At 44.1% G+C, this 72089-nt stretch overlaps 1 long non-coding RNA gene across 2 annotated transcripts; it reads right to left on the bottom strand.

The window, feature by feature from the left end:
* Window positions 1-409: 409 nt before the first annotated feature.
* On the bottom strand, window positions 410-41267 carry LOC120395252. 2 transcript variants are annotated; one of them, XR_005592543.1, is made up of 3 exons: window positions 41137-41267; window positions 2226-2435; window positions 410-825 (listed from the first exon to the last, which is right to left on the bottom strand). It is a non-coding gene; the product is annotated as an uncharacterized LOC120395252 (long non-coding RNA). The 2 variants fall into 2 exon arrangements; XR_005592542.1 differs by having other exon boundaries at window positions 41102-41267.
* Between the last annotated feature and the right edge of the window lie 30822 nt (window positions 41268-72089).

The raw sequence follows: 72089 nt of genomic DNA on the forward strand, positions 1-72089 counted from the left end.
TATTCGAAATCAGAAATTCCTTTCCAAGCACAAGGGCCAAATTCTGCATTGCTTTGTACCCCATTCAATCTCCATGAGTTTATATGCATGCAAGTCACTGTAGCATTTAGTTCTAGCAAATACAATTAAACCAAAGGAAGAAACAGGTAGCAAAGGCCCAGACTAACATTAATCTATATTGTTAAATCCCTAGTTTACACCTGTTTTAATGGCTGCTGTGTAGTGTCTTTCAGAGATGGATATGACTGGGTGCTTAAACTGAATATTTTTTTATTTGCAGATATATAGATTTTGTTTACATTTCTTAATTCTAAATGATTAAATAACTATGTCACTGTAAAAAATGTAACCTTTAATTCACTGAAATGGGCTCTCAATCCTTAAGTTCAGTTTAGTTTTTGTCTGGGAATTTATCTTTATTAAGACTCTCTAGCTGTCTCATTTTTACAAGAATTGAGCTCCTGGCCTCTTCTTTCTCAACTGCCAACGCAGTGTCCCTGCACTGGTGGGCCAGGTTGAGCTTGGCCCACAGATCCAGGAACGTGGCTTTTTGCATCTGCTCATTGTCCCAAACCTGCATTACAATGCAATCCCACCAATCAGTGCTCGTTTCTCAGACCCAGAAGCAGCACTCCACCATCTGCAGCTGCTCCGTGACCACCACCACCAAGCTTGAATTTTTTGCTATGTCCCTCAGCAACTGGTCCTCGAAGAAATCGCCATGTCCTCCACTGTTGCAGTTCTTCCTGAAGCTCTGATAATACTGGACCATCATAAGTGGCAACATTTGTGAGATTAGTACAGAGCTGCGAAGGCTCCATGCTTCTGTCAGAGATGGCAGACACTGAGTGTCACACGAGTTTGCAGGATATTAAAAAAAAAAGCATGGAAATTGCAGAATAGGGATGGCGTTAGAGGATGGAGGAATCTGCATGATGGGAACTTGACTGCTAGCTCTCAGAGGTCCCTGCTCAGCTCATATCTACCCCACAACACATTGCCAAAACTTCCCAGAAGGTATTGCTCTGGGTGGTGGTTTGTGGCACACTGGGATACCTACCTAGGGTACATTGCACTTTGCATCGACACGAGCATGTCTGGTAAACTTGTGAAGCAAAGCCAATGTGCACAAGCAATATACTAATTGCAGCAGCTGTATGCTGACATAGATTGTGCAGACCAGAGTTTGTAGTGGAGACATGGCCCTAGGGACAGATTTTCACAGGTATTTAGGTGCCTAAAGATGCAGATAGGCACCAAGTGGGATTTACAGAAGTGCCTAAGCAGCACTGATTGCAATAGGAGTTAGATGTCTAATGTGCTTACGCACTTTTGAAAAGTTCCCCATGGCACATACCTAGGGCCCCAGCTCTGAGTCCTAGAGGTGATGATATCAACATTTCAGCTGGCACCTTTTAGAAGCACAAAATTCACTAGGACGATCTCATCTGGTAGAGGCAGATTGTTGCTTACACAACAATCTGCTGCTCCTCAAACTGAAGCCAGGAACAAGCTTCATATTAGGTTTGAGGGAAGTTAGGCAAGGTGTGGAGCAAATATGTCAAGTAGTGGCGTTCTGGTGAACAACAAGAAAGTCAAGGTCAGTAGAGGCTAGCTGTCTTTCTAGCATGCTTTAAAGCAAAAGAGTGTCAAACACTTCTGGGACCACTAATGAAGGCAGACAGGATGTTTCCTAGGCAATGAGGCAAGGCTAATTAAAATGTCAGATAACACAAGTTGCAGTGTTTGAAAGAGATCTTCATGCAAGAGCACCCCTTTATTTATTAGCTATGAACTTAGCTTCTCTCTAAATAAAATCCTTAACATTTTAAGATCATAGCTGACCTGACCTCAGCTCCCTTCCCACCTAGACTGACAAATCAAAATTTATACTACATATTAAATGCTCCCAAACAAACACACATTCTGATGCATTGAGCTAAGTGATTAGTAAGGGACTGTCTCCTACTTGAGGGCAAATGTGCCTGGAAAGTTTAACTGGTATAAAAATGTGGAATTTTTCAGTGATTAATAGTATATTCTTTTAGAATTTCCTGGCAGTGTCTGCTTGGAAATAAAACTGGGGATAGAAACATAGGTCAAGACATTGCCTAGAACGCCTATGTTACAGACACTCATCTATGTTGCTTATTGGCATGAAGAGAGCATATGCATAATGTAAAACTCCTGAAAATATCCTTTAATGATCCTATAATAAAAAATACCCATGTTTGTTGTCACTTGACTGTTTTCCCTTCCTTCCTTCCTTCCTTCCTCGATCCTCATCCTGCAAAGAGCCCTGCATGGACAGCCCCAGTGTCTGCCCAGAGCCGCATTTACTTCAATGAGGCTTCACAGGGGTGCAGGAGTCTATTGCAGATCAGTAATTCTCAGCTTGCATAGTGAGAAGAGAGATCAGTCGGTCCTTTGTTGTCCTATTAAAATAAATGAGACAGTACATTGTTAAAAAAAATGGCCTTTTATTAATGCCAGGCCCCAGCCCACTGAATCATTGCTAATCTTTCTCAGTTGCCAAGCTGTGGAACTCATTTCAGGACCTGGCATCTGGGCCTTTGGCACATCCCTCTGACAGTTGTGGTGTGTTATGTGCAGTTGCCTCTGGGTTGCTAATGGCAACAATGACGATTGGCTGCCTTGTGCTCCTGAATCTATTTATTTTGGAACTTTATTTTATTATTTATTTCCTAAAAACGTGCCTCAGGAGTGTCCAAGGAGACATGCACAATGCCCAACACCACATACACGTTAGTCTGTTTGGTCAGAGTGAAAAGCTTGCCTCCTCTTTGGAAAATACCTGAAGGGGGAATTCCCTTAAAGTTATTGGGCCACAGCATGTGTGCGTGCAACTCTATGGAAGTCAAAGGAGTTGTACCTGCTTACACCAAGGCTGAATTTGACTCAATAGCTTTCATCTTACTACCCAAACCACTGTATTTTTACAGTTCTATAACAGCATAAAGATGCCATTTCCGCTGCATCCTCCTGCATGCAGCGATAGAGCCAATATTGGCCTTTGCTAATACCTTTGTAGCACGGGGTTGTACCTGTGTAACTAAGGAGGATTTGTGGGTTAGACTCAATATGATGTATTCTCTTTCATCAAGTTCTCTCCCTTGCCTGCAACATTCACCTCTTCTCTGCACCCTGCCAGATCTCCATATTTTGCAGGGGGAGAGATTTAGTGGAAGGAAGGGAAACAGCCTCTCACCCTTTCCTTAATGGTCGGAAGATAGGGTGTGGGTGGGATGGGGGAGAGCATTCTCTCTCTCTTTCCCCCCTCTTTCTGAGAGATATGAAGTCATTCTTGGAATGGCTCTTGCTTGGAAGTGAGGAGCAGCTAAGGGGTTCCCTTCTCCCCCCATCACAGGCTCTATTCTTGCAGTTCTCTCCCCTCTGACTTCCTGAGCACAACAGGACCCACTAGTGATGCAGCCAGTGTAAGGAAGGCTTGGGCTGGCTCTGCATAGAAGTGCCCTGAGCCAAGGAACGCACCTTTCCTGCTTGTCTGCCTCTCTCATTAGAGAGTGGACAAAGCCCCACCATTTTCATGACAGCCACTTGCAGCTTCTGGGCTGGAGCTTGCCTACTCCTGCGGTATGAAAATGTTTAGCATTTTAATCTCTCTTCCCATTTTTAGAAATAATTTATGTATGAACACACACTCTGCTTACTAATAATTTCTGAAATGAATGTGGAATTTTTCTAATATTAAACGATCATTCTTGCCTCTTCACACTTGCCTGTCATATCTTTCTTAATGCAAATCAGTCATTGACTGGAGACACCTACTGTAAGAAGCTATTTTAGCTGTCTCATCGGTAATAAGGTGATTTTAAAAGTGAAGACAGCTTTGGTGGGATAAACTCGGTTGGTGGAAAAAGGGGAAAAAATGAAAAAAAGGAAGCTCTCTGTTTGAACATCAGTGAATGCCTCCCAAAGCCAGAAATAACTGTGTCCCATCTCCTTGTCCCCCTGCACTAACCATTAGATCCCACTCCTTTCCCAGAGCATATATAACTCAAGAGTTCTGATTCCCAGTATTCGGCTGCTGTCTAGCAAACACCTGTTACCACTAGCCAAATGGGTCATGCCCCGTTCCAGTCCAAATAAAGGATAAGAGTAATTCCAGTAACTGGAGCAGTATTCTGGGGGGGAGGAGATGAAAACCCACTTTTCATACTCTGGTGAGGACCTAGGTGTGTATGTGAGGGGGAATGGGGGCTTGGAGGGGCACAAGACAGAGTTCCCTTCCCGTTGTTTTACATTTTCTAAAAACAAAGAAACCCTCCCACAAAACAAATTTGTTTAGTCATACGGTAAGGAAATATCCTTTACAAAGGGGGTTTATTGTGATAAAAGATTCTAATCTGTCAATTATGGCATGATGCTCAACAAAGCACAGATGACCTAGTCTTTTGTCATGGGTTACACATTTCAATTGCTTCTGTCACACACACTGTTTGAAGGTTGAGAGGTATGATAGCCTCCAGTGCACTAAAGTCAGTGCTATTGGCCTTGAGAGGAGCCTCTGTGTGACACTCTGTACCTTGGGGGAACACCCTACACTCCCATGTTCATCCTTGTAAAATGATTATGTGGTATCCAATGCAAAGTTTGTCATGTCAGGTGTCTTTGGAAAGCTCATGATGCACTGAGCATTGTTGTTGCATGAAATTATAACCTATAACCTTAGTGTATGTAGTTATGAGGCTGAAAATTGATCCTCATGGCTTTAAATAAGCCCAGGCAAAAACTCTCCAGGAGCAGAGAGGCAGTTCACACCTCATCAGGGCAGGTATGGGACAAACCCAGCCCAGCCTCACAGGAACAAAGGACGCTGGCCTAGGCAGCAACAAAAGAATCTATTAGACTCTCGAGTGAGTCACCCCCCTTCCTTTGGTCAGTTTGGGGACTACGATGAGGTGATGCTCACCTGACTCTGAAGGGGGAGGGGGGCAAAGCCAAGAAAGAAGAAAGAACATGATAAAAGGGAGGACATTTGCCATGATCTCTCTCTCCCACCTACATCTACACACACCGCAACAAGTGACTGAAGCACTGATCAAAGGGGAGAGCCTGGCTGAAAAGCAACCAGCCAGTCTGCAATGAGACACATCTAAGTTTGTAAGGGACTGAGAGTGTTAAGAGCAGCTTAGAATGCGTTTTGCTTTTATTTCATTTAACCAAATCTGACCTGTTATGCTTTGACTTATAATCACTTAAAATCTATCTTTATAGTTAATAAATCTGTTTGTTTATTCTACCTGAAGCAGTGTGTTTGGTATGAAATGTGTCAGAGACTTCCCTTGGGAGAACAAGCCTGGTACATATCAATTTCTTTGTTAAATTGATGAGCTCATATAAGCTTGCAGCATCCAGCGGGCATAACTGGACACTGCAAGATGGAGGATCCCAGGGTTGTGTCTGGGACCGGAGATATTGGCTAGTGTCATTCAGTTGCAAGTAGCTGGGAGCCACTTACTTGCCAGAGGCTGTGCGTGAACAGCCCAGGAATGGGGGTTCTCACTGCAGAGCAGGGTAAGGGTGGCTCCTAGAGTTAAGGATTAGAGTGACCTAGCAGATCACCGGTCCAGATAACACCAGAGGGGAATGTTACACTGTAACATCAGTCTCTTTGGTGCAATGTCCATGGGTACCCCCAACCAGTTAAAGTAGTGGAGATATTTACTGAGGGCGTGAACAGTTTCAATCCCATTAGGCAGCTTCAGTTTCTTCGCAAGTTTGGGAAATAGTGGCCATTCTGAGTATGGGAAAACTGTACCTATAATGGGAACAGGGCCGGCTCCAGGTATTCTGCTGCCCCAAGCGGCGGGAAAAAAAGTGCCGATCGGCGGCACTTCCATGGCAGCTCAATCGCTCCGCTCCATTCTTTGGCAGCATGTCCTTCATTCCCTCTCTTCCTCTTCAGTGGCACTTCGGCAGCAGCTCAAAGAGAGAGAGGGACTGAGGGACTTGTTGCCAAATTCCCGCTGAAGACCTGGAGGGGCCGCCCCAACAGCGGACAGAGTGCCATCCTTTTGTATTGGCCACCCCAAGCACCTGCTTCCTTAGCTGGTGCCCGGAGCAGGCCCTGATGGGGAAGCTAGGAAAAAATATTGGTTATAACTAAGCAAAGTTATTAACAAATTGCTTCAAATATTGGCTCAAATTCACTGGCAGTGCATGTTAACCATATGAAAAGTTTGAAGGACAACAAAAATCCATTTGTTAGTCAAAGGGGTCTGAAAAAGCTAAGATGCTGAAAATGTCTTGAAGGTCCTATTTTAAAATTAATTTTAATTTTCACAATCATAATGCATAACACCACCTCCCCAAGCATCATCAAGCTATTGTTGATGTACAGTAGAACCTCAAAAGATATGAACACCAGAGTTATGGATTTACTGGTCAACCGGACACCCTGTGGAAACAGAAGTCATCAATCAGGCAGCAGTGCAGACAAAGAACAAAAAAATCAGATACTGTACTGCCTTCTGGCTTCAGCCACAGGGGAGTTGGGGCTGCGGCCGCCGGGGGGGGGGGGGAAGAGGGGAGCAGTCAGGCTTCTGCCCTGTGGGAGCACCAGGGCTTAGGGCTTTAGACCTCAGGGGAGTGCTGGGGCTTGGGGCTTCAGCCCTGCAGTAGGGGAAAAAAAAATTAGCACGGGGAAATAGGTTTTACTTTGTGTAATAACCCATCCACTCCCAGTCTTTATTCAAGCCTAATTTAAGGGTGTCCAGTTTGCAAATTAATTCCAATTCTGCAGTTTCTCATTGGAGTCTGTTTTTGAAGTTTTTTTGTTGGAGTATTGTGACTGAGGTCTGTAATTCGAATTATAACATTCAAAAACCAGTCAGAGAACACTTCAACCTCCCTAGTCACTCAATTACAGACCTCAAAGTCACAATACTCCAACAAAAAAAAACTTCAAAAACAGACTCCAACCTATTTCCACATGCTAATTTCCCCCTACTGTTACTCACACCTTCTTGTCAACTGTTGGAAATGGGCCATCCTGATTATCACTACAGAAGTTTTTTTTCCCTCCTGCTGGTAATAGCCCACCTTAATTGATTACTCTTATTGTAGTTAGTATGGAAATACCCATTTTGTCATGTCCTCTGTGTATATATGTCTTCCTACTGTATTTTCCACTGCATGTATCCGATGAAGTGGGTTTTAGCCCACGAAAGATTATGCTCAAATAAATTTGTTAGTCTCTAAGGTGCCACAAGTACTCCAGTTCTTTTTGCAGATCCAGGAAAGTTCTGCAGCCACTGCTCATCATCCCAAACCTGCATTATGACCAGAGGTGCAGGAACCGGGGGTGAAGTAGCACCCTCGGCCTGAAGTGGTTTCCATCATACACAGGGCTTACAGTTTTGTTCGATGGCTCTCAGCACCTCCACTATAAAAATTGTTCCAACGCCACTGATTATGATGCAATCCCATCAGTCAGTGTTCTTTTCTTGGGCCCAGAAGCATCCCACCATCTGCCGTTGCTCCATGAACACCACCACCACCACCGAATTGGTGCTCGCTATGTCCCACAGCAATCTAGCCAAAAAATTGTCATATTCCATGCTGATTTGGTGGTTCTTGTGGTGTAGCAAATACCCAAGGATTGTGTGTCCTGTGTTTGCAATGTTCATAACAATAGCGCATGCGCCATGCTTCTGTCAGAGATTGCGGACAGCGAGAAGTGCTGTGCAGGCTAACGGGATTTTTTTTTAAAGGCACAAAAATTATGGGATATAGATGACCTTATGGGATGGCAAAGGTTGCATACTGGGAAGTTGACCCCTTGGTTCCCAGTCACTCCTGCATGACTCATTTCTGCCCCACCAGGCATTACTGAAACTTCCCAAAAGACAGTGCACTAGACAATGGCAAGTTGCAAGCTGGGATGCATACCCATGGCATACCGCACTGTGCATCAGTACAAGCACTCCTGGTGAGGACACGCAGCACTGATGCAAGAAGCCAAGTATGCACGCGCACAAGCGAGGTACTAACTGCAAGAGCTTTACATCGATGTAACATGTGTTGACCAAAGTTTCTTATATGGAGATATCCCAAGTCACTAACAGAAGAAGGCTATTTTCCAAGGGACGGGGTGGACGGGTTGCTGGATCCAGAACGTGGTTGGAGTGGGAGCCCAGACCTCTTCCCACCCAGAAACTGGGAGAGTCTCCTAGCACATGTGTGTCCCCCACAGAGGGGATTGTTGATGCAACATGCAGGCTCTGGCAGGAGGTTGTGGGGAGCCCAGCCCAATTTCCCCCTACCCTGAGCTGCTCTGGCAGCTTCCTGGTGTTCCTAGGGTGACCAGATAGCAAGTGTGAAAAATCAGGATAGGATGTGCTGCAGCAGCTGCTGCTTTGGCAGCTGTGTGAGCCCAGCCTCAAAATGGGGGAATTTTTTCCTGAGGAATACAACTGAGAGAAGGAAAAGTATTTCTAATCATTTCATAGCTCAGCCAAATATTATTGGCTTTTCATGAGACTAATCAAAGGCATTTCTATAGCCTGAGGGGATTCCCTCCCCACTCCATCGAATATCAAAGGCCTGGTGCAAACAATGGAGGTGTGAAAGCTTGTCAAAGGCAAGGTTGCAAGGATCCTTTGTAATGGAAAGTGTTAGGCTACCTAACTGCAGGGGTCCCTTCCAGCTGTCCCTGTAACACACTCACACTATGCACCAACACTGGATGCCAATGAGCATGTAAAGGAAGATTTTTATTCTCAGGTGGAAACTATTTTATCGGAGATCCCTACAGAAGACAAGATCATCCTCCTGGGGGATTTCAATGCACGTGTTGGATGAGACGACTCAGACCTATGGAAAGGAACAATCAGGGAAGAAGGAGCTGGCAAAAGCAATTCAAATGGAATTCTGCTCCTGACCAAGTGTTCTGAACATGAACTTATTATTATGAACACTCTTTTCCAACAAAAAGAAAAGTTCAAAACATCTTGGAGACACCCACAGTCAAAGCACTGGCATCTCCTCAACTACGTCATAGTCCATGCCCGAGATCATAGTGACGTACTTCTCACAAGAGCAATGACAAGTGCTGATGATGGTTGGACTGATCATCGCCTTATTCGATCCACAATGAAAATTAAGATCACTCCCAAATGGAAGCTGCAAAAGAAGCAGGTCAGGCACAAGTTGAAGGCTCAAGATTTGAAGGACCCCATTAAGCGTGACCACTTCCAAGCAGTTTTAGAAGAAAAGCTCCCATCAGAGTTTCTGGAAGAAATTGAGGAACATTGGAGCCAGTTGAAAGCAGTAATCATCAATGCCCGTGAGGAACCCATAGGCTACTAAACCAGAAAACATCAGGACTGGTTTGATGAAAATGACATTTCGTGCTTGGCAGAATGACATAAATTGTAATATAAAGAGAGAAGCCCATGCCAAGGCGAGGACGGAAGTACAACGTAAAACCAGAGAACTTAAGAACAAATGGTGGACTGAGAAAGTGCAAGAACTCCAATATCTCGGACATCTACAATTCATGTGGTTACTTTAGTGCCACCAAGGCTGTTTATGGGCCAATTTGTCATGGTATGAATCCTCTTCCCTCTAAGGATGGAACCACACTTCTGAAGGACAACACTGCCATCAATTCTCAATGGAAAGAACATTTTAAAGATCTCCTTAACCATAATTCTATGGTTGCAGATGAAGTCCTTGAGCAAAAATCCCTCCCAATTTGTATGAGGTACACAATGCCACCAAGCAGAACAACAAACAACAACAACAACAAGGCAGCGGGTCTAGATGGGATCCCCACTGAAATCTTTAAAGACGGTGGACCAGAGCTAATTTGGCAGCTTTACCTGATTATCCTTAAAATCTGGAGAAAGGAGGAGATATCCAGTGAAATGGGGGATGCCCTGATTGTCACCCTCTTCAAGAAAGGGGATAAAGTGGATTGTGGTATCTCCCTCCTAGCCATTGCAGGCAAAGTTCTGGTGTGGATCCTTGCAACCCACCTTCTGCCCCTGTCAGTGAATCACCGTGCCCTCTGGACTGTACTTTCTAAGATTGATGGATGTCCTGATAAATACAATGTCCTAAAATTGCTTCATGATAACATGAAAGCGGCTGTTCCGAGCAGCACTGGCTCCCAGAGTGAACCTTTCAAAGTACAAGCAGGAGTCAAACAGGGCTGTCTCATTGCTCCAACCATGTTTGCGTTTTTTATTGCCATCATTCTTTACCTAATTGCTAGGAAGTTTACAGCTGGCACTGAAATCATTTACAGAATGGATGGAAAGCTGTTCAGGCTTAGCAGGATGAAAGCCAAGAGTAAGATTTCCACAACAACTATTGTGGAACTTCAGTATGCTAATGACAACACAATCTTTGACCACTCTGAGAAAGATCTTCAAACTATCTTGAATGTGTTTGCCGATGCTTACGCATGTCTTGGTAAAGTGCTCGATCACCCCTCTCCAAATGAGGTATTACATGCCCCGTCTATCAAAATCAATGGAGTGGCACTGAAGAATGTTGATCACTTCCTCTACATCAGAAGTCATCTTTTATCCAAGGCAGATATTGATGCAGAAATTCAACATCTCCTGAGCTGTGCCAGTGTAGCTTTTTCTTGTTTATGGCATTCAAACAGATTATGACATTTGAACAGAAAGCAAGTTTCTCATTAATCAAGCTGTTATTCTCCCAACACTGTTGTATAGGCCCGAAACTTGGACAACCTATAGACACCACGTGAAAGTCCTTGAGAGGCACCATCAACTCTGCCTTCGTAAGATTCTGAAGATCAAACAAGAAGACAGGCGCACCAATATTAGTGTTCTGGAAGAGGGCAAGACCACCAGTATCGAGGCAATGATCATCCAGCAGCCATTCTGCTGGACTGGTCGCGTCCGGATGCCAAACCATCGCCTCCCAAAACAGGTCCTTTTCTCTCCGTTGAAAGAAGGGTACCGTAACGTGGATGGACAATGGAAGTGTTATAAGGACTTGCTGAAGGACAACCTAAAAAAGTGTAATATTGACTTTGACACTTGGGAGACACTTGCCCAGGATCGCTTAAAATGGAGTGAAGTCTTATGTAATGGTCCCCTGCATTTTGAACTTGCTCGCCGACAAGCTGAAGAGGACAAGAGGCGCAGGAGGAAGGAGAGACTGGCTTGCAGTCATGGTCAACAGTCTCCTGTTGAGCTTGAAATCATCTGCCCTCATTGTAATAGAACTTGTGGTTCAAGGATTGTCATTAGCCACCTGAGGACCCATAACTCCCATGGAAGATGATCATACTTGGTAACATCATCAGTGTGTGACCCTATATCTCAGGCATAGCACAATTTGACCCAGTATACATGGTGAGTTGTTATAGGAACCTGGTCAGACCCCCCTCCCACCCTGGAGGTAATGGGGCTGATGGAACACCACTTTCCACTCTTAAATTATCTTGCTAAAGGCACAGTTTTAAAGATGGCAAAGAGAAAAGAGGGCATTATTTCTCATTCTCAAGAAGTTTAGTTACTATATTTTTCTGATGCAAGCCCCCTGACAGGAAAAAAATTAAAAAACCAAACAAAAAAAAGGAGAATCGGTTGTGGTTAGTTTCCAAGAAAAAGCCCACCACAGCAACATTTCCCCCACCAAGCTTTGAGTGCTTTACAGAGAGAATACACATTTTCTGGGATAAAATGGCATTGGTAGCACAGTAGTGGCCTGCACAAAGGAAGAGCGATGCAAAGAGGATTCACTGGGTGAAAACTTGTAAGATAGGAAACTACACAACAGTTCTCATTAGTCTTTCTTGCACTTTGGCAGGTCTGACTGTAAGTGATTCTGCTGGGTCTTGAACTAAACTTTTAACTTTTGAAGCATGGCGGACATCACCATTCAGATTTTGTCAGGCTATGTGGTCTGTTGAGCTAGGCAAATATTTTAAAATTTGCAATTATTTGCTGATCTTTTAAAATGAATTCACTTCAAAACTGCTTGCAAGATTTTATGGTCCATTTCCTTGAATACTTGAACCATAGAGTTTTACTGGCACAACAATTCATGGAAAGTGTGACAGTGTACCCCATAAGGCTTTATGGGGGCGTGTACTTATAAATGTATGTATGAGATAACTGGAATAGGGTTTTGCTACATATGCCATGTAACATATCTATCTAAAGGTTAAGATCTATTGGTTATGTTCAGCCTAGTTTTATGCAGGCATCATTTGTATATTCAAAGTTATGAACATGGGCTGTATACTTGCTTGATTTCTAAGTAGCCTTAGTTAGAAAATTTGGTCACTTCTTGGGAAAGGAATGTGCAAGTTAAGTGCTCAATCAGGAAGCACTTAACAGACAAAAGAGCTGAGGACGTTCAAAGTAGCATGTAGGTAATGGCTGCTACCTGCAAGTCCTGAGTCACGCTTGGGCATGTGACTTGCCCATGGGCAGGGGCGGCTCCAGGCCCCAGCACGCCAAGCGCGTGCTTGGGGCGGCATGCCGCGGGGGGCGCTCTGCCGGTCGCCAGGAGGGTGGCAGGCGGCTCCGGTGGACCTCCCGCAGGTGTGCCTGTGGAGGGTCCGCTGGTCCCGCGGCTTCAGTGGAGGTCTGCGGGCATGGGCGCCGACTTATATGGGCTCCTGGGGCTTTAGCCCCAGGAATATTCACAGACAGGGGTTCTGCTCCAGCAATATTTGGAGCTAGGTTTCTCCCCTGCTGTGCACTGCCGGCAGCCCAGAGCCTTTTAAATCCCAGCCGCGGCAGGGAATCAGAGGGCTCTGGGCTGTCTGCTGCGGCGGGGAGCCCAGAGCCCTCTGATTCCCGGCCGCGGCTGGGATTTAAAAGGCTCTGCGCTCCCCGCGGTTGCAGGCAGCCCAGAGCCCTTTAAATCCCTGCCGCGGCTGAGTTTTTAAGGGCTGCGGGCTCCCCGCGGTTGCAAGCAGCCCAGAGTCCTCTGACTCCCAGCCGGGGCTGGGATTTAAAAGGCTCTGAGCTCCCCGCCGCGGCGGGCAGCCCAGAGCTCTCTGACTCCCAGCCAGGGTTGGGATTTAAAGGGCTCTGGGATCCCCACGGCTGCCAGCAGCCCAGAACCCTTTGAATCCCAGCCTCTGTCCGCTGATTGCCCCCTCCCCAGACCCCTGCCCCAACTGCCCCCCAGAACCTCCACCCCCTATCTAAGCCCCACTGGTCCTTGTTCCCCGATTACCGCCTCCCGAGACCCCTGCCCCTAACTGCCCCTTGGGACCTCAGCCCCTATCTAAGCCTCCCTTCTCCCTGTCCCCACCGGCCCCTCCTGAGACCCCCCACCACGTCCCCCCCCACGACCGCACCCCCTACCTGTCCCCTGATAAACCTCTGAGACTCCCACCCCTATCCAATTGCTGCCTGTCCCCTGACTGCCCCTTCGAACCTCTGCCCCATCCAACTCCCCCTGCTCCTTGTCCCTTGAGTGCCCCCCGGAACTCCCTACCTCTTCTCCAACCCCCAAACCGCTTACTGTGCCACTCAGACCAGCGTATCTGGCTGCATGCAGCTCCAGACAGTTGCTGCCATGCTCCCCCATGGAGCCCACAGCCCTCTCCCACCCCCAGCACCTGCCTTCCAGATTTGAACACCTCAAAATTCAGGAGTGCTCAAGCTCGGTTTGGGCAGCTTTTACTTCATTTCTCCCAAATCAGTTTCCCCTGCAAGGTGCCAACTGAAGGTGTTGGAGAACAGAGAGATCGGGTGGCCTCTAATGCCTGGAAAGAGACAAAGGCCGGAGGAGGGAGTGTCAGTGCCTGTCTGCGGACTTCTGGGAAGTGCACGGTGTGGAAGGGAATGCTGTGATGCTTTGGAACATCTCCATACAAAGCCAGTCAGGACTCTGGGGGAGCCTCCTCTCTCGGAGCATACTGTCTCCAGGGCAAGAAGCTTACACCTTCCTGGGTCTGACCTCGGAGCATTCAGCCCTTCCACGTCATGCACTTTCCAAAGTGAGTCTGCCCAGGCTGGTCCTGGGGCAACCAGAGGTCGCTGCACCCCAACTCTGCAGTCAGATGTGACTCTCAGCCAGACAGTAAAACAGAAGGTTTATTAGATGACGGGAACACAGTTTAAACAGAGCTTGTTGGTACAGAAAACAGAACCCCTCTGTCAGGTCCATCTTGGGGGGTAGGGAGCCCAGAACCAAGTTCTGGGTCTCTCCCAATTTCCCCAGCCAGCTCCAAACTGACACTCCCTCCTCTGGCCTCTGTGTCTCTTCTGGACAAGGAGGCCACCTGATCTCTTTGTCCCCAACACCTTCAGTTGGCATCTTGCAGGGGAAACTGAGGCACCCACACAGTATTCAGAGAAAATATTAAGAACATTCCCACTTCATCACAACAGATGCAACAAAATATAATACTGTATATTGAAGTAGGCAAGTGCTGCTTCTGACTTTCCGCTTTTAATTGACCCTTGTAATCTTGTGGCACTGACACGTTGTAGCTTCATTTTATATCGGCTTACAGGGCGGGAGCGGGGGGGCACCACCATTTTGGGCCCCACCAAAAATTATACAAACCTGCCGCCTATGTCTGCGGGAGGTCCACCGGAGCCGCAGGACCGGCGACCGGCAGAGCTCCCCCCGTGGCGTGCCGCCGTGCTTGGGGCGGCGAAATGGCTAGAGCCGCCCCTGCCCATGGGATTCCGAATCTCCATTTTGTGACTGGATTCTACACGGGGGAAGGGAGGGGTGTCTACCTAAAAGAGAAAAAGTCTATTTAAACCCTTGGGAGACCCCTCCATTTGGTCTTGAGCTGGCTAAAGAGGGAGCCGCTCCACCCCCGAGGTTATTTGAAAGAAACTGGAACAAAGGACAGTAACTACAGGGGGTGTGAGTGATTGCTGGACCCAGGCTAAAAGGAGTTTAGTCTGTAAAAGGGAGCATTCTGGAACTGGTGAGGATCTTATCTGTATTCAGTTTGATTAGACATAGATTTGCGCATTTTATTTTATTTTGCTTGGTGACTTACTTTGTTCTGTCTGTTACTACTTGGAACCATTTAAATCCTACTTTCTGTATTTAATAAAATCACTTTTTACTTATTAATTAATTCAGAGTATGTATTAATACCTGGGGGAGCAAACAACTGTGCATCTCTCTCTATCAGTTTTATAGAGGTCGAACAATTTATGAATTTACCCTGTGTAAGCTTTATACAGGGTAAAACGGATTTATTTGGGTTTAGACACCATTAGGAGTTGGGCATCTGGGTGTTACAAGCACACTTCTGTTAGCTGCTTTCAGGTAAACCTGCAGTTTTGGGGCAAGTAATTCAGACCCTGGGTCTTTGCTGGAGCAGACGGGAGTGTCTGGCTCAGCAAGACAGGGTGCTGGAGCCCTGAGCTAGCAGGGAAACAGGAGCAGAGGTAGTCTTGGCACATCAGTTGACAGCTCCCAGGGGGGTTTCTGTGATCCAACCCATCACAGAAAGTATATGTGAAAGCCACATGTATGAGTATTTGTAGAAACCAACTCTTCAATTCATTGATGCAAGCAATGACACTGAAAGTGTTTGCGTGGTCTCCCAGTCCATGGACAGAAATAAAGCATTTTTCTTCTACCAGTCACAACCACTAAGCACAAAAGTTCAATTTCTGATCTGTCCATAAAGTCAAATTCTGAATGGAATTAGTCAAATAAATCCAAAGAACAAATACATACAAGGAAGGTGCAATATTCTTGTGGATATTCATTGAGCAGGAAAAGAAACCAAAATAATTAAATTATTTATAAATTCTATATTGTTCACATAGCTCTGATGTCCACAAAGTAATCAGAGTAGTTAATTCAAAGTCTGAGAGTATTTGGACCTACTGTAAGTTAAAAAGAACACGGTCTTGCAATTTCTTAAATATTTACAGGATCTTATCTGCTCACTTAATTCAAAATCCAGGACTGCTATTATCCTTATCATGACTTGGGTTACAAACAGAGCCCTGAGATCAGATTGAAGTTGCCAAATGAGGATTGCTTATTAAAGAAAAGAAGAAGAAGAAGAAAAAAAAAAGTCAAGAGAGTCCCCCCCACTTTTGTCCAAAGATAAAAACAAAAACAAAACAAACAAACCCACCTCACTCAGCTTTTCCACAAGCGCTCTGGGAGCTCCACACAGCAAGCTACATCAGAATGAAAATACAATGCCTTTGGCAAGGCTAGATTTTATAACCTGGAGCTATCACAGCAGGCCACACTGTTAAAGTGAAAGAATTTCCTTTTTCCTTATGAATGCACTTCATGTCAGAGGCCTGGTCTACACTAGGCGTTTATACCGAATTTAGCAGCTTTAAACCGATTTAACCCTGCACCTGTCCACACAACGAAGCCCTTTATATCGATATAAAGGGCTCTTAAAACGATTTCTGTACTCCTCCCCGACGAGGGGAGTAGTGCTGAAATCGGTATTGCCATGTCGGATTAGGGTTAGTGTGGCCGCAATTTGACGGTATTGGCCTCTGGGAGCTATCCCACAGTGCAACATTGCTGTCCAGAGCGGTCACAATCTGGAGTCGGATGCACTGGCCAGGTAGACAGGAAAAGCCCTGCGAACTTTTGAATTTCATTTCCTGTTTGCCCAGCATGGAGAGCTGATCAGCACAGGTGACCACGCAGAGCTCATCAGCACAGGTAACTATGCAGTTTGAGAATCTAAAAAGAGCTCCAGCATGGACCGCTCGGGAGGTACTGGATCTGATCGCTATATGGGGAGAGGATTCCGTGCTAACAGAACTCCGTTCCAAAAGACAAAATGAAAAAACATTTGAAAAAATTTCCAAGGCCATGAAGGAGAGAGGCCACAGCAGGGACTCAGTACAGTGCCATGTGAAAGTTAAGGAGCTCAGACAAGCCTACCAGAAAACCAAAGAAGCAAACGGAAGGTCCGGGGCAGGGCCGCAAACATGCCACTTCTATTCTGAGCTGCATGCAATTCTAGGGGGGATCCGCCCAGGGGTGGCTCTAGCCATTTTGCCACCCCGAGCACAGTGGCACGCCGCGGGGGGCACTCTGCCAGTTGCCAGTCCCGCGGCTCCGGTGGACCTCCCGCAGATGTGCCTGCGGATGCTCCACTGTAGCCGTGGGACCAGCGGACCCTCCACAGGCATGCCTGCGGGAGGTCCACAAGAGCCGCCTGCTGCCCTACTGGCGACCGGCAGAGCGCCCCCCATGGCATGCTGCCCCAAGCACGCGCTTGGCGTGCTGGGGCCTGGAGCCGCCCCGGGTCCGCCACCACTACCCCACCCCTGTCCGTGGATTCCGAGGTAGGGGTAATCTTAGCCTTGCCTGAGGATTCTGCGGATGGGGAAGATGAGGAGAAGGAAGAGGAGGACGAGCTTGCAGAGAGCACACAGCACTCCGTTCTCCCCAACAGCCAGGAGCTTTTTCTCAGCCTGACAGAAGTACCCTCCCAGCCCTCCCAAGCCACTATCCCAGACAATGAAGCCATGGAAGGGACCTCTGGTGAGTGTACCTTTGTAAATATAAAACATGGTTTAAAAGCAAGCGTTTTTAATGATTAATTTGCCCTGAGGACTTGGGATGGATGCATTCGCGGCCAGTAAAGTTACTGGAAAAGTCTGTTAACATGTCTGGGGATGGAGCGGAAATCCTCCAGGGACATCTCCATGAAGCCTTTGCAGAAGGTTTCTGGGCAGGGCAGCCTTATTCTGTCCTCCATGGTAGGACACTTGACCACACCATGCATGTAGCAAGTAATCTGGTATCATTGCATGACAAAGCCTAGCTGCATATGGTCCCGGTGTTTGCTGGCATTCAAGCAACATCCGTTCTTTATCTCGCTGTGTTATCCTCAGGAGAGTGATATCGTTCATGGTAACCTGGTTGAAATACGGGCATTTAATTAAGGGGACAGAGATGGTTGGGCTGTTTGCCTGTGGCTTAAAATAAATCCTTCCCTGCATTTAGCCAAGCAGGGGGAGGTGAGGGGGGATTGGCGCTGAGCTTTTTCGTGTTTGGTTAGCTGGGATCTTCCCTGCTACAAGCCACGCGGTGGGGGGGAGGGGTAAAGCGATCATCCCAGAGAATTGGATGGGGGTGGTTCTGGTGCTGCACGTTAACAGGAAAGAAGCAGCACTCAACAGGCTTTGCTTGCTATTTGGGAAAGGAGGGCGCTGGATATATGAAGGCTGCAGAAACCGAAAGACAAAGGCTTACCACGGCCGCATGCAAGCTGAATTCTGATGCCCGGACCTGCATCTGTGATCTCTAACACCAAAGCCGCAGGCACTCAATATTAAGATGCAAAATACGACCTTGTAGTGAGATCACATGTGCTATGTAAGGTGAATAGTGTTGTTCACCGTGAAAGAGTTCTGTAAAATGTATCTTTTAAAATACTTCTCTCCCTTTTTTCCCCTCCCTCCTGCAACTGCAAATTTTTCAAGTCTCTCTCCTCCATCCTGAAGGCTATCTCAGATAAGGCGGCGGAAAAAAAAGATGCGAGACAAAATGTTCTCGGAAATCATGGAAGTGACCCGCAATGAGAGAGCTCATCTGAATGAGTGGAAGGACGTGGTATCAAAGTACAGGAAAGATGCCAGTGACCATGAGGACAGGAGGGGCCAATGTGAGGATTGGAGAGACGCTCGAGATGAGAGGTGGTGGCAGGAAATTCTGAGGTGTCGGGATGCAACTCTGGGGCTACTGCGTGATCAAACTGACATGCTCCGGCGTCTGGTGGAGCTTCAGGAACGGCAGCAGGATCACAGAGTGCTGCTGCAGCCCCTGTATAACCGCCCTCCCCCCTCACCATGTTCCTTAGCCTCCTCACCCACCAGATGACTAAGAACGCATGGGGGGAGGACACGTGCACCTGCCCATTCCACCCCAGTGGACAGCCCAACCAAAAGGCTGTCATTATTTTGAAATTTTTTTTAGTGGCCTTTTCCTTCCCTCCTATCCTCCTCCCAAACCCCACCTGGGCTACCTTGTCAGTTCTTGCCCTCTTTTTATAATTAATTAATAAAGAATAAATGATTTTTAAACAAGAGTGATTTTATTTCCTTAGGAAGCAAGAGGTAATCGAAGGGGGAGGGTGGGTGGCTTACAGGGAATGAGTCAATCAAGGAGGGGGGTGGTTCATCAAGGAGAAACAAACACAACAGTCACACCGTACCCTGGCCAATGATGAAACTGGTTTTCAAAGCTTCTCTGATGCGCACCGCTTCCTGGTGTGCTCTTCTAATCGCCCTGGTGTCTGGCTGCACGTAATCAGCGGCCAGATGATTTGACTCATCCTCCCATCCCGCCATAAAGGTCTCCCCCTTACTCTCACAGAGATTGTGGAGCACACAGCAAGCAGCAATAACAATGGGGAAATTGGTTTGGCTGAGGTCTGAGTGAGTCAGTAATGTGCGCCAGCGCGCCTTTAAACGGCCAAAGGCACATTCTACCACCATTCCGCACTTGCTCAGCCTGTGGTTGAACAACTCCTGACTACTGTCCAGGCTGCCTGTGTATGACTTCATGAGCCATGGCATCAAGGGGTAGGCTGGGTCCCCCAGGATAACGACAGGCATTTCAACATCCCCAACTATTAATTTCTGGTCTGGGAAGTAATTCCCTTGCTGCAGCCGTTTAAACAGAACGCAAGCGTCATGAACCCTTCCCGGCCATCCCATGTGGATGTTGGTGAAACGTCCCTTGTGATCCACCAGTGCTTGCAGCACCATGGAAAAGTACCCCTTTCGGTTTATGTACTGGGTGCCCTGGTGCTCCAGTGCCAAGATAGGGATATGGGTTCCATCTATCGCCCCACCACAGTTAGGGAATCTCATTGCAGCAAAGCCATCCACTATGACCTGCACATTTCCCAGAGTCACTACCTTTCGTAGCAGCAGCTTAGTGATTGCTTTGGCTACTTGCATCACAGCAGCCCCCACAGTAGATTTGCCCACTCCAAATTGATTCCCGACTGACCGGTAGCTGTCTGGTGTTGCAAGCTTCCAGAGGGCTATTGCCACCTGCTTCTCAACTGTGAGGGCTGCTCTCATCTTGGTATTCTGGCGTTTCAGGGCAGGGGAAAGCAAGTCACAAAGTTCCATGAAAGTGCCCTTCGCAGCCACTGGAAATCATCCCACACCTGCAACACTATGCGGTCCCACCAGTCTGTGCTTGTTTCCCAGGCCCAAAATCGGCGTTCAATGGCTAGAACCTGCCCCATTACCAGCAGGATCTCCAAAGCACAGGGGCACGCGGTTTGAGAGAATTTTGTGTCCATGTCCTCACTACTCTCGTTGCCGCGCTGCCGTAGCTGCCTCCTCCTCGACTGGTTTTGCAGGTCCTGGTTCAGCATTGACTGCACGAGAATGCGTGAGGTGTTTACAACTTCCATGATAGCTCAAGACAGCACAGCAGGGTACATGCTTGCTGTGCTATGGCGTCTGCACAGTTCACCCAGAGAAAAAGGCGCGAAACGGTTGTCTGCTACTTGCACGGAGGGAGGGGTGAGGCTGTACCCAGAACCACCCGCGACAATGTTTTTTGTCCCATCAGGCACTGGGATCTCAACCCAAAATTCCAATGGGCGGGGGAGACTGCGGGAACTATGGGATAGCTACCCACAGTGCAACGCTCTGGAAATCGACACTAGCCTCGGTACATGGACGCACACCGCCGAATTAATGTGCTTAGTGTGGCCATGTGCAATTGACTTTATACAATCTGTTTTAAAAAACCAGTTTCTGTAAAATCGGAATAATCCCATAGTGTAGACATACCCAGACACACTGCAATCCTTATGCCATCTATTTGCATTGTGGCTCCAAAACTACAACATTCCTTTTTATTAAAAACACCAGACCGGATGCTGAGCAGGAGTAAATTGGTGGAACTCCATGGACTTCAGAGATACTTCAATTTACACCAGCTCAGGATTTGGCTTCTCCATATCAATGATACAGATGTAACCAAATTTAATAAAAATTATGCGAATTAGGGTCAACCATTAGGCTCCTGGCAGGTTGCCCAAGCAACCCTTGATGTTATAAAGTTTGTGTACCCCCAAAGTAGCATATCATAGTCCTAAACAACAAAACAAAGCCCATTGCTCGTTTCTGTGCGCATGACTACATTAGGAATTTTAAAGATTTCTGACTCTTTCTGTAAAATTGTTCCTATACATATCTGTTATATGAACTATGCAAATCTCTGTCAGGGTAATGCACACATTATACACAGGTTTTTGTTTGTTTATTTTCACCTTACCAAATAATTAGTTTAAGTAATATGGGAACAACTTCTGTGCTCTGCCTTTCCTTCCACAAGAGAGTCTTGAATTCTCAGCTGCTTCTGGATGTGCCCATAACAATGAGCGGCAGCCAGGGGTGGATTTGAAGATTCACATTTAGCAAGGAAGTTGAAATCTTGATTTATGGATGTGGACCTCCTCGCTGCTACCCATGCCTTTGATGCCTCCGAGATTGAGTGGTGCAGATTTGTTTGCTCCAGACTGATGACATTTCTGACTGGTAATCAATGGGTAAGTTGTACTGATCATAGCTGCCCGTTTACAAAGTGATGCTTCTGGCAGGCAGTACCTTACACCATACACTGCCAAGGCTTCTAATTCATCTCTGGATGCAATTCAAGTTATCGGTTTTAATATACAAAGCCCTTTAGGACTTGCGTCATGCACATATTGGAGACTGAGGGCCTAATTTTCCTCACAGTTGATTTTACACTACTGAAACTCCACTGACTTCACTAGAGTTACTCCTGATTTACTCCATTGTAAATGGGGACTTGCTCCCTGTGATGAGTTCAGCTGGGATGTAAAAGCAAACACTCCCTAGACGGTCTGTCTAGGAAGTGGTGGGAAGGCACTCTTAATGAGAGCCCTCCACTCTGAACTCACTGGTTACCATTACTCCATCCACTCTGTGGCCTGAAAGAACCTGACTTTGTTGCTCTTACGCAAGCACTCAAAGAGAGAGGTCTTAATCCAGGCTTTTTCTGAGGGGTTTCTTTAAAGGGTTTTGATGCTTTTTGGTTGATTGAGTTACAGTATTTTGTTTCCTTAGCATTTGTTTTGCTGCTGCTGATTTTACTGTTGGTGGTTGTAAATGTACTTGGAGTATGCTTGATAGGTAGGTACACCTGAAATAAATGGACAGTTTATGTGGTACCTAGTAATAATAATGGTAGTTTAAAATGACAGTTACAGCTAATTTATGCTGTTAGAAATCATTTCGACATGTGGCTATTCAAGTAAGGTTAGTTTACATTCAGAACATATTTTAAAAATATTCAAGATTTGCATCTAATCTTCAACCAGGGAATTATGTTTTGCTTGCACTGATTATTGACCAGCCATATTCCTCCATTTCTAGCCCAGTTAGCAATTGAACTTTCACAGCATCTTAAGTTTATTAAAATTCTTCTGTATTACAGAACCTTGAGGTTAAGCCAATTGAATTGTTACAGCCCATCTTCTTGAATGAACATGACATCAAGTAAGAGAACATACAGATATTTTCCTTTATCTAATTTTAGGAAGTAGATGTGAAGATAACACCAAACCAGTTAGCGGTAACTGGTTATTTATTCTACAACAGGGTTATATTGATATGCTGTCTTGGAACACTGAATTAAAGAAGAATTGGAACATTAAGTATTCCTAACCCTCATGCATTGGAAAATCATCCTTAGTTCCAACTAAATAATGTATACAGCCTGACATATAATGTCCAAACTGTATATGGATTAATTTAAAACTCTGAGGTAGAAGAATTCACGTTTGTTTTCAGTGAACTTGCCACTTTCCCTTGGTAACTAAGCATCTTACATATGAAAAGTATGGCCCTGCAAAAGGACTTCGCTTGAATCCAAAAGATGACTGACCTTGCAAACCTCACTTTTGGGCTCCTAATGGCCTTTAAATTACCAGATTCTTTTTTGATGAGTAGAAGCCCTTTCTCTGATATTTAATTACTTGTCTGCATTGTGGTAGTGATAATTTAACAGATTCCTTTCCTACATATGAGGATGGTGTTATATTGCTGAAAAAGAGGAAGTAGGAAAAAAACAAACCCTCAAGAACTACCAAACCCTTTTGCTTGTGCTATTTCAACATTTCCAAGGCAGTTCAGATACTAGTATGCAAGCACCTCAGGGAAGGGAAGTTTACTTCTTTTATATTTGTAATAGGTTATTCACCCCGATGGGACTGTATAATTGAGAAATAATAATTGAGCTAGAATTCATTTGTGTTTGCAGTACAAGTCAGAAAGTGAGTTTTGCAGTGCTGAGAATGACAATCCAGTTTTCTAGGAAATGGATACACACATTTTTAAAGGGCAACAAATGTTACTATAGGAGTTTAATATAATCCCATGCCAGGCAAAATATCCTCAGTCAACTTTTGACAAATGTCACAGACGACCCTACATGTTTCACTTGTAAATTTAAGTGTTGCTGGTTTATTCTGACAAAAAATACTATTCAACCTATCAATTCAGTTACCAAAAATGTATGGCTGTATATAAATTCTGATACAAAAGAATAGAAGCCTGCTAGCATGCATCCACACATATGTCTAGCATCAAGACAATGTCTTTTTATCGCAAACAGAAGGCATGGTTGTGTGACAGTGATTTTATCATTTCTCATACTGCTGGAAGATAAAGGGATAATGGAACTCTGAAGTTGAAGATGGCAATAAGATTTATGGAAGCTCAGAATGTTGGAACTTCAGCACTGAAAGATGAGCAGTACCTTTTTACTGGACAGGTATGTTATAGGATGTCTCTTTTAAAATGAAGCCAAATAAAACCATATCTTAAACTTATTATTGCTTTGCATCCTGCTTTCTTATCATGGCAACATATATCAGTGGTATGGTACATGAGTTCTCACCTTTTGTTCTTAAAAGTGGTGTTTGGGTTGATCTTTTTAAAAATTAAAGAAAAATCCTTACAGAACATTCAATAATTGGAAATTTTAAAAAACTCTACTATACTTTCCTTTTTTTAATTAAAAGAATTTTTGAAATTTTTCTAGATGAAGGAAGACATCCACCTGCCTCTCTCTCTCATTCTCCCCCCACATGATCTCATGGGTACTTTTTGAGCAAAGATTGCTAGATATGAGTAAGTGGTAGATAAGTACACACATTTTCTAGCTTACTCAAAAAAAATTATAATCCAAGCACCTCCAAGAATAGTATTGAGATATGAGTTACATTCTACTAGAAGTTGTCATTAGTACTAGATAAACTAAAACATTGATTGGAGAAATCCACAGAAGAGCATGATTTGGTTTGGTACCGTCGTTGTAGCTCCAACTCCATAAACAGATGTAAGAGAGGATGTCCATCTAATGTTCATATTCAAAATGGGGCTAAAATTTGTAGGTAAAATTTTCTATCGTCCATCTATAAAGCCTATGTAACTAAGCCCTGGTCTACACTAAGGTCGGGGGTCGAAACTAGTGAATTAATTTCAGCACGTGAATAGAATAATGGTGAATTTTCTACTAGTCTTCTCACTCACTCTACTCCGCCCAGACGCCGCCGCTCCTCAAGCTCAAGGTCGACTCTCCTCCTGCGCGCTCCGGTACGGAGTACTGGAGTACGCGCTTCACTTCGGGACTAACGCGTCGCTCGTACGATAGACGCGACTCCAGTCGAACGAACGAGCAGCCGAACTTGCCGCTGGCAAAAGCAGCCTTAGACACTAAGTCCCATTTTCAATGAGGTTTAGACTCCTACGTTCTTAAGTACTTATAAAAATAGGATTTAGGCTTCTAATTCACGTAGATGCTTCTGCAGTTTGACACTGCATCTCAGAGCAATTAGCTGAGCTGACCAAGTTTATTTATGCAGTGGTGCTGAAGTGTCTAAGGCGGATACTTCTGGAAGACTTCAGTGTCAAAGAGGTGATGAGTGTGCAAGATGAGCAACTTAGCCAAATCAGTCTCTTTCTAGCCCTTGCCAGACACTGGATAAGACTTAGCCTAAGCGGTTATATATGCAGCTTATCAGATGCAAACTGGGTGGGTGGGAACAACACAACCCCCCCCACAAAAAAACTCAGAAATTATTTCACATACTTTCCTAATCAAGGTATGTCCATTGTTTGTTCCTCAGATTTATGACCATGAGCAAGACCCTTTATGGCATCTCAAGTTGGGCAGCCAAAAATCACTTCTGAAAGTTCTGGCCAAATCGTCAAATAGCTGAGCCTAGCAAAACAAAGGCTGAGAGGGGATACTATTGCTCTCTAAAAATATAGCAAGAAGCTAGAAGAATTGTATGCTAAAGGACAATGTTGGCACACAAACTGGTATAAACTGGCCATAAATAAGTTTAGTCTGAAAACTGGAAGGTTTCTAACCATCAGAGGAGTGAGATTCTGGAACAGCCTTCCAATAGGGGTTGCGGGGGCAAACAACTTCATTAGCTTTAAGTTACATCTTGATAAATTTATGAGTCGGATGACAGGGATGCTTGTGATGGGGAGGGGAGTGGAACAGGGCTCAGCAGCCCTGGGAGTCCCTTCTGTGACGTTATTGACATGAACTGTGACTGTATAGATCAATGTTTCAACCAGGGTCCTATGGTTGCACCAGGTCTTGTACAGAGGCGGTCAAGTGGGGTGTCTATGGAAAGGTTGTAGTTTGCTGGTTATGATTATGCTGTCTGTATGTATCATTTTTGTATCTGAAGTTATGAATATTGGCTTGTATCTGTATCTCAATGTGTTTGATTCTAAGTAGCCTCAGTGAAGCATTTGGTCAGCTTCTTGAGAAAGGATTATTCTCAGTAAGTGCCCAATCAAGAAACACTTAATGGACAATGAACTTTGGGAGACACCAATCCACATCTGAGCTTTCCTGGGAACGTTCAAACTAACATGTAAACAATGGCGTTGGCCTGCAAAAAGACGAATCATTCATGGACATGTGACTTTCCCAGGTGGCTACAAACTCCATCTTGTTGCTGTGACTTTGCACAGAAGAACAAAGGGGTTTCCATCCACAAAAGAGAATATAAAAGGCCCTGGAAGCCTCTCCCTTTTGTCTTCAGCTGGCTCAAGAGATGGCCTCTCCACCCCCAACAGATGCCTGAAAGAAACTGGAACAAAGGACAGTAACTACGGGGGTGTGAGTGATTGCTGGACCCAGACTAGGAAGGAGTCTAGTCTGTGAAAGAAGCTTATTGGAACATCTCTGGGGGTGAGATTTCATCTGTAATCAGTTTCTTAATGTATTAGGCTTAGATTTGCATGTTTTGTTTTGTTTGGTAACTTACTTTGTTCTGTCTGTTATTACTTGGAACCACTTAAATCCTACTTTTTATATTTAATAAAATCACTTTTGCTTATTAATTAACCCAGAGTAAGTAATTAATACCCGGGGGAGCAAACAGCTGTGCATCTCTATCAGTGTTATAGAGGGTGGAAAATGTATGAGTTTTACTCTGCATAAAGCATATACAGGGTAAAACAGATTTATTTGGGGTTTGGATCGCACTGGGAGTTGGGTGTCTGGGTGCTGGAGACAGGAGCACTTCTTAAGCTGTATTCAGTTAAGTCTGTAGCTTTGGGGCACGTGGTTCAGACCCTGGGTCTGTGTTGGAGCAGACTGGCATGTCTGGCTCAACAAGACAGGGTGCTGGATTCCCAGGCTGGCATGGAAAGCAGGGACAGAGGTAGTCTCAGTACATCAGGTGACAGTCCCAAGGGGTCTCTGTGACCCAACCTGTCACACCTTCCAGTTCATTTCTTGTGTTCCTAAAATCTCATGCCTCAGGACTTTAGGCAGTCACCTGCAGGGATTAGGAAGGGTAAAAATTACCATCCCAGGGAATTTTTTTTTGTCTCCTACCTCTGAAGCATCAGCTATGGCCATTGCTGAAGATGGGACACTAGATGTGCCCAGGGTCTAACTGATCACCATATTCGGAGTTTCCCTCAAGTCAGATTGGCAGCGACCTTATGGGAGTTTTCACCTCTCTCTGAAGTGTGGACCACAGGTCACTTGCTAGGATCATTTGAGTAACTCTCACTAAATCAATTCCTACCATTGCAGGGAACCTGGACCTAGGAAATAGGTGTTATTCACCATTACTTCTGCTGCGCCATCTGGTGAAAGATATTTAAAAAAAAAAAAAAAAAGCTTTCCCAAACTTTATCCATGGAGAGTGAACTGATCAGCTAGTCTTGTGCTATTATGCCTTAATTCACGGTAACAGGCAACATTCACAGCTGCTGAACTCACATTTGAAAGTCAGAAAGCTGTTAAAGAATGACTCAATCTCACAGAAAAAAAGTCACCAGAAATCAGTCTGAAGATATACCGTTAAGACACACAGGGTTTGTAAATTGTTAGTGCCCTTGTATACTGAGAAAAGGACTTGCTGATCAGAAGCACAAGCTGAGAGATTTCTGTAGCACAGTAAATAAATCAAACATACTTGGCACCACCCCATATCACTTTTTAGACAGACAATTAGATGAAATATTCTACCAGCAGTTGTATTTGCATCAGTTGAGTAATTGACACTTGGATCTGCAATAGTTTAGCTGACGCTGGTTCCAATAAGCCCCTCCTGTGACCCAAGAACCTATTAATGCCAACTGGCAAGAGGGTTACAGGAACATCCTGATTCTGGTATATGTTGTCTCAAATGAAAGCTAGTGTCACACTGGTCATTAATATTGCTGTGAACGCTATCTACAGCTATGTAAGGAATTATGTATACATAAACACACGAAATATATTTTTAAAGTCTCACTGAAGGCATTAGTCAGCAGCAAATGCAAAAAAAAGAGAGAGCTTTTTTAACTCCTAGCTAGAAGAAAACCTCTGTTGGGATGCAAATTAACGTGGTAGGCTAACCAATGAATGTATATTTACATATGAAGACAAATGTTAATGAAGAGATGGGAAGCAGCACACAGGGAAAAAACAAAACAAAAAACAAACAAACAAACAAACAAAAAGGATGAGCCATGGGTTGATATCCTGTCTAAGAGCAGCAACAATGAACTTTGGGGATATTTCTAGATATTTCTAGAAGGCAGTCATGCACCGAAGAAGCAAATGGGCCATGTGTTTGCATTTATGAAAATGGGATCTCAGCAAACATTGGTTGAAACACAGCAGAGGACTTTGGATGAGATAAAGCTTCTTTAGACAGGAGTTTAACCAGTTAGTTAAGTTTAGTCTCTAGAAAGTGTGTTATGATTTAGGTTTTATATGTAACCATTTGTTTCTTATATCCGTATTCACTATATTCTGAATCTATAGTCTTTGATAATAGGTATATTTTTAGTGAAAACAAAAACAAGTTTAAGTTCCGTGGTGTTAAGCAAAGCACTGATCCTTTGGGAACAGCAGGCCTGGTATTTCTGAGAGTAGCCAGTGTCAGGGGCTGGATATCACCGGGGAATGCTTCAAAGGACTTGGGTGCATCTATTGTTAAGCTGAAAGGTAAAATAAGGCCTGGCATAGCCCTGAGGAGAATGTTTGAGTGGCTAATAGACTGGTGGTGTCAGGGAGTGGATACCCAGCTAAGCACAGGCAAGACTGACTCATGCTGGAAGCAGGGAGTAACAAGGTGACTCACAGTCCTGGGTACCTCGAGAACCATCACCCCTCCCGCTCCCAATAGAATTTAAGCCTTTTGGAATCCACAGATCAATAAACTTTTTTCCATCCCTGATATTTTGCAAGTTTATGCAGCAACTTATTCTCTCTACATGATACACAGGCATGGACATGATCTATAAAAGGAGGTGGTCACAGAGCAAGCACAATGAGGTGGACTGGCCTGCCTGATAGATCTTTGCCACCTGTAATGGATGTGATGGCTCCACAAAGGTACTTAGGCTTGCAACACCTAAACCCTAGGCACTGTGCCACCTAGGGGAATCCTCAGCTCAAGTTAGGTGCTCAGGATCACCATATAATGCACAGGAAGAATTAGGCACCTAAGGAAGGGGTCCTTAACAGCCAGGAAACTGAGCAGGGAGCCACCTAAACTAGCCAGGTGTAAAGTCCAGGGGAATGAAGTGGTGTTTTGGCCGTACCCTTGAGGTTACTTAGGCACCTAATTCCTATTTATTTAGGCCTCTGGGCACCTGACTGATGGGTCAGAGGGATACACCTCACCTTGTTCAGGATTCCTAGTGGTGAGGACTTGAACCCCACTCTTCTCGCCTGGGTGAGGGCCTAACCACCATGTTATTGGGTATCTGGTGGGGGTCCCTCATAAGCATTCCTGTTGGAACTGCTTCATATTGAACAAACATACATTTATTGGTGCAAGGACTTGCATGTGGGTCTCCCTCATGCCAGGTAAGTGCCCTAACTACTGGGCTGTATAGCTAGTCTGACTGGGCCAATGAATCTTTAAATACAAAATGGAACAGCTTCATCAGGAGAGATTGAGAGCGATCTACCCTACAGGGTTAGGGAATTCACCTAATATGTAGGAGAGCTGGGTTGAAGCCCCTGCTCCAAGTCAGGCAGAGCAGCGATTCAAACCTGGGCCTCCTACACCCCAGATGAGTGCTCTAACCACTAGGTACATACAAAAAATCCCTGCTTTGTTTGCACCTGGCTATCTTCTGTAGCAGTTATTAGGCATGGTCCAAGAGCTCCTACAGGATCAGCCCAACAGGTGAAATAGGCCAGTGCTTAAAGTGGTCTGGGAAGGGGGAAAAAAAAAAAAAAAAAAAGTGTGTGTGTGTGGTGGTGAGGCCTATCATAATCTGGAAGCAGCAGTTTTAGTAAGACAGTGCTTAAAGCAGACTCCTCAGTGAGTCTACTTGATTTTTATTGAATTATTATTTTTGCCAGTCTGCAGCCCCTTGTGAAAGCCCCTTCTTTCTTTAAGCCCTGAGATAGGCAGGGGAAAGTCTAGTTTGAGAAATCCGCTTTGGGGCTGCAGCGAGGGCTCAAAGCAGCTTGTTAGCTGTGGGGTGGCAGCAGTTCTTAGGTGGCTTTGCACCTCTTGGTCAGCAGAAACTAAGGTGCATAGGGGACTTGAAACCTGTCAGGTCGAGTGGCAGCCGAGTGGTGGTTTTGAGAATATCAGTGACACTTAAATGGTGGACCCAGGTGCCTAAAGAGGCAGGTAGGCACCTAAATACCTCTGTGGATCTGTCCTTAACTTCTCTGTGAAGCAGGGCCAGCTCCAGCTTTTTTGCCACCCCAAGCGGCAAAGTGAACAACAACAACAACAAAAAAGCCGTGATCGGCGGCACTTCGGCAGCAGCCCTACCACGCCACTTCAATTCTTTGGTGGCAATTCGGCGATGGGTCCTTTGCTCCGAGAGGGACTGAGGCACCCACTGCCGAATTGCCGCCGAAGACCCGAACGTGCTGCCCCTTTCCATTGGCCACCCCAAGCACCTGTTTCCTTTGCTGGTGCCTGGAGCCGGCCCTGCTGTGAAGGCTCATATAGATCAAATGCTCATCATGGAGAGGTAGGACCAACATACCACAGTAGACATTCCTGGAGTAAAGATTAGAATCTGGCACCTTTGTTCTGATACCCTTTAAAGGGAGTCAGTGCTTGCCAGAAAAACTACTAATATGCTAAGGAAAAAGGAAGCAAGTAATAAAACATATTTTGGATCAAACACTGACATTCTGTTGCACACATGTGAAACACCGGAAAGAACACAGTGGTGCTTTAAAAGAACTAAGACCAAAATGAGCCACCATATTAGCTCAATATTTGTCTAAAAAAATATAAACCCACAAGATACAGACAGCTACACTCAGCCCATAATGTTCTGGGAAAGAATATGGTAATTTGGCTGCCGGTCTTCGTGAGGGCGGCAGTCAGGGAGTCTTCGGCGGCGTTTCTGCAGGTGGTCTGCTGGTCCCATGGCTTCGGCGGCAATTCAGCAGCAGGTACGCCGAAGACGCGTGACTGGCAGATCACTCGCAGAAACGCCGCCGAATCCACGTGACCAGCAGACCTCCTGCAGAAATGCCTGACTGTCGTGCTTGGGACGGCAAAAAACATAGAGCTGCCCCTGCTTGGCAATTTTAGAGTGTGGTTGGATTCACCTTATAGCTATGGAAAGTGGATCTACTACATATTACCCTATATTGAAGGCGATAAAGAACTCAATGAATTTGCAATGGGAGGTTATATATGGGGAGAGAAGGAAATCAAGTGAAGTGACAGAGGGGGAAGAGAAATAAATACATAAGTACATCCCCTATTATGTATATGTCAACAGAAAATAAAATATAATCAAATGCATTTGAAGATTTAATATTGGTTTTAAAAATAACCTCTATTTAGAGACTGGCATTGAGTAACCAACCATCCACTGAGGAGTCATCGACTACAGTAGTCATTCGACAGGTTGAGTTTGTGATGGTACCATACTGGATTGCACCCTCTCATCCCCTTGGCCTGCAAGTTTAGTTTGTAACAATTCTTCTGGGAGAAAATCCTGGTCTTGTGAAAGTTGGTCCTATAGAAGTCAATGGTAAAATTCACACTAGGAGGTAGCCCACTGAAGTCCGTGGGAGTCTTTCCATGGTCTTCAATGACCCTTGGATCTAGCTCCTAGTGCCTAGAGCCATGCGTACCAAAGGAGCTAGGTAAGTGCTAATGGTAACCTTTCAAAAACATATTTTTACTAGGTAAATACATTGTGCATGGATGCTAGGTGCATACTATAGCTGCCACGTTAAAGGTAAATTGAAAAACTGAAATTGAGTTAAGTACACAGGTAGGTGCTGAGTGTTTGCATCAATCATGCTGAGCACAGAAGTATGTTTTAAAAATGTATTTTCTTCTCCAAAATTCACTCAGACTATCCCAGAATGTATCCGTCTCTGACATCATTAATGGGGGAGGGCACCATGGATGGCAAGGAGATTCTAGTACTGGAAAGCTTCTTCATTTCACTAATGTGTAGTTACCATGGATACATAGGGACCATTAATTACTTCAAACTTATTAGAAAAGTCTGGTATAAAAATCATTTTTTGTTTATGTATTCCTTTAATTTCACATTAAGATAAAGTGAGGCTCAGCTTGCAACATCTGTGAAAAACTGAATGATGTGTCAAGTTATAGTTCCCTACAGCAGGGTTTAGCGTGGGGGGGGGGGAAATAAAATAAGTGGTGGTGCTCGCCTACACTCTGCCTATTCACAATACCAGAATGAAATTCCACTCCATGCAGACTGTGCAGGTATTCCTAACATGATCATACTTGCTGTGCTTTGGTCAACAGTCAGGACCGGCTCCAGGCACCAGCTTATCAAGCAGGTGCTTGGGGCAGCAACTCCGGAGCGGGGCGGCACTTTCAGGTATTTGGCGGCAATTCGGCGGAGGATCCTTCACCCCCGCTCGGAGCGAAGGACCTCCCGCTGAATTGCTGCAGATCGCGATTGATTGTGATCGTGGCTTTTTTTTTTTTTTTGGCTGCTTGGGGCGGCAAAATCCCTGGAGCCGGCCCTGTCAACAGTAATAGAATATTAATATTTAAATGATCATATTTAGGTTTCAGAGTTAACAGCCCATTCAGATAAATTAGGGTAGCTCACACCTTGGGACCAGCTATGTTTCTGCAGACTTAGGCAGATATCACTTCATTGGCTTACATTAATTTTGCCATTTGAAAGTCACCTTTGGAAGCATGAAGACTAAATACTTCGTTGTTTTAAAAAGAAGTCTTGGATCACAAGATGGCAGCTGCAGTAGTAAAATACCAGCTCAATTAGGCCTCTGCCCTCGGTGATGTCACACATGTTCCATTACTCTGGAATGTTGTGAGATAATAGAATAGTTGTTTATTATAGAGGCAAACTGCTACGTGAATACATGGATGGCCAGATTTTTAGAAGGTATTTAGGCATTGCTCCTCTCTGCATTGCAAGACCTAAGAACCATTTTCAGAAGTGACTTTGGCACTGAGGAGCCTAAATTCAATTGACTTTAATTGAAACTTGGACTCCTAGAGGCTAAACCCACAAAGGAACTTGCATTGCAACACCTAACGTTTAGGTGCTCTGCCACCCAGTGTAATCTACAGCCTTGAGTTGGGTACCCAGGCTGCCTATACAATCAATGGGGAGAGTTAGGCACCTAAGAAAGGGATTTACAGAACCAGCAAGCTGAGTGGGAAACTGCCTAAACTAGCCAAAGCGGGAATGCCAGGGACAGGGCTTAAGTCCAGCCCCTTAAAAAGGTAGCTAGGTACCTAACTCTGGGCCATAGGGAGATGCCTATCTTCACTCAGGATTCACAGCAATGAATCATTTCCTAGAGTTAAGTGCCTAAGGGTCTAGGCATTATGTAACTGGCTCTAGCCCTATGTAACTTTTGAAAATGGAATTGAAGCCTTGCAATGTTGAATGGAGCAACTCTTAAATACCTCTAAAAATCTAGCCTCAGAGCCTAATCCAAGCCTGTCAAAGTCAAGTTTCGGATCAGTCCCTTAGATTCCGGAATCTCAGAAAATAGCTCGACTTTCAGATAACCTACCTTCTCAAAACAATATTTCTGGATGCATTGGTCATCCTTCAAAAAGCATTTACTTTGTGGTTTGAGTGAGGACTAATTTAAACTGTATGCTTTAAAAAAATTAAGTTCTACTCCTTTCCTTGCTCAGCACAGTCTGTGAGATTAAAGACCCTGCCTTAACTTCCGGTGACAGGTATCTGAACCATATATGGTGCATATGGAAGGTGGATGTGGCATGCATTTCTATTTTAGCTAGCCACGTTGTTCAAGTGAAGTGCTGGTGAAAAGAAGAGTGTGAACTCCTAAAATCCCGCTTCCCATGCTGACTAAAATCAGGATGGGATAGACAGGTGACAGACTACATATCTGTGGAAGAGACTGCCAACCACATGGTCCTTACAGCACTCCTGCCAACAGAGCTACTTGCCAGTAGCTTTAGGAGAAGCTGTGAAACTCTTCCACGCAGAGAGGGGAACTCTGCCACAACAGCAATCTGCTAATATGTCTAAGTGTGGGGGAGGGCAGTAGAGGGACATGGAGGAAAAATCATCTCCAACATTTTAACTGTGGAATGAAGGCATAAAAATGTGTCTGCTCTTCAATGATTGAGCTTGGCAGCAATAATCAAAACACTAAAATAAAGCATTTGTGACTGTCTCGTGGTGCTTTGTATCTATCCATTTGCCTTTATATGAATGTTTCCAGCCTTATTTCTTCTTGTATTCTTTTCTGTTTGCCACTATACATTTCACACATTTTATTGTGTGTATATGTACATACACTGACATTTCCAAAAGTTGCTAGTGATTTTGGGTGCCAACATGAAAGACTTAAGGGGGGCTGAGTTTGCACAGCATTGGTGACAATCAGATCCCTTTTAAAGGGTGGCAAGTTAGTCACACAAAAATGGAGGCACCCAGAATCAGTCACTTGTAAATAGGCAGATCATAATCTCTATCAGGTGTCTCCTTGCAAAAATCTCTTCAGTAACAAACCTCCTGACTCGGCAAGAGTTCTTTCTGCCCAAGTCCTGCAGTACTGAAAAATGCACACCGCAGGGTTAAGTTGAGCTTTATAGAAGATGCGCTGATGGGATTTTGGAATTAATCTGCGGATTTTACTCAAATAAAAATAGATTTTTCTTAATTAATGGCTAGTCAACTATTTGTTCCATGTTTCCCAGAGCACTGCTGTCCTTCTTACAGGGGCGGCTCCAGGCCCCAGCACGCCAAGTGCGTGCTTGGGGTGGCATGCCGCGGGGGGCGCTCTGCCGGTCGCCGGGAGGCACGCCTGCGGGAGGTCCACCGAAGCCATGGGACCAGTGGACCGCAGGACCAGTGGACCCTCCGCAGGCATGCCTGCGAGAGGTCCATCGAAGCCGCGGGACCGGCGACTGGCAGAGCGCCCCCTGCGGCATGCTGCTGTGCTTGGGATGGCGAAATGTCTAGAGCCACCCGTGCCTTCTTATTGGTATTTCAACTGCACCTAGGTGTCCAGCCAACATCCAGGCCCCACTGTGCCAGTGACCGTACAGCCGTATACATAAGTGTCCATGCGCTACCATTTTAGACAATTTCCCTCATTTTGGCAATTACTGTCATAATAAAAAAAAATCACACCTAAAATTGCATGAAGGTGTTGGTTAAACTTAAATGACAACAGAAAAAGCAGTCAGCAGCAAAACAGACAATTCTGTAGATAACATGGTTAAATTGTAAACTCTTGGATTCAGGGACTGTCTACTACTTTGGGTTTGCCTAGCACACTGGGTCCCCATTCTTATTTGGTCCTCAGGCACTACTGTAATAAACATGATTAATAATAATAACTAAAATAATAAGTTAATGTGCATTAGCTTTTTGATATACATGGACTGCTGCATAAAAAGTATGGTAGTTACAGTGGCAAGCCCCAAGTCAAGAGAAATGGACAGGACCCAATTCTAGAGTAAAGCATTAATGCTTTTCTTAGAGATCCTGTGCCTTTTCTGCCATTTCAGCTGAACCCTTCTTATACTAGGATCTTTTGGATTAACATTTCACATTCCACAGAGTGGCATGGACCACATAGGTTAGAAATGACACATAGAAAGAAAGATCTTATGTTTACATGCCACAAACTCATTGGAAGTACATGAGGATTTTTTTTCTTGCTATTATGAGTCAAGTTTTAAGCTCTGTCTGTTCTGGCACAAAACAGCTATATTAAAGATAAACAGCATCACAGAGGGGAAAAAATAGAATACAGTAAGAGAGGACCCCTGTAGTACAAAGCCCATATAAACTGGGTTTTAGGGTGGAAATTCTGTGGGCAGGAGCGCCGCCAGCTTTTTTGCTGCCCTAGGCGGTGGAAGGTCCCGCCCCAGAAATGCCACCCCCGACTGGGGCGGCCGAAGATCCGGCCTCCACCCCCCAAACGTTAGCGCCCTAGGCGACCGCTTAGGTCGCCTAATGGGTTGAGCCGGCCCTGTCTTTGGCACATAGGGTGAATGAAAGTTACTCTTCCATCTATAGGCAGGCCACAGAGCTATGATGCAGTCCTCCCCATGTATGTCCCTGGCTATTCTCATCTTCTGGTCAGGAATACCAGCTGCTGCCCTTCTGTGCCTATGACATTATGCATGTCCAATGGCCAGAAAAATAATCAGGCCCAGCTTCTCTGCTCTGGCCTACTTAGGACTAAGCACAAGGTGTTTTAAAGCTTTTTCGGACGTACAAAAGAAAAACAAGTTAAAATGAAAAGCAAGAATGCAAAGTCATAGCTGAAATGCTGAGCATGCACAGTGGAGTGAGTAGGATACAAATAATTGTTAAGAGCTTTAGAAGAGCAGGATTCTCAGAGCACATACTGTTGAGCAGCAATAGAGAACCTACAGTTGTTGCCATAAGAGAGTCAACTTTTACCAAAAGTTACTAATTTTTAAATTTAATCTAGGAAACAACTGATAGATCCAACTCCCCCCAAGCCTCCATGTTTGACATGCAACCGTCATTCTTTTGCCTGAGGAAGGCTGGATGTAGCTGCCTCTGGTTCTCCCCATTTCCATTGAACTGGAAGGAGAAGTTGCTGTAGAATAGTCTGAAATGCTATCTTCCCTCAGGGTGGGTTGCTTTACCTGCATAGAGCTCCTAGCCCAGCCCTACCCACCTGAAATCAAAAGGAGCTAGTGTCAAGCTCAGTTCTGCACATGGTGGCACATTGTTACTGCTAGGCCACCCCTAAAGCCTGCCTCTCTCAATGTACTTTTACAGAAAGCTTCACTTTCTTCTTCCAATCAGTTAAATGTGAGCATTGGAAGTAGGGTGACCAGACGTTCCGATTTTATCGGGACTGTCCCGATATTTGCTTGTTTGTCCTGCGTCCCAACCGATGTTCAATTGGGACACTGGAAAAACAAACAAGCAATTTTGCCCTCCGCTCAGGCACAGGTAGATCCCGGAGGGGCACTCGCCCCCCTTCCCCCAGCCCCGCCCCCTCATTCCTCCATTGGATCCCTCCCCAAATCCCCACCCTGGCCCCACCCCCTCACTGCCCCATTGGATCCCTCCCCAAATCCTTGCCATGGCCCTGCCTCTTCCCCAAGCACGCCAGATTCCTCCTCCCTCCCAGGCTTCTGCTGATCAGCTGTATGGTGGCGCAAGCCTGAAGGGCGGGGGTGGTCCCCAGCACTCACCCTGCGAACTGCTCCAGTGCAGCTTCTGGTGGCGGTGGCGAGGGCACTCCGGCACTTATTTATTTATTTATTTTTCTGCGGCCGGCAGAAAATTTGTTTTCCCCTCCGCCTCCCCCCGTGTCCTGATATTTCATTCTTGGCATCTGGTCATCCTAATTGGAAGCGTTCAGACAGCCAAAGAATCTCTCTGAGATGGAAGTTTAGCAGTATTTCATGATTCAACACTCCAATGAAAATAAACCTTAAGTAACAAATGAATGAAAACTAGAACAAAACAAAACTATTCTGAATCAGAGCTACCAGAGTAGTTCATGAGTATGTTAGAACCTTCTCCTGGCCTCTGCTGTTGCCATCTGAAGCAAAAGAAATAGTTAGAGCTGGCTGAAAAATGGGGGGCAGGGGAAGTCTTGTGAAACAATGCAAAACTCTGACATTGTGTTTTGCAAGCTTTGAAATGGAACAATTTTTGAAAACAAACAGTTTTGTGAAATGGTCTCAATTTTTCTAGAAAAAATACAGACTTTGGTAAATTAGAGTTTGAATTTCTAATTTTCATTTTTGCCCCTTTTTACCTCTCCCCTCTATTTTTGGCTTCTGAGTGCAATAAAATTAATGTTAAACAGGGTTCCCCCAACCCCCATTTTCTTTCATTTTTCAGTTTCCTTTTTCTCTTTGCTCCTCTGTAAAATTTCAAGATCTTTCCAACCTTTTCTAAAGTTACAGAACAGTGGAGATACTGGGCTTCATTTTTAATTTTACCAGTCTGTAATTTTCAGAGAGTTTAGGAAATTTTGAAAAGTTAGAGTGGCAAAAGGAAAAAGGGGTTAACCCACAAACCCTCCCCCCATTCAGTGGGAAAAGGAAGAGTCAAGAAAAGGGAATTTTTTAAAAAAATTTTAGTTTAGACAAATACTGGACATTTTAAAAGCTTTTTGAGAAAGTTTTTGGTTTAGGAAAAAAAGCATTTTTTCCTCTGAAAATTTTTTTTTAAAGAAAAATTTTAAACATCTCTATGAATATACCTAGTGAGGTCTGAGCATAAGGAATCTTTCCCAGGTTTGATCTCACATTTCTCCTGTTGTCTGGGAAAAGCCTTTGGTCATATATTTTGGTTGGCTCTTTTAAGATTGAAATCTGAGTAGAATAAATTATTTTTCTTTAGTTTGTTACTGATCAGTGCTCTGTATTTATTTTCACAAGCCAAGGCCTTGACCCTGCAAAGATTTAAACAGCAGTTAACTTTGTACACTGTCAATAGTCCCATTGACATTCACAGCGAGTAAAATTAAGCATGTGCATAAGTGTTTGCAGAACTGGGGGATACTTTCCCCCAAATATGGTAATCTGATATATGGCTGAAAACAAGCATCCAACAGCAGTGTAATAATTTTTGCAGCATTTTCCTTCTAAACAGTTGTTCTTGGCAGAGAGCCAATTTATATAGTATATAAATTCTGTATTTTCAGCAGGCTTGGGATCTTCCTCACCAAACTCATAAGAGATGTCTTCTGCTCCTTCCTGGGCCATTCATGATACTGCTGTGATCACAGTATAGAAAATCCATTACTCAGAGGGATTGTGGAAAAAAGCAGGGTACATGCCTAGTGCTGCAAGGCACAGGAAATTAAAAGCAAACAACAAAGCAGGTGGAATGGAGCTGACAAGATGAAAAACCACAACTGGTGTCTTTGTGACATCATTTACCTTCTGCATATCATTGTTTGGGAACGAACTATTGTTAAGCAACAATTTTATGGAATTCAATCACAGTTCCAAAGCCTTTCCTGGTATATTCAAAAGGGATTTGAGAAATGATTATTTTATGACATGTATAGAATTGAACATGAAGTTAAAGATTTCAAAGAAAGTTACAGTATAGATCAAGAAAATAGAGATAATGAATTTTAAAAATGCTATGGAATGAGAATCAGAAAATGACTTAATAATTTACTTTGTAAATTGGAGTGATTCAGAGGCCATCTGTTTCATTTTCCCCACCCCAGAATCATATGCACTCTGTTTATGGTGGGCAATTGAGATTTCAGATCATTCAAAACAAACATAACTACACATGCCTAAGAGCCGGATTTTAAAAATCTATTTAGTAGGGGTAATTGGAAATCTTTTGATGTACTTTTGCTGGAATATGCCATTCTGTTGAAGTCAAAATGTTTCATGAAATAGTGTCAATTTCACTGACATTTAATTTGGAGAATAAAAGAGAGGGGAAAAAAAAAAAGAGAGTTCCAACCATGTTGAATGTTCCATTTCAGTTCCTTTCAAAATGATGGTTCATTTCATTTTTTTTAAAAAATTGTGTTATAATACATGCAAAAATAAAAAGGCCATTGTCAAAATGAAATGCCTCACTGAAAGTCAGTGGCATTAAAGTGCCCAAATCACTTCTGAAAATAAGATTTAGGCTTGTAAGTTACATAGAGAAACACTTAAATACCTTTAGAAATCCGGGCCTGAGTGACTGGAGCTTGTGCAAGCCATAATTCCACTATAGCATAGATCCTACTCCATGCTCTTCCTCCTTAGCAGACTACATAGTGCAGGTTTAAGGCAAAGGGTGCATCCAGCATAAAGGAAATGCCCTCCCTTGCCTCCCTGGCTTAGAGGGGTATGCTAGGAAGCATGGCTGGGTACATTGTACTCCACCAATTCTTTGGGCATGTTCTAAATCAGTTATACTCAGGCTGAGGCTTGCGAGCTGCAAATGGCTCTTTAATGTGAATCCAGCACAGGATATTAAAACGCTGATTATTAACCAATCAGGATGCTTTTACTATGTTATTAACCAATTGTAGTTGATAAAATAATACTGGATCATTTTGTTGCAGGAATAATAGTAAATGAAACAATGTCTTCACACTACTGTGGCTCTTTTGAGTAATGTTGATCACTAATTTGGCTCACAAACCACCGAGATCCGAGTATCATTGGTCTAAATCGTCAGCAAATCTGAATCTTGCCATAGCAGATTTTAACAGTGGGAAATTCATGGGTGACCCAGTTGGACATAAATAGACAACAGCTTATACTGGACTAAAATAATCCTGTACACAGAACAGGTATAAAATGTAACTATACAAATTGCACCATGGTAGGGGAAAGAATACATTGGGTCAGTCAGCAGCAACAGAACAGAGCCTGTACAGGGTGTGATCTTGTAGCTGCTTTTCCTGAGAGCAACCCCCCCAGTTAGTTGACTTGGGCTGAACGTTGCATGGTCTCTAAAGGTCTCACGCAATAGAATCCCCCGTGAGACCTGCTATTTTTACCTTGTCTTCTCCACTGTATTCAAATAAGCAAAGCTATCGGTATTATATATTTCTCATTAGGCCGGTGAGTTTAGATTAAATGATTAGGTGTATTAAACAGCTATGGTACTGTACTGTAGGTAATTCAGGGAGTAATTTAGATACTCCAATGTAAAACCAGCATAGGGTTCTGCTATATTTATTCAACACCATGTGAGCTTTTGTTTTGCTATCACCAGATTGTAAATTATTTCTCCCAGGTTTTAAGATTTGGATTATATACATTTTATAGTAGCCCAAGGGGTGATAGATGCTGTGCAAACATATCAAAATTTATCCTTGCTTTGAAGTTCTTACAGTTTAAGGCTCCTCTGAACAGACCAGCCACCCTCTTGTGGCCTGAGGTCACTCTTCAGCAGTGCTGCCTCAGTTTCCCTATTTTCAGGACACTCAAATTACCAAAACAAACTATTTTCTGGTCCAGCAACATCCTTCCTTGGGGCTGGATTTATTAAAATGACAAAAATCATTCCCAAAACAAGCTTCTTAATTCTCCATTAAGTCCATACTCCCATCTTTCTCTCTAGGGTGTGTGTATCTCCCAGGACCTCCCCACCAGGAGCCTTTTCAGGAAGACTCAGGGTCCCCTGCTAGCACCTACTTGCTCCCAGCAGTCTCTCAATTTCCATCTGATACCTCAGGGTTCTCTGGTAGTCTGCTCACTCCAGAAGCCATTCCCTTCTTAGCAATCCCCTGCTGACATTTCTCATTCCAGCTTCACATCACGTGGTTGGTTGGTTCATTGCTGTTGATGAGTTTTTCTCCCCTTTTTCCCCCAGTCTTTTCCCCTAGCTTCCTGCTGCTCTTTACATCAGAATCAGCTCCTCCATACCCAGCTGCTTCTACTAATTAAGCCCCACACCAATGCCAGGTGTGGTGGGCAGGACTAATTGGACAGGGCTGACCAGCTTCAGGCCTATGGCCCTTACAGGGGCAAGCCACCCTTTCACTGCCCTGAACTGGCTGATCTCATCCAATCAGGGAGAGCCCTGCACCCATGTGTAGCACATCCAGAATCAATGGGCTCAGAGGTCTGGCTTTGCACAGTACCCGATTTACACTTAGGAAGGGGCCCATAGTACATCCCCTTACTACTGGTGGCTCTCCCTTGGGTTGGGGGATATGAGGGGAAGGTCAGGTCAGATGTGTGGTGAGGGCAGCAGGAGAGAGACTGTATGTCTGTCCCTCAGCTGAAGGCAGAGCATGTCAGTGCCTTGTGCCAGCTGAAGGGCTCAGGGGAGCACAGTGGCCCCACCATGCCAGGCCTGAGCTGCGCAGAGACAGCAAGCGGGAGGCAGTGCTGTGTGTCTGGCCTCCCTGCCCCCCAGCTGCTACTATCACTTGGTGGAGCGGGAGGCCCCAATTTGGGTTTTCTGGCTGCTGCACAGATGGCTGGGCTCCCCCGTGGCACCCGAGCGCAGATTGTACAGCCCCTGCCTTGTCCTTGGGGTCTTGGGCCCTGGCCTGGCCTGGGGCAGTGCTGGCGGGAGGGCACTGCACATGCAGCTCCCCCACTCTGTGCACTCACCCTGGCCCTGCTGTTATTTGAATGCAGAGGCCAAACTGCAGTCATGGGAGTCTCGGACCATGCTGGGCAGGAGGCGGTGCCCAGTGGAAGTGCACCCCAACCAGTGGGTGCTCGTTGCACCAGGTGACCCCCCCTTGGCCTAGGCCCCACAGAGCAGCTGGAGCCCCAAGCGCCCCATCCCTCCACCAGCACCCTTGGGGGATACTTGAGCCCTCCCACCCCCCAAGCTTCCCTGGCCCACCTGTGCTCTGGGCCCAGTGTGGAGCTGCATCCGGCCAAACTGCAGTGAGGTGAGACCTGGCCTGGTTCAGTTCAGTTCGGAAGAGAACAGGGGCGGATTGACAGCAGGGGGTGGCTCTGGAGTGGGGTGCCTGAGAGCGGTCTGGCTGGGGATTCCGGGGGGTCCAGTTTGGGAATATAGGTTCAGGAGGAGCTCTGTTCTGGTAGGCAGAGGGGAGGTTTTGGGTTATGAGTGGAGTCAGTTCGTAGAGGAGTCTGATGTGGTTCAGGCTAGAAGGGAGTCTGCTCCAATTTGGGGGCTTTGGACTGGAGAGGGATGCAGAGCTAATCCAGTCCCAGGGGGGTCGTTCTGGGGAGGGATGTGTGTCTGGTCTGATTTGGAGGGTTGGCCCAGTCTTTTGGGGGCACAGCTGGTCTTAATCCGAGTCTCTCTGCCTCTCTGCCTGACTAGTATGAATAATGATGATGTAAATAGAATGTATTAAAGTTTTTCATATTTTTTATTTTTAAAATGTTTTAAACAGTTTTAAATCTGCCCCAATTTCATACAAAAGTTGAATTCAAGCCCTGGTAGTTCACATGAGAAATGTGGAAGGTGAGATAGCGTGATGGTTCCCTTTCAGTGGGAGCAGCACATGGCTGGCGTTTTGGCCAGCTTTGATAGCGGTTTTTACCCATTGTGTTTTATTTTGTATTTTTTCTTTTATAATTCATTTTATGTATACGTGTGTGTATTCTTTTTGCTCTATACCATTGCTGGTACTGTAGGGGCAGCCAACTCCATCTGCCACTTAAACTTGTAAATCAAACCTGTGCAGCTGTGTGCTGTGTCAAAGACAACTTCTGTGTCAATCTCCTGTCTTTGACAATTGTTCCTCCGGGGGGGGGGGGGGGAATGAAATTAAATAAAAGAGAAACTTTTGTGCAGATCCTTGACAAATTTCCCTCCGAAACCATTTCCAAACACATGCATTAGGTTGTGAAAGGGTAATTAAATCTTCATGTCCCCATAATCCTTGGCATCCATTAAGATGGCTAATAAAGGTGCCAGTTGTGATACTAGCTTTGTGCTGGAGCATCTCACCCACTTGGAATGCGAATGAAACCACCATCTTCATATAGGCTGCTGCCATCAGATAAATAATGATGCTACTTTTATTTTGTAAAGTGCTTTGAGATCTACATAAAATGCTATGTAAGTGCTAATGATTACTTTCCAGCTTGGTCGTGTGTGTGTAAATAAAGAGCCTTGGTTCAATGTCATTCTTGAATCTGTAAAAATCATGGAAAGTTGGCAGTCCCTCTTTTGGAAAATTACAGTCATCTGGATACATGGCTGGCTGTTTGGCATGAAAATAAATTGAGACCAATTTTGCTGCTCTCAATGAATGGGGGAAATTGCCCTTTATACAACTCACAGCTGTCCCAAGTCACCTTCTTCCAACATATATTTATAGATACTATCCACTAGACATGCAGACTTCAAAAGTAATCCATACTAAAAAGAACTCAATATTGCCAGTGAGGATATGTGCACTGTTTTTTACGTCTATCCTAGGAAGCTAGTTGGAAAGGGCTGTAGAAATTCTTGGCAGAAGCTCTACCATGAAGCAGTGAGACAGACACAGAGTAGCTTGAGAAAGAATACTTTTTCCTTCTTTCTAATAAAGTCCCTTGCTCCGTATTAGAAAAAAAGTGGTTATTTCTGTGATTCTTTACCACTGTCACATTAAATTGCCCCTAACTCCACTCCTGGAGAATTCACATTTCTTATCTTTTCGGGTCCTAGAAGGTAAAATAAATCTCATGACAAATTAGCATCAACAAGCTCAAACATAATTATTTGTTGTCAAGCATGATTTTATTTCACTGAAATCTTCTAAAACCTTTTCATTTAATTGCTATCTCAATGTTTGGCAACCAAAAGATCAAACATATCTTTCGGGACCATGGCTTTGATGATATATTGGAACTTGTTCCCTGACCCCTATGGATATAGCTTTCTCTCCCTAAATATGCTTATTTCCTGTAATCTAATTTCCACCAGTAACTAAAGGATGAGAGTTGGAGGGAATCTTGGTTTTACACACAGTCCTGGAAGAGTTCCCATGGCTGGGCACGCACCAGGCTTCTGCATCTGGGCCTCTCACATGCATCCTCTGTGCTCTATAGTTTCCTTTGGTCTGAATAGGCTGCAGCACAGCACTGTCTCTCCTCCGAGCCTCTCAAGCCCATTTCCTGGGAAAAGACTCCATCTGTTACCCCTTTATGGAAATGTGGCCCCATCGTCCGGCTGCCTTTGGCCCTCAGGACTCAGTGCTGTCCCCCCAGATTCCCCAGTACCTTAAGAATATCCTTTCACAGAGCTCCAACTCTGTGGGCACTCTAGTTTTACATGTATCAGAGGGGTAGCCATGTTAGTCTGGATCTATAAAAAGCAATGAGTCCTGTGGCACCTTAAAGACTAACAGATGTATTGGAGCATGAGCTTTCATGGGTGAATACTCACTTCACACCCACGAAAGCTTATTCTCCAATACATCTGTTAGTCTCTAGTTTTACAGTTACATTTTCGGGGACACATGATAGTGAAAGCAAACAGATGCACTGACTTTGTAAGGGTTGTAAAAAAAATCACTCTTTCCTTTAGCTAGTACAAGAAATATACAGCTCTAGACAAAATAATAAACACACCTATATGCATTTCCCTGCCTCTGTTTCCTCACCATTGCAGAATGTTCTTCAGTCATAGGTCAGAGTTCCCTAAGGAGTGCAGGATCCTTCCTCTCCCCCGGCCATCTTGCGCACGTCTTTTCTTCTAGAACACGGGCTCGCTCTGTTCTCTTCTCCCTCTCTCTAAAGTGGCTGCTACAAGACCCTTTCTTTTATAACCTCCAGCCCCCTTTTTCAGGTGACTCACTGATCAACCTCATCAGGTGGTTCAAAATCCATTAGCAGGTTATTCAGTGATTAGTTACCACCCCTGTAGAGTTCAAGCTTGAAAAACTGGCTTTCCCTGGGGGACAGCCATTTTTTTGTCTATTTAAATGGATGATCATCAAAGCTTAACAACTTTCCATTGCTAGACCTGTGTTACCAGCTCTTGGACTTTTAGTCCAAGATGGAAATAAAGGACAACAGGAAGGCAAAGACCAGCCTTACAATCAAATTGGAGTTTGTTGTTTGGTAAAAATATATAGAGAGAGTTCATAATCTCAGACAGAAGTAATAAATTGTGTGTAACCAGCACCCCCAAATTGTCACACCTGGATAGAGTCTAATGTGAATATTTTAGATGTTCTGGTGCTACCTTGGGGGAATCTGTTTTCCATGTCTCCATTTACACCACAGTGCATGGCGTACAATTTAGCATTATGTAACAATCACAATTCACACTAGTGTTTCTTCAGAGTAGGAAGCTTTGGAAAGGGCCACAGTACCTGAGCAGAAGTAGGGAAAAAGGTTCTAATGGTCACATATTGAAATAATCAATGGTACAAACCTTTTGGCAATAAATCTACCACTACACTGTCCTCTGCTTTGAATTGTTTCATCTCAGTGGAGCTTATACTCCTTGGCTGCAGAGCAGAAAGCTGTATCATCAGTACCTTTCACGTTGTGTAGAGTTTGTGACCAGAGGCTCTGTACTGCACCAAAAGGACAAAAGGAGGGGCCACTGAAGTTTGACAAAAGACTTCCATGGAGCTACAGCTCTGTGAAATAGCACGTACAGTACTACAAAAGAACCCAAGAAGCAAAGGCAATTCAGATATGCTCTATTTTATTATGCATACAATTTTGATTGTATCAGTGTTTGAGTTTCCTGATAGAAGACTGAATTAGATTAGTTTTTAGTCTACTTTTCTGTTCCCTACTACATTCATTGGTGTTTGATTATCACGTTGTGTACCTGACTTGTATTTATACTGATTTCCTATATTGAATAAGCTCTCCTTTATATTGTATTTTGGAACATTTTAAGGAAAAATATTGGGGCAAAAAAGTATCAGTATTAAAGCTCTCTATTCAGTGTGTCAGTGGCCTATAGTTAGCATCCAGATTTTCATTTGTAAAAGAATTTCAGATTTAAATCTTTTATTATTGCAAATTTGTCTTACCATATTTATTTTTCTTCTGCTTCATCTCACCTTATTCCTCTATTTTCTTGTGTTCTTTCAACAGTTCTGCTTATGTAACATTTCTGTTTGAATTTATTCCACTAGAATAAGAGCTGCTCAAGCTCAATTTTGTCCTAACCCCAAACTATATATTTGGTGAAAGATGGGAATTGGTGGCTGAGTGAGTTAGTCACTATCTTTTGCCAGCTGGAATTGCTATTTGAATCCAATTGTTATTAAAATCATAGAAGACAAAGTTTTTGGTGGTCAAACTAAATATTTTTTAATCACATCCTGTAGCATAAGGCACATTCAGGCCCTCTTCATATTATCTAGAGTTTGTGGATTTTATCCGATTTATTTCCAAATTTTTAATAAAGGAAGGTCTCTGGATACATGTTGATTGTTACATGGCAGTGGTCTGTTTGTCATTGTGTTTGAGAGGATGTTATATCTGTACTTCAGAAGCTAAGAATGAATAGGAGTTCTGCAGGTTGTGCTATCTTTGGCCCTCAGGATCATATTCAGACAGCTCAGCATCAGAAGGAGGAAGACGGAAGCAGATCAGCCACTTTGTTTTATCAGTCTGTTTAACATACGGTATTTTAACTGACATCCCAGCCATCCATTACATTACTATTCTTCCACATCCTCTTCCTCTCCTCACCCATATGTTTCTAGTAGCCTAGCTACAGGAAATAGATACATCAGCAGGGCTGATCTCAAGCACTACCATAAACGGTTGTATTGAGGAGATAGTAATTGGAAGAAAGTACTGTAAGCCTCTGGCAAACAAACCCACAGTCCAGGTCAGAAATAGGTTAATTAAAAGGAGATAAGCAAAGCTGCTGAGTTTTGAAATAGATAACATTAGTTGTGATTAACTTAGCTTTGAAACGTACTTAGCAGTTTTTCTTCTCGTACAATCTATCTTCCCTCAATCTTAGTCTTTCGCATTCATTCTGAAAAAATATCATAATTAAGTGGTATTTAATTTACATTATTTTTCCTTTTTGACTATGAGCTGGCTACAGCTCTTATTGAAGTCAGTGAGAGTTTTGCACTTGACTTCAACGGGAGCAGAATCTGGCCCTATGTCTTTTTTTAATGCAGTATAGTAAGTAGACTTAGCAAAAAATGCATCACATACAGTTTAAGAGTTGTGATGATTTTGGATGCAGCAAACTCACATTTATCATGGATAAAAGATGGCAGGTCCCTAGGCCACAGGTACACTGAGGGCTCAATTAAAGCTCCTAGAGCCAGTCATGTTAGGGAGCGGGATGTAGTGCCTGAGTGATAGTGGTGGGACACCTTTTACCTGAGGAGGGCAGGAACAGGCACACAACCTCTAGCAGCCCTTGCTATACAAACTGCACAGGGAAAACCCCACATATGTTGACTAACAACAAAATGAGTCATATAGATTGCGGGTAACGGGGCAAGTAGTTACCTCTTTGCATATGCATACATCTCATTTGTGCATGCAGATGTGGGCTCTTGCTCACCTAATGCACATGTGCACCTTCTACTGGACACATCTGTTATGCAGAAGGGGACCTATAAAATGTGGCCCATGCTTTCCTAGTGCTATTATATAATAAATGTTACATGGAGTCAGGCGCCATGGAGAGTGATGACGAGTTCCTCTATCTAGGCTGCAAGAAGAGTTCAAAGGATCACAGCAGTGGGTCAGATGATAAACAGTCACATAAAAAAGAATCTGGCACCTCAGAAAAAGGCAGGCTAAAAAACAGGGACAAGTTTTTAAAGTGCTTGTACACAAATGCCAGAAGTCTAAATAATAAGATGGGTGAACTAGAGTGCCTTGTGATAAAGGAGGATATAGATATAACAGGCATCACAGAAACCTGGTGGACTGAGAGCAATCAATGGGACACAATCATTCCGGAGTACAAAATATATCGGAAGGACAGGACAGGCCATGCAGGGGGAGGAGTGGCACTATATGTTAAAGAAAGTGTAGATTCAAATGAAGTAAAAATCTTAAGCGAATCCACAGGTTCCATAGAGTCTCTATGGATAGAAATTTCATGCTCTAGTAAAAATATAACAGTAGGGATCTATTATCGACCACCTGACCAGGACAGTAATAGTGATGATGAAATGCTAAGGGAAATTAGAGAGGCTATCAAAATTAAGAACCCAATAATAGTGGGGGATTTCAATTATCCCCATATTGACTGGGAACATTTCACTTCAGGACGAAATGCAGAGATAAAATTTCTCGATACTTTAAATGACTGCTTCATGGAGCAGCTGGTACGAGAACCCACAAGGGGAGAGGCGACTCTAGATTTAATCCTGAGTGGAGCGCAGGAGCTGGTCCAAGAGGTAACTATAGCAGGACCGCTTGGAAATAGTGACCATAATACAATAGCATTCAACATCCCTGTGGTGGGAAGAACATCTCAACTGCCCAACACTGTGGCCTTTAATTTCAAAAGGGGAACTATACAAAAATGAGGGGTTAGTTAGACAAAAGTTAAAAGGTACAGTGACTAAAGTGAAATCCCTGCAAGTTGCGTGGGCCCTTTATAAAGACACCATAATAGAGGCCCAACTTCAATGTATACCCCAAATTAAGAAAAACAGTAAAAGAACTAAAAAAGAGCCACCGTGGCTTAACAACCATGTAAAAGAAGCAGTGAGAGATAAAAAGACTTCCTTTAAAAAGTGGAAGTCAAATCCTAGTGAGGCAAATAGAAAGGAGCACAAACACTGCCAACTTAAGTGCAAGAGTGTAATAAGAAAAGCCAAAGAGGAGTTTGAAGAACGGCTAGCCAAAAACTCCAAAGGTAATAACAAAATGTTTTTTAAGTACATCAGAAGCAGGAAGCCTGCTAAACAACCAGTGGGGCCCCTTGACGATGAAAATACAAAAGGAGCGCTTAAAGATGATAAAGTCATTGCGGAGAAACTAAATGGATTCTTTGCTTCAGTCTTCACGGCTGAGGATGTTAGGGAGATTCCCAAACCTGTGCTAGCTTTTGTAGGTGACAAATCTGAGGAACTGTCACAGATTGAAGTGTCACTAGAGGAGGTTTTGGAATTAATTGATAAACTCAACATTAACAAGTCACCGGGACCAGATGGCATTCACCCAAGAGTTCTGAAAGAACTCAAATGTGAAGTTGCGGAACTATTAACTAAGGTTTGTAACCTGTCCTTTAAATCGGCTTTGGTACCCAATGACTAGAAGTTAGCTAATGTAACGCCAATATTTAAAAAGGGCTCTAGGGGTGATCCCGGCAATTACAGACCGGTAAGTCTAACGTCGGTACCGGGCAAATTAGTTGAAACAATAGTAAAGAATAAAATTGTCAGACACATAGAAAAACATAAACTCTTGAGCAATAGTCAACATGGTTTCTGTAAAGGAAATCATGTCTTACTAATCTATTAGAGTTCTTTGAAGGGGTCAACAAACATGTGGACAAGGGGGATCCGGTGGACATAGTGTACTTAGATTTCCAGAAAGCCTTTGACAAGGTCCCTCACCAAAGGCTCTTACGTAAATTAAGCTGTCATGGGATAAAAGGAAAGGTCCTTTCATGGATTGAGAACTGGTTAAAGGACAGGGAACAAAGGGTAGGAATTAATGGTAAATTCTCAGAATGGAGAGGGGTAAGTAGTGGTGTTCCCCAAGGGTCAGTCCTGGGACCAATCCTATTCAATTTATTCATAAATGATCTGGAGAAAGGGGTAAACAGTGAGGTGGAAAAGTTTGCAGATGATACTAAACTACTCAAGATAGTTAAGACCAAAGCAGACTGTGAAGAACTTCAAAAAGATCTCACAAAACTAAGTGATTGGGCAACAAAATGGCAAATGAAATTTAATGTGGATAAATGTAAAGTAATGCACATTGGAAAAAATAACCCCAACTATACATACAACATGATGGGGGCTAATTTAGCTACAACGAGTCAGGAAAAAGATCTTGGAGTTATCGTGGATAGTTCTCTGAAGATGTCCACGCAGTGTGCAGAGGCAGTCAAAAAAGCAAACAGGATGTTAGGAATCATTAAAAAGGGGATAGAGAATAAAACTGAGAATATATTATTGCCCTTATATAAATCCATGGTACGCCCACATCTCGAATACTGTGTACAGATGTGGTCTCCTCACCTCAAGAAAGATATTCTAGCACTAGAAAAGGTTCAGAAAAGAGCAACTAAAATGATTAGGGGTTTAGAGAGGGTCCCATATGAGGAAAGATTAAAGAGGCTAGGACTCTTCAGTTTGGAAAAGAGAAGACTAAGGGGGGACATGATAGAGGTATATAAAATCATGAGTGATGTTGAGAAAGTGGATAAGGAAAAGTTATTTACTTATTCCCATAATACAAGAACTAGGGGTCACCAAATGAAATTAATAGGCAGCAGGTTTAAAACAAATAAAAGGCAGTTCTTCTTCATGGCGCACAGTCAACTTGTGGAACTCCTTACCTGAGGAGGTTGTGAAGGCTAGGACTATAACAATGTTTAAAAGGGGACTGGATAAATTCATGGTGGCTAAGTCCATAAATGGCTATTAGCCAGGATGGGTAAGAATGGTGTCCCTAGCCTCTGTTCATCAGAGGATGGAGATGGATGGCAGGAGAGAGATCACTTGATCATTGCCTGTTAGGTTCACTCCCTCCGGGGCACCTGGCATTGGCCACTGTCGGTAGACAGATACTGGGCTAGATGGACCTTTGGTCTGACCCGGTACGGCCTTTCTTATGTTCTTATGTTCTTATGATGAATAGATCTCACTGCGTTCGGCATGGAGTCCAGATCTCACTTTTGGAAGCAAAAAAGGTCTTTGCAGTGAGACAAAGTTCAGGATCTATCAAATCACTGTATACCTTGTATTGCTATAGGGGTCAGAAACCTGGGCCCTCTGACAGGCAGACTTGGAGCGGCTAGAGGCATTCCATGTGCACTGTCAGGGCCAAATCCTGAGCACAGAGTGGTTTGGTTGTGTGCAAAATGTCACAATATCGCAAAGATCTGGCCTCCCTTCACTTGCTCACCATATTCTAAAGCAGTGTGCATGCTTTTTGGCTATGTTGCCAGGATGGATAAAAGCACCCCAGCACACCATCCACTCAAATGCTCCATCAATTGGGCACAGGGATGCATGCCCTCATCTGAGTTGGGGCTGCCCCAAAGATTTGTGGAGTTGTAGGATTGAAACAGATCGGGGACCTTCATTACATGATTCCTGCTGAAAAGCCATCAGCCATGATCAATCTGACTGGCACAACAGCCTCTAGTGATGGTTATGTTCACTATCATCCACACAGAGAGGTTAGATAAAAACATAAATACTCTTGCTGGAAGGTTGCAACGTAACACTACTTTATTTCTTAGAATTCAAAATAACAACACATAAAACCCCCAAAACAGATACACACAAAACAGCCTACTCCCTAGAACTGCAAGACACAACTCACCCCACCTTACTCTGCTGGCTGATTCTGATGGCACACATTCCTACAGATCCCTCTAACCTACAAGCAGGATCAGGAAGCCTCTTATACGTGTAAGTGACAACCTAAAATTCCAACACAGTTTTCAAATACGCCACGGTAAAGATTGCCTGAACATCTAAATTTAGCTTATTCCATTGGTGGTCTATATCAATCCACTGGTAAAGTGAATATTTTACTGTCTGCCATCAACTACCTGCAGATAAATGGTTGGGTGATTTGGTCTGCCTAGGAGCTAGCTCTGGAGGAATTCTATGTATATCAGTAATAAAAATAATCGATATCTTACATTTATATACCACTTTTCCAGTCAAGAAATCCAGAGACATTTTACAAACACCACTGTAACACAGCCACTTACGGAGTGGAGGGATGTAACCAACCATACAATCTACAACAGTCAGAACAGGAGAAACTTTGGCAACTACACCAGAGCAAACTCATATTCTTAATAAATAAATAAAAGCACCCTAGGAACTTTAAAGTCCACTCTGGAGCCCCCAGTTTTTAAATCCTATCCCAAAGACCTACACACTCAAAGCTGCACCGAGCTCAGCTTAGCTGCCTGAGAAAATAAAGAGATGTATTGCCCATACTGAGATTTGAACCTGTGCTTCCAGGGAGTCTAGGTATCTCACATGTGAAGTTTGGATCGCAAAACTCCATCTCCTCCAGCCAAATTAAGCTGAGATAAAGAGTTTGTCTTCCCTCAGAAGCAAGCTCCTCTGTGAGGTGAACTTTCTATGACATTTTGGCATTCATAGTGTGTTTCTGGCTGATTCATATTATCCGCATATTGGCTGTGTTTTTCATGAAATGCATTACAAATGTATGTAACATGAAATTGGTCAATTTTCACTATTTTTATAATATATGATACATTTTAAAACATGTATTTATAGGTTTTTCTTCAGCATTTATCAGCATAGTATCTGAGCCACTTACAAATATTGATTGATTTATCCTCACAACTGCCCTATAAGGTAGGGAAGTATCATTATCCCCAATTCAATAAAACACTCAAGTGCCTGTCCTATTAGTGTATGCCTATACTGCATCTGGGAACAAGCCTCTTCGTCTGGGTAGACAGATATGGGGTAACGGTGCTCGAGTTAGCATGCTAAAAATAGCAGTGTGGATGTTGCGTCATGGGCAGCAGGCATGGGCTGCTAACTCAATACAAGCCCGCACAACACCTTGGGTCCAAACTTGTGTGGCTAGTCCATGCTGCCACCCTGTGCAACATTCATACTGCTATTTCTAGTGTGTGTCTGTCTACCCAGGCTAGGAGGCCTGCTCCCAGCTGCAGTGCAGCCATACCCTTAAAGTCAGTGCCGAATCAAGTCCTAAATGACTTGCCCAAAGTCACACTGGAAGTCTGTGGTAGACCTGGGAGCAGAAGCTAGATCTTGAGACCCAGTCCTATTAGGTTTCCTCTTGGATAATAACCTGTATTTGTAGTCTCAATCTATCATATGTTTCATAGATTCCAAGGCCAGGATGGATCATTGTGATCCTCTAGTCTGACCTCCTGTATAACACAAGCCATAGAACTTCCCCAAAATAATTCCTAGAGCAGATCTTTTTTTAAAAATCCATTCTTAATTTAAAAATTGTCAGTGATGGAGAATCCCTTGCTAAATTGCTCCAAGGGGCTAATTACTCTCACTATTAACAACGTAGGCCATATTTCCAGTCTGAATTTGTCTAGCTCCAACTTCCAGCCACTGGATCATGTTATACCTTTCCGTGCTAGATAGAAGAACCCATTATTAAATATTTGTTCCCCATGTAGATACTTACAGACTGTAATGAAATCACGCCTTAACCTTCTGTTTGATTAGCTTGATAGATTGAGGTCCTTGAGTCTACCTCTATAAAGCACATTTTCTAATCCTTTAATCGTTCTCCTGAATCTTCTCTGAACTGAAGGATCAAAAATGGACACCATGTAGAGTCAAGCACAGGAGTTTATTGCACACAGCACGGGCGGAGTGTCACTTTGCTTATTAGGCTCAGAGACACTGCAAAACAATTAATTACAATAGATTATATAGGGTGCTCACTGGTCGGAGAGAAGCGATGGGGATGGGTTTTCCCAAGCCCTTGGATAGGTTCTAGCAGCAAGACAAGATAAGCACAATATGCCAATGGTCTAAAAGATTACATAATGGCTCCGCCCAATGCTCAGATTAACATATTGCTGACACACAGGTAATTACTCCCAAACTATGTCTATTAAAATATATAGGTTAAATCCTAATTTTGGGGTCCAGGGGAATGAGGTAGCAGCTTTCCCAGTTGACCAACAGGTACATTTCTGGAGATTTAAAGCAAAACAAAGCAGTAATTAGTACTTAACAATGGGCTAGGATTGGCATACATCTGTGAGGGGGGGGGTGTCAATTATATTAGGCCTCTCCCTGAACTCTGTCTGGGATCTGAGGGGTATTGTACCACTATCTCCTCCCTGCATTAGGGAGTAACCATCAGGCCTTTCTCAGTGCTTCATAGAATCCTGTGGCACCTTATAGACTAACAGATGTTTTGCAGCATGAGCTTTCGTGGGTGAATACCCACTTCTTCGGATGCTTGCATCCGAAGAAGTGGTAATTCTCATGCTGCTGCACTAACACTGTTAGTCTATAGAGTATTCTTGCCTATTCTCTTTTACTTAGACTACATAACCAGACTACTTATATATGCATCAGTGCTTCATGTGTCTATAACTCGCGATAAGGACGCCCAATTACATTCGGAGTTATGCTGACTTCGCTCACTGACTTGAAACACACAAGGTTATCTGTTTACCCCATCTTTCTCTTTGTTCTCTGTTAGCCGGCCCCCATGGCCCAGGCCAAGCTGTGGACTCCGGGCCTATATTAAAAGTTCTTAGCAAAAACTGCAGTTAAGATCTTACATCCACAGCAAATGGATTTTGGCCCTTCAGAACCCTCTCCAATTTATCAGTATCCATCTTGCATTGTGGGCACCAGAACTGGACACAGTATTGGAGCAGTGGTTGCACCAAGATCAAATATAGCGGTAAACTAATCTCTCTACTCCTACTCAAGAGTCCCCTGTTTATGCATCTCTAGGGTCTCATTAGCTCTTTTGGCCTCAGAATTACCCTGGGAGCTCATGTTCAGCTGATTATCCACCACAACCTCCAAGCCTTTTTCAGAGTCACTGCTTCCCAGGATAGTGCCCCCCCCATTCTGTAAGTATGACCTACCGTCTTTGTTCCTAGATGTATGTATTTAGCTGTATTAAAAGGTATATTGTTTGCCTGCACCCAGTTTACAAAGTGATCAAGATCACTCTGAATCAGTGACCCGTTCTCTTCATTATTTACCACTCCCCCAATTTTTGTGCTATCCGCAAACTTTATCAGTGATCATTTTATATTTTCTTCCAGGTCATTGATAAAAATGTTGAATAGCACAGGGCCAAGAAAATGGCCACAATTCTTGCAGGAACCTCCGGAAACAGACCCTTTTGATGTTGATTCCCCATTTACAGTTACATTTTGAGATCTGTAAAAGCAACAAAGAATCCTGTGGCACCTTATAGACTAACAGACGTTTTGCAGCATGAGCTTTCGTGGGTGAATACCCACTTCTTCGGATGCAAGAGACCTGTCAGTTAGCCAGTTTTTAGTCCCTTCAATGTGTTCCATGTTAATTTTATATACACCTGTATCCTGATATAATGCTGTCCTTGGGAGTCAAAAAATCTTACCGTCTTATAGGTAAAACTGTGTTATATTGAACTTGCTTTGATCCGCCAGAGTGCGCAGCCCCGCGCCCCCAGAACACTGCTTTACCACTTTATATCCGAATTCATGTTATTTTGGGTCGCGTTATATAGGGGTAGAGGTGTAGTTCTATTTTTTTAATCTAGTTACAGTACTTATAACTTTTTTCCTATATTCAGTGTGCTGCCAATTGGGTTTTCCCTTTATAAAAGTTAACTGCTCACAATAATCTCTGACCACAAATACTTTTGAGTGGAACATCTGGTTCTAATGTAGACTCTAGAAATGTTACTTTTTACAGTATATTCATTTGCTCCTAAATGATGATATTTTCCCCTTATGTTTGCCGAGAACAGCTTGTACGCTGATCAATATCTGAATCAGCAAAGGAACAATGTTAGACCACAGCCTTCAAAAGCCACATAAATGGCTTCCCAGAACCTTAAGTGAGCTTAGAAGATTTTTTAGTCTGGCAGTGTAGAGAAGAAGGAAACCAGTTGCAGCTGTTTTTTTAATATTGGCCTGCTCTGCTCCTCCTACTGGTACTATACCTGTGGCTACTCCAATCTCTTCTTTTTCTCTTCTGGTTTGATCAGAACTACATACTATTCCTGTTTACAATTCCTCATTCACTTCTAGCAACACACCTATTCAAATGTTTAAAAGGGGCATACTCTTGCTCAGATCCTCTGTGGTGATGAATCCCTTCAGCTATTTTCCTGTAACTTTTCAGATAGCTAGCCTTTCAGTGCTATCCATTACTATAATGTTCCTAACTATAGTGTCAAATAAAGGGTCTATATAAAAGAGACTCCTGGTTAGTGTGACTAGAGGTCCCGATTTATAGGGACAGTGCCGATATTCAGGGCTTTTTCTTATATAGGCGCCTATTACCCCCCACCCTGTCCTGATTTTTCACACTTACTATCTGGTCACCCTTCTCCTGGTAAGGTACGGTGTCCATTAACAGAGAGTGTGGAGTCAGTGAATTGGGGAGGGAAGATGAGGCAGGAATGTTTAATGTATTTTCAGGCATGGGAAAGCATGCAAAGACTGATGAAGTCTGAATTCCAGTGAAAGCTTCGGTATATGTCTGGTATCTCTGCAATGAATAGGATATAAAAAACGCATGAATGTGCTCATTGGAATGAGTGTGAAGATATTTTAAGATTTACTTAGGGAAACATTGCAAACAAGTGAGAGATTCTTATGTATTTAAGAGATCAGAGGCCTGCTGCTGTGGCAGTGTAAAGGGCGCTGAGTGTAAGCGGGAATCAGGTTTCAAGGATTGTTTATAAACAGAAAATCTTGAAATGAGAGGTTAAATTATGCATCACTAAAATCCATCATTCTATGTAGTTTTAGAAAACAGACACAAAGATTTTTCTTTAGCGGGGAAGGAGGCTGTATTACTTATCTGGGATTTCAAAACAAAAACAAAAAACAACCCCCGCCCCCAACACTATCTACTAGTATCTGTGAGGATTACAGACAGAAGGTAAAGCCGGTGTGAAATTCTCAGAGACTAAAGTTGTCATGGTAAGGTCAATATTTAGTATCATTATTGTGAAAACACCATTAAAAGTTTTAAAACATGTTCATATTGATGAAATTAATATCCCAGAGATGCATGGGAAAACATTGTAGAGAGGGTGTTTGGTGATAACTGCTTCAGAGTCAAGTGGGATTTTTGGGAAACCACTTGGAAATGGGAAGTTACATTATTGCATCTCTAATAGCCTCACCTTGAGCATATATTTTCAATGTTTTTGTAAAAGCACGCATAAGCAGGCCTGTCTCATTGGTCAGCCACTGCCTTGTCATTGAAAAGTGAGGGTAAATGACACACAATGTACAGTACATTCAGACAGTAACATTTAGATTAATGATGCAGCTGAAGTGTTAAGTTCTCTAGGGTACTTGGCTTTGCAGAAGTACGTGAAACCACAAATGCTGCCAGAAGACTATCTGCATGAATTATCTTTGGCAGTTCTGTTGTGCACGGACAACACACAACTTCACACAGGAGATGTGTATACTTTCTGTGGCTTTGCGGAAATGGGGATGGTTGGTGAGGGAGGTTCTTCATGAATCTACCCACAAAGAGCAGGCTACAGTCAAGAGACAAGCAAACTCACAGAAAGAAGAAAAATATAAATTCCAGTTGTCTAAATCAGATGAATTTATGCTTCAGAAGACAAAGATAGTGGATAGAGTGGACAGTGGATAGAGCTGGGCAAATTTTTTAAAACAAAATGTTTTTAGCTGAAAAATGCAGATTTGTATCAACCAAAACATTTTGCAAATTCATGTCAAATTGGCCACAAAAAAAAAAACAACAACCCTGAAGAAGTCAAAATGCTTTCTTTTGGCATTTTTGAAATGGAAAATTTTGACTTTTCAGTTTGAAACAACTTTTCATTTTAAATTTTACTTCACTCATTAAAAATCTGTTAAAAAAAGGTAAAAACCTTGAAAATGAAACAGAATGTTTCAGTGCAGCTTGAAGAAAACATTTTGTTTAACCCAAATTAAATGTTTTCAACTGTTTTGGTTTATTGAAATTTTTTAAAAAAAATTCATTTCAGGTTGACCCAAAAATGCCCACCCCTCCAATATTTTGGTTTGGCACCGAACCAAACAATTGGTTATTCTCACAGCTCTAGTAGTTAATGACGGTTAAGCAGCAGAAACTGGATACTTTCAGCTCCTTAGTGGCTGAAATAGTCCACTATGGTTTTCTATGCGCTTATAGTGCAAAGGCCACTTTTGGGGTGGGATGGGGGAGCACTCAGATTTCTCCTCCTTACAGCACAAGTGGGATCTGACATATCTTTCCCATAAGCTTCAGCTCCTTTTCCTTGATACATCCCACCCTGAGCAGTACTCCGTTTCCACTTGCAGCAGATTTCATTGCTTCTTACATAAGAACACAAGAATGGCAATACTGGGTCAGACCAAAGGTCCATCCATCCCAGTATCCTGTCTACCAATAGTGACCAATGCCAGGTGTCCCAGAGGGAGTGACAGGTAATGATCACGTGATCTCTCTCCTGCCATCCATCTCCACCCTCTGACAAACAGAGGCTAGGGACACCATTCCTTACCCATCCTGGCTAATAGCCATTAATGGACTTAACCTCCATGAATTTATCCAGTTCTCTTTTAAACCCTGTTACAGTCCTAGCCTTTACAACCTCCTCAGGTAAGGAGTTCCACAGGTTGACTATGCACTGTGTGAAGAACTTCCTTTTATTTGTTTTAAACCTGCTGCCCATTAATTTCATTTGGTAGCCCCTAGTTCTTATGGGAACAAGTAAATAACTTTTCCTTATTCACTTTCTCCACACCACTCATGATTTTATATACCTCTATCATATCCCCCCTTAGTCTCATCTTTTCCAAGTTGAAAAGTCCTAGCCTCTTTAATCTTTCCTCATATGGGACCCTCTCCAAACTCCTAATCATTTTAGTTGTCCTTTTCTGAACCTTTTCTAATGCCAGTATAGCTTTTTTGAGATGAGGAGACCACATCTGTACGCAGTATTCAAGATGTGGGTGTACCATGAATTTATATAGGGCAATAAGATATTCTCTGTCTTATTCTCTATCCCTTTTTTAATGATTCCTGACATCCTGTTTGCTTTTTTGACTGCTGATATGACTCTTTCTTTTTTACACCAGAGATCCCAGTCAGTTGTCTCTCTCCTCCCCAGCTTCCCAGCTCCTGCATCCTTTCACCCTCCTCCGGATCATGCGCAGGCCCCCCCCTCTTTCACATCAGCACCTCGCATACCCCACCCCACTCTACCTTTTTTTTTTAGTTAAGCACAAAATACAGTGTTGCCATTTTTTTTAGCTTAGAGAGAATAGATGGCAATGCTGAATGGTTAAAAAACAGACACCACACACACACAGACAGTTCATGTATAGGAATCTCCCTTCAGAGAGTTGTGAGTTTGGATAAAAATGAATCCTGGTTTCAAACACCCACCCTATTTGGACAGTGTAAAAACACAAATCATCTCAGCCCAGTTTAGTTACCCCACCCCCCCCCCCATTTTTTTTTTTTCAAAAAAAGAAAAACAAAAGAAAATTAAAAGTAACCACTGGCTTGTCTACACTACAGGACTATTTTTTCCTAGACTTAAGTCGAATTTGTGGATTAGGAAATAAGTCAATTGTAATTTGTAATATGTGTAACATACAACAATACACACACCACATTGTCACTATCTGGGGCCAGGCTTTGGCCAGGGTGCACTGTGGAACCTATCCCACCCTTCCCCAGCCCCCCGCCCCCCCCCATTTATTTTTTGCTGGGGGAAATGTGTGCGAAATGTGAAAAATGGGAAAAATCTCCTCCCCATCCTCCCGCTCCTCTCTTCCTTTCTCTCTTGAAATCTTGTCTCTGGTTCTCTTCTTGTTCGCCTCACGGCGCCGCCATGGGCGGGCACATGCAGCGCGGGCATTGCTGGCGATCATCGCATTCCTCGCTCATCATCGCTCGCACCTCTTCCACAGTCAGTCCACCTCTTCCAGGCACCTCTTCTGAGAGGCGCAGAGGCTCCAGCAGACCTCCAAGAGAGGCACGCAGAGAGCTCTGGTGATGCGAAGGGGTATGGGGGGTGGGGGATCATGGTGGCGGGGCTCAGCAGGGTGGGGTGGGCACAGACCTGGGAAACATGGGGAGGACACTGGGTGGCACGACTGGGGGAGGCTGCGCTGGATGGATGACACAGGATACTTGTGACTTGAGGATGAACTTGTGGATGCGCTGGGCCTGCTTGCCCCTTGGGACCCCCCCTGCCGAGCAGCGCCAGCTAGCGCGGCCTGACCGAGCAGCTGCAAGCCAGCGCCACGCCAGAGCGCTACCGGTCATTGCAGGAAACAACAGCACGCCAGACAGCTACCGTATTGTGGCGTGGGTCACTTTTCCGTGGGCATGTCTGTCATTCAAGTAGCTGCATCATTCAAGTAGCAACTGCTCTCAAATGAGACCGCTTCAATGCCAAGGCCCATATAGATGGGGCAGGCCATGGGGGGCTATAACTGCACCTGGGCTCCCTATGGGACTCAGCCCCCTATCCTGGCCAGTACATTGCAGCCCAGCGAACTTTTCTTTGGTGGGGTGCTTTTCAATTTCGCTGCAAAATTTGGTGGTGGTGAGTGGCGGGGGGTGGTACAAACAAGGGGTGGGCGTGCAAGGTTCATGGCTGGCGTGTGTTCAGGCCTCCAGGCAGGTTCACTTTCTTCCCGGACCACTTGTTGGGGGTTGGATGACGCCTGGAGGCGGGGCCAGTGATCCTCCTACCTACAGCCTCCTCGGCCTGCCCCTGCTCATACCCGCCCCTGCTCATGAAGCCCTTGGCTCTTCAACTACCACTGAGAATGAAACACTTCTGGTACCGTGGTGGTGGAGTGTGCTGAGGTGATGGTGATGGCTTTGGGGACTGACATACGAGACATCGGACCTTACTGACTATCCATCAGCGAAAGCGAAAATCGTGTGCTCAACATCTGCTGGCACTGTGGCGGCTGTGAGGCTGTGAGCAAAAGCTCTGTGGGCGGCTGCTTTGGGTTGTTTTACAGCGCCGCCTGGCTGCTGTTTCATCAGCCAGAGACACCGTATGATCAGCCAGACTGCCGCGGATATGCATCAGGAGGCAATTGTGAGAAGGTTCAGTTTCCTTGCAGAGCTCGATCAGATTAGAAGCACCTGAGATTTTCACTAACAGAGAAAACTACTTCCCCAAGTTTTTTTTTTTTCTAAGGACATGTTTAAACTTTTACATTTTTTTTGTTAATAATTTTTAATTTCTTTTTGCATTTTGTTCTGTTTTATTTTTCTGTGGTGGGGAAGCACATGTGGGTGGGTGTGGTTTGCGATGGGTGGGTTTGCAGTGAGTGGGGTTTGGATTTGGGAAGGGTGGGGGGTGGGGTGGGGGGGGTGGGGAGTGAGGGGAGGGGGGGGGGGATGGTGGGGGGGAGGATGAGGTCTGATTGGGGGGTCGGGGCCCGGGAGGATCGGGACCCTGAGCCAAATGCGGGGAAATGCAGTGCAAATGCATGTGAAGGACATACGCCTCATACCTGCACCACAACACCTCCCACACAGAGCACAGGGCTGCACCTGTCAGCACAACAGTGTGACTGGTGCCTCTGCAGTCTGTGTGCTGTGTGTGTTGCTGGCAGCCTTGCATGTAGCATGGCAGCATGGCAGCAACGACTCCCCAGTCTTACCACACCACAGCAGTGACACACAGAACACCAGACAGAACAACAGAAGTAAAAACAACACCAAGTAATAAATGAGTTTTTAAACATGTATGTAATTTAGACTGTTTGAACTTGAGTTTGTGAGCTTGTGAAGCTGGATGCTGCGCTGGTACAAATTTACATGCTCCCGGTGTGCTACTAACATTATCGTTGTCAGTCACCTTGCCCCCCCCTCCGTCTGGCCTGGCGGGGGTGGGGACAGGCACTCTTGGGGGTGGGACCAGAGCAGATGCACTGCAGCAGTGCTCTCACTGCTGGTGGCTCTCTCCTGGCTCTTGAAGAACAGGCGCTCGGCTGTCTCCCTGTCTCCTCGAACTTGAGCGTCCAAGCGAAGGTGCTGCTCTTCCTGCCATTGCTGCCGCCAGCCATCCTCCTGCCTGCTGCCCTGTGCCTCTCCCTGGCTCTCTCCCTCTCTGTCTCTCCAGCCTCCTCCTGCTGCCTGCTGCTCCGCTGTCTCTCTCCCTGGCATGTCCTCCTGCCTTTGCTTTTCTCCCAGCCTCTCTTTCGGTCTGCCTCTGCGCGAGGGAGGAACGGGGCAGTCCAAAAAAAGCCTCTGGGTTCCTTGATGTGAGGCAGTATTTTAAACCTGCGACAATGTGAAACTCAGCAACAGGTGAGTGAGAAAGCAGTAAACAAGTCCAAGGAGAGTCAGTCAACCTAGTCGAGATTTGTCAACCTCAGACGAAGAGGAACCAGAGCTCATTGAGATAGCGCAACTGCTGAGCCCTCTTAGGAAACAGGAAAGATAGCTGCATCCTCTTGCACAAAAGTCTGCTAAGCTTATGTGCTAAGCTGCTTAGCTCTTTAGTGCGCAGAAAAGATGCACAGCAGAGGTGCTCTCCCAGTTAGGCAATGAGCAGGCTCCTGCTGAGCAGGAAAGGGAAAGTATGCTTGTATGCTGGCTGTCTGCAAGGCTGTGAGGCTGTGCAAGCAAACCCTGTGCTCTTGTCTCTGTTAGCGAGGTCATGCTTGTTAAAAGAGGTCATTCTTATGAAAGTAAAAAAGTAAGTAAATTCTCAAGTCTACCAAAGTAAAGTCTAACTAATGTTATTCAGTAACAGTTATACAAACACTACACTAATTCCACTAACACAATGACAACAGACCACGCACACATCACGGATGCACACAGAGGCGGACCAGACGACAGAAGCCTCTGCCACAGACTCAGGACCCTACCTGCCCTGCTCGTAGAAGAGGCGGACCCCTGCCCTCTGCAATGCATGTAGGCGCAGCCTCTCTCACCTCTCCCAGACCTTTCTGAGGGAGTCTCTTCTGCTTCTCTCTCTCTTTTTTTTTCATCCTGCTAAGGACTAGTAGCTTTTTCCCTATCCTCATATTGCTCCATGCTTATATGTATAGACCTTTTTTTTGTATATTTTCTATATATTTAAATTTTTATATTTCTATAAAAATTTATATTTAATGTTTTCTGTTTATTCTTTTCATTTTATCTGCCTGTCCTGTTTAAAATTCTGGGTGACGGGTAGGGTTGGATCCGAGTCCGGGGGAGGGTTGGATGATTGGTAGGGGGTGGTGGGAGGGGTCCCCTGTGGGTCTCCATGTGTCTGGTGGACCCTTCCCAGAGTCCCTCAGGGAGTCTTCCTTCGGTTCCCTAGCCTGGACCCAGGGAGGACCTCAGGGAGGAGCGCGTCCACCTGGGGTGCACTCACTGCAGGCCCACCACAGAATGGCTGGCAGGGCACTGCCAGTGCAGGCTGGGCAGAGGCTGGTCGTCCCCTCTGTCCTTGGGCATGGCTGAGCACCCTTGTGCTTTTCTTTCACTTTCTGCTTTTTTTTCGCCTTCACTTAGGGGATTCTTTTCTGTTCTCTTGTGCCCTTTCTTTTTGTAATGCCCTTTCATTGTCTTTAGAGACCTCTTTCATGGCTCGCGAGTTGGCGCGCAGCTCCAGCGCACTTCAGATCCGCCCAGACCAGTCAGTCCATGCTGGGGACTCCTCACGCCCAGGCTCTGGCCCTCCTTCTCGGATTGCTTGGCTGACCTGGCTGCGAGCTGGCATCAGCCATCACAGGAGGGCTGAGAAGTCTGCTGGAACCAGAGGTCCAGAATCAAACCGCCCAGACAGAAAAAGGATTCACAGCCTGCGTCAGTGGCCCAGCCCAAATGCTGTGGAGAGCGGCCAGCCTCGGTGTCCAGAATGCCAGCAGAGCTGGCGCTCGGCCTGAGCGAGCGCCGTCACGAATCTCGATCCACCAGCAGGCATTCGAGCTAGCCAAGCGCAAGCAGCAAGTGCCACCTCAGCCTAAAAAACCCTATGTGTGCAACTAGTTTTCTAGTGGGTGGAGGGTGTGCGGTTAAATGTTGGTAGGCCTGGGGTTGAGAGACCAAGGTGTAAATGCTAGTAAAAGTCAATTAAAGTCCCAGGGTCAAGAAAAACCAAAAGGCTAGTGCAAAAAAGGCCTCAGGTCAAGTTAAAACCCTGCCCTCATTTACACACTAAGCCTCAGACAGAATGGCACCCACAAAGAAAACAGAAGCTGCCCACTCTGAAGGGAGCAGGAAGCAAAAAGGCAGGAGGAATTTTGAGGCAGGGTGCTCAAAAAGCAACACTGCAAAAAAAAAAAAAAAAAAAAAAAAAAAAAAACTGTGTGTGTGTGGCCAAAAAAAAAAAAAAAAGTGTTGTTTGTGGCTGGCTGGGGAAAGTGGTGGCTTGTGTATGGGGATCTGTGCGCCTGGGGGAAGGACTAGGGAGGGGCCTGGGAGGAGGGAAGACATGGAAACTGGGCCTGGTCCTGAAGAAAGGGAAAGAGAAGAGAGAGGGTGAACAATCAGAAGAAGAGGTCTAAAGTCAGGGAGTAAGTAAATGACTGGAGAGATGCTTGAGAAAAATAATTAATTACCATTCTGAGAAAATGGCTTGAATAATCAATAAAGTAGAATCTAGAAAATGAGTTGGGTTTTAATAAGAGTTTGAAAAAAGTTTATAAGCCTCAGAAACTTAATCAGAAATGAAAGAATAAACATCAAATATAAAGAAACAGAAGGAAACAATTCCAAGCATTTTAGAAACTTATCTGTTTTTGGGCCTGAAAAGAATGTTAAAGAAGTTGTTTATTAATAAAGTAAGTAAAAAATGTTTCTGTTCTTCCAAAAAAAATTAGAAAAATAGACTTAAGGTAAAAGTCTTAGAAAAAAGAATTAAATTACATTAAAAAATTCAGAAGAATTTTGTTATTAGAAAGGTATAAGCAAGCTTAGTAGAGCTGGATGCATCTCTGACCCTAGGATCTCTCCTGGTTTGTAAGTAAAATAAAATGAAATATACAGTATGGTTTTATTGACATATATTAATACAAATTTCAGTAATTTACAAAATGTTGCATGGAAAATATCTGCCTTATACAGTCCTCGCAGACAGACCTTTAGACCATCATTTTTAGGTATTTTCAGCCTTTTTGATACTGCCTCTAAACTCTCTTCCCCAGAACGTCTGCACACTGGAATGAAGCCTGGCCTTGGGCAGCTGCTGGACTGGCATTGCATGCAACTTCCATCTCTGCCGCAAAGTTTCTGACACTGCTGTGCTTGACTGGTACCGTTACCCAACAACTCTTGAAAACCAAAGGGGGTGCTCCTGGCATGAGTTCTGTTCTGACAGGGGAAACCAAATGAAACAGCTGGGGTTTTTCCCTGAGTCCCTGACCTTCTGTTCCATTAGGTTAGCCAGGGAGATTGGCACGTAGCAGCCATTTATTTTATCTTCTGCCTTCCCAAGAGTTCAAGGGAAACAATCTTTTGTGGCTTCCATAGTACAACCTTATGGAAGTCTGGGGGATGTATAGGTGTAACCGAGGGAAGAAGAGGGTCCTATTTGTTTACAGGTACAAATAACACAGGTGGCAATTATTTTTGTGCCAAGGCTACGCTAAGCAATGTATTGTCAGAAGAGAAGAGGATATAATTAGAACCCGAAGAGTTTAATTGCCCTTTTGTAAGAAACGCTGTGACAGACAAAATTTGCCTTCATTTGTCAAAGCTGCACTTTGATGTGTGAAAACCTCAGCTTATAAGAACAGCATTATGGAAAGGGTATTTTGAACTCATTGAGACATAGCCGAAAAAACTTAATTATACATGAGTTCTTACTTTAGCTTTTTTTAGCCGTATTTTACTCCTGTGACTTAAGACTCTAAAGGGTTGAGTCAGCAAAAATATGTTTGGCTTTAGTAGACTGAAAATCAGCACAACGCTGGACAGAGGCTGAAAAACTGACTTCTGCAAGATGCAGATGGTCGATGAGCATTAGTTTCTATGCAATACCCTATTGAAGAAATTAGGCAATGTTTTTAAGGGGGTGCTAAGAAAATCAAATGACTTCCGAAGCAACTATAGGTTTTAATGCTCTGATGCAGGGAAGCATTCCTATTGAGGAAAACACATGAGCACATACTTACAGTTAAACACATGCTTAACACCAATTAAAATCAATGGGACTTAATCATGGACTTATGGGCTTTCCTGAATCAGAGAAAACTCACTTATTATAGGTAACAATGTGTGATTTGGATGTAAGATTTCTGATAAAAGAGTAGGAGCTTGGTAGTTTGGATATGTTCTTGGAAAACAGATACCGTGTAAGGAAGTCTGCTTACCCAAACAGTTTTTTGTCATGGTGTGATGGAGCAATGCTGTGCAATCACAGATGTACAAGAGGTTTAAAAGTAATTCATCTCTCTTGACGCCCTCCCCCAAAAAACCCACAGACACTGTATTTGTGGGGAATCAACATATTGTGAAACACCTGATGGGCTTTTAGTTTTGACAACAAAGCAGTCTTTCTAATTCATGCTTCTTAGAATACATTAAACTGCAGCTGAAAAACTAAAGATCCCATATGGCAGATTATTGTCAAACAAACAAACTATCTAGATGCCAAAAAAAAATATATTAGAAAACTTACTTTGTGCAAAAGACCCACCCTTCCTTTGATTCAGCTAAATGCTTATCTAAAGGTAAGTATATTGGATTGTTTCTCTTTAATCCTTTAGGTTGGAAGTGTTCTGGCTATTAGAATGTGCATAACATGTTGTAGGTATTTTCCAGCTCATTCTGGTTTTAGTGATCTTCCAGGTTTCAGAGATAATCCTTACGCCTCAGATGAGGATCTGGTAATATCTTTAGACTTGAAATTCATTCCTTAAGTGTGTTTAGTGTATTGTAATGGGTGTAATACTGTGAGCTGGAAAGCTGGTGACTGGGTACGCACAGCCATACATCTCAAATGCCCCTGTTCAACCTAGATTAAAAATGACCTCTTGTCCACACAACACCTGCTGTTAGCTCACTTTTATGATCACAAATTACAGTGCAGACCCAGCCCTGCAATGAAGCCTCACAAATGTGAATAGTCCTTACGTATTTGGCTTTAGTGAGACTATTGGTGCAGGAAGGTTTGCAGGATCAGGCTCCCTATGAAGCTGAGATAACCGCAAATGTTATTTATTCAAAGAAAATGAATGTCACACCATTTTAGGAGTCCTGCAGGAATAAGCTCTGAACTGTTCCCTGCTAGCCTGGGCAGCTTTTTGTAGAAAAATCAGCAGAATTCTCTCTCTTCTTCTTTTTATTTTAAGAGAAAAAAACCAATTCTGCCACTTGTAAAGCTTTTCAATTTGTTACAGGCTGCTGAGTTGCACTTCATTTTAATTCATATACACTGAAAAAAGAGTGGGTTTGAAATAGCAGCATACACACCCATGTTATAGGGAACTCAGGTAGTGCGGGGGGATGGGGGGCGAGATCTGATACTGGAATCAGCTGAGGAGCCTGGGGTGGGAGAGCCTGGGACTGCCTAGGCAAGGAGACTGAGGCAGCCTGGAGTGGAAAATGGGATGAGGGGAGGGAACCTGAGATTAGGAGTGGGGTGGTAGGAAGGTTGGGACTCAGATGGGAAGCCTGGAGGCAGGGTGGGACTGGCTGGGCAGGGAGACGGGGACTGAGATGAGACGCCTGAGGGGGTGAAGAGTGGGATCAGCCAGGGGAGGAGGTTGAGACTGGTCTGAGGAGCTGGATGGCAGCGGGAAGAGACAGGAGTGGGACAATGACAAGCTGGATGGGACAGGAGGCAGAAAAGTACCTTCTTCTAATAACCTTGGACAGAACACAGAATTCCCAAGTCTCACCATTGCTCTGCTGGCAGCAAATATCTGTGATGTCCAATGGAAAATTGTGAGTCTCATCCCTTTCTAGTGGTGGTCCACATAAAGGATGACGACCTACCAGTTACTCCATTAGTTCAAGTGGCAGAGGTCTGAGTGGTGGATCTAAAGATTACAATCCTGTTGATGACTCATGTGGGTGTCAATATGATTCCACATGATGGAATGCCTGAATTTTCAATTTGCTTTAAAAAAAAACAAACAAACTAGGAAATTACCCACAAACAATTATGTTAAAGAACATTAAGGTTGCAAAGTCAAACATTTAAAAGTTAGGAAATGTCAGAATTAAGGTTGTCTGAGCAAACTTAATTTGGCCCCCTCACGTATATGCATTACGAGACAATCTTTAATTACGTGATCACATATTATTTCTTTGAAAGGACACCCGCCTCATTTACTGCATAGGTTGGATAGTGCTCTCTATGAGCAAGCTACCTGGAATTTCCCAGAATGCAGTGGCACAAAAATGGTTGTGCTACACAGGTGCTGTGGACAGATCAACATGGTTGAGGGAGGAATAATGCTGCTGTGCGGAGGCACAGAACTGTCTTGGCTGTAACAGTGTTAGAGCCTGGTTACACCTAATATAGTTCTATCTGTATTGTAGCCAGAGCTCTTGTCTACAAAAGGATTGCTTCCAAAGAATGCCTCTAGCCTAATCTATTATAAAGTGAATGGCTGAGTGAGAACTGACCATGTATTTGGCAGATGGTTTTGCATATAATGATTTTTTTTCCTGGAGGAGAACCTGTGTAAATTGGTCGCGTTAACTTCTTTCTCTCTATTTGTCTCAATCTCCACATTTTATCTGGGTTGCACAACTCCCTTGAGAAAATGGGCACAAGCTGGTTGCAAGTTTCATTCTACATGAAATGCGGTAGAATGATGCTCTGAGGATATCGCTTAAACCAAAGAAAAAGGAAGGAAGGAAAAACATTCAGAGTTAAAACTGAAACATTGGCCCAGGATGTAACGCTTGTGCCGAAGTACCGAACGGGTCTCAAATCTGTGGAGGATGATGTTACATAACTTTACAGTATGCTGAACCAGTGCTCAACAGAATGCATTTAGGATCGGTTGTCAGAATGGATTTTCAGATTCACTTCTGAATTTCTTCACTTTTGTGTCTTTAACTCAAACCCTTAACATTATGTTAATATAGCTTTTTGTGACTTAATTTACTTTAGTATCAAATTAGGCCTGAGGGATATCACATAGCCAAGTAGAAGGGGGAAAATAAGGCTGGTCTTTTTATTTAGCAAGGCAATTAGCAAGGATCTTGGGTAGATAATTTTACCCTTGATAATAAATCAGCCAATCTTTTATAGTGAGGCAAATAGCAATTCAAGCAGGAAAGCTGGACAAGGAATATCTGAAGTAGAGCTTCAAGAGATTATGAAAGAAGTCTGCTGATGTGCAAGTTTTTGACGTTTCAGCATCAGCATCAAATGACACAATTCAGTTTAAAGAAAACACCTCTGTGTGGAATATAGTATTACTTTCAAACACTATTTTTCATAACTGATGAGCAAGAAATTATGTTAGACACAAGGCCACTTTACTAATCAGCACATTTAAGTATTTAAAAAAATATTTGGGTTGGTAGAGAAGCTATTCAAGTTACAGTACAGTACCAATGTGCAAGATACAGATCACACAGAAAATGTTCTATGCTGTATAAAAGAGGGAGAAAAGAAAAGCAGCAAGTTAATCACGCTTTCACTAAGACTGCCCCAATGAGATTCTGTATCTGAATATTAGATCATAGGCACTAATGTTACATTTCCACAGCATGTGTTCTGGTGCATGCTCTCAAAAAGTTCAAGCATTTGGTGGCTGTCTTGGTTCCCATAAACTAAGTGTAGGAAACTTTAAACTAAAAACTATAAGTCATCCCCTGAAAAATGTAGGCTTAGATATATTATTATTTTATGGCATTCCCAAAATGGGATAATCCCAGCACAAGGACAAAGACATAGTCCCTGCCCCCAGAGCTCTTCTAATCTCATATTAGACATGACTCAACTAGTGAGACCAAGGAACTAACAGCATAAGTGGGGCAAAAGAAATATGGTGAAGAAGGATGAGAGTTACAGCCATAGGGTCCTATGGTTACTCAGGGGAGTCAGGTTCGGGTGCTAGGTTTTTGTTAATGTTATAGTAGTAGGGACCCGTGTATGGTGGGCAGTGCAAAAGAGGATAAAATGCTCTTTGAATTGGGAGAGGCTCAGAGTGGACCGGGCATTCCAAGAGCAGAAGTACAGAGGTCTCTCTTTGCAGCACAGGCATTTTCTATTAAGCAGTCACAATTTACCATTCTGGGGTAGTCTGTCAGCTCTGCCCGCCCCAGTCGAATGGTGTGATGCATAGAGAATACACTGCTTCTCCAGTGCAGAGGTGGATAGAATCCCAGCTGGATAGAGTCATAGCCTTGCTGCCTCCACATCACCTTAGGTATCCTGAGGCTGCCGTTCTGGTGTTCCCTCAAGCTCAAAAACTGCAATTGTAATGGGCCTTTGTCTGGCAGCTCCTTGTACTATTTCTCCCCACACCGCAGGGGTGGCTATAGCTTTTTTGCCACCCCAAGCACGGCAGTCAGGCAGCCTTCGGCGGCGCGTGTGCGGGAGGTCCGCCAGTCCTGCGGCTTCGGCGTACCTGCCGCTGAATTGCCACCGAATCCGTGGGACCAGCGGACCTCCTGCAGGCGCGTCGCCGAAGGCTGCCTGACTGATGCCCTCACAGGGACAGGCAGGGCACCCCCATGGCTTGCCGCCCCAGGCACGTGCTTGGAGCGTTGGCGCATAGAGCCGCCGCTTCCACCCCCACCTCATATACTCACATATCTGTCTAGGTCCCCATCACCACAATATTGGAGCACCTCACAGTCTTTAATATATCTATTCTCACAGCACCCTGGGAGATAGGCAAGGGGCTATTATCCCCATTTTACACATGTAGGCACAGAGAGGCTAAGTGACTTGCTCAAGGTCATGCAGAGAGTTTGCAGCAGACCAGGGACTTGAACTCCAGTCTCCCGTGGCCCAGGCTAGGGCCTTAACCACAGGACCATATTTTAAACGGTAAAAAGAGTATATTGAATACTCTGTTGTATGTAATTTGTGTGCTAACAATTCTGCTCACACTCACACTGTCCAAAGTTGAGTTACAATCTATGCCTGAGTTTGGTAGTGGGCTAGAACATGACCTGTGAGGAAAGATTGAAAAAATCGGGTTTGTTTAGTCTGGAGAAGAGAAGACTGAGAGGGGACATGATAACAGTTTTCAAGTACATAAAAAGTTGTTACAAGGAGGAGGGTGAAAAATTGTTCTTCTCAACCTCTGAGGATAGGACAAGAACCAATGGGCTTAAATTGCAGCAAGGGAGGTTTAGGTTGGACATTAGGAAAAACTTCCTAACTGTCAGAGTAGTTAAGCATTGGAACAAATTCAAATCTCCGTCATTGTAGATTTTTAAGAATAAGCTAGATAAACACCTGTCATGAATTGTCTTGTTATTACGTAGTCCTGCCTTGAGTGCAGGGGACTGGACTAGATGACCTGCTGAGGTCCCTTCCAGTGCTCTGATTCTATGAAAATATCAGAAAAGGGGAAGAACAATAAGGAGACCTACAGTGGTTGGAAAAGGATCAGGAGATGTATACTCATTCTTATTGTTTTCTGCTAACCCCTTTAGCAAAAATACACCTGAAGCATCTATTCAGAGTGCAGGGCCTGATCTGGCAGTCTTTGCTCAGGCAAAATTCCCATTTATTTGAGAAGTAGTTTTGCCTTATTAAGGGCTGCAGAATTGAGTCATCATTCAGCAACCCTACTGTTATTAAGAAATAATGTTAATAAAAATGTCTTTAGTAAAAGTGAACTTTCCCTTTCAATCTGCTGCACTTTCTCTAAGCACAGTATATTTTCATAGCTATAGCTCAGGACTTAATAGCAGCAGCAGGGTAAGCGTGAAGACCCCATTCT

Source organism: Mauremys reevesii, linkage group 1 (assembly GCF_016161935.1).
Source record: "Mauremys reevesii isolate NIE-2019 linkage group 1, ASM1616193v1, whole genome shotgun sequence".
Taxonomy (NCBI): Eukaryota; Metazoa; Chordata; order Testudines; family Geoemydidae; genus Mauremys; species Mauremys reevesii.